Source organism: Euphorbia lathyris, chromosome 6 (genome assembly GCF_963576675.1).
Source record: "Euphorbia lathyris chromosome 6, ddEupLath1.1, whole genome shotgun sequence".
Taxonomy (NCBI): domain Eukaryota; kingdom Viridiplantae; phylum Streptophyta; class Magnoliopsida; order Malpighiales; family Euphorbiaceae; genus Euphorbia; species Euphorbia lathyris.
In genome coordinates this window covers 46877171-46949259 of record NC_088915.1, presented here as the reverse complement: position 1 = coordinate 46949259, position 72089 = coordinate 46877171, and the positions used below count along the sequence as shown (strand labels likewise).

General features: G+C 39.5%; 2 protein-coding genes across 4 annotated transcripts; one reads left to right on the top strand and one right to left on the bottom strand.

Annotated features, from left to right (window-relative positions):
* The first annotated feature begins 46771 nt into the window (after positions 1-46771).
* On the top strand, positions 46772-50677 carry LOC136232833 (probable methyltransferase PMT9). 3 transcript variants are annotated; one of them, XM_066022268.1, is made up of 9 exons: positions 46772-46867; positions 46956-47208; positions 47307-47471; positions 47565-47747; positions 48084-48678; positions 48807-48919; positions 49035-49255; positions 49696-50024; positions 50363-50677. In XM_066022268.1, exons 2-8 carry the CDS (start codon positions 46975-46977, stop codon positions 50009-50011), a joined length of 1827 nt encoding a protein of 608 aa, XP_065878340.1. In that variant the 5' UTR covers positions 46772-46867; positions 46956-46974; the 3' UTR covers positions 50012-50024; positions 50363-50677. The 3 variants fall into 3 exon arrangements, with proteins under 3 accessions (XP_065878340.1, XP_065878341.1, XP_065878339.1); XM_066022269.1 differs by having other exon boundaries at positions 46810-47208; positions 49696-50017; XM_066022267.1 differs by having other exon boundaries at positions 46813-47208.
* Positions 50678-52320: 1643 nt separating this feature from the next.
* LOC136231827 (uncharacterized) lies at positions 52321-54374 on the bottom strand. The gene is made up of 5 exons (XM_066020796.1): positions 53853-54374; positions 53662-53759; positions 53264-53557; positions 52762-52822; positions 52321-52682 (listed from the first exon to the last, which is right to left on the bottom strand). The coding sequence occupies exons 1-5, from the start codon at positions 54077-54079 to the stop codon at positions 52601-52603; spliced, it is 762 nt and encodes a 253-aa protein (XP_065876868.1). The 5' UTR covers positions 54080-54374; the 3' UTR covers positions 52321-52600.
* Between the last annotated feature and the right edge of the window lie 17715 nt (positions 54375-72089).

Genomic DNA, 72089 nt, shown 5'->3' with positions numbered 1-72089 from the left:
CGGACAGCCAGATCAGTGTCATCGGTCCCACAAAAGTCCCTACGACTCAAAAGCCCCGAGGTAGTGATGAATTTTGCCGGGGTGGATTTGACACCCGTGTAAACTCCCAGCCCGATCAAAGCAGCCAACCTAGCACGGTCAACCCATAGACGCATCGTATCAAATGAGAAGGGAACCGGGGTACCACTCCCCTGCAGCCCGGTCAGTAAAGAGAAGTCGCGGGGCGAGATCGTCATCTCCCCGAACGAGAGGTGGAAGGTGTGGGTCGAGTCAACCCATCTCTCGCATAAGGCCCGTAGGCCGAAATGGTCGCACACCCCGTTGGCACGGGGCAGCGCTAAAATAAAGGGCTCAAAGCCCAACTCTCGCACACGGGCTCTCACCGCGGTGCCTAGCATGGAATACCACACATGAATATCTGCCGTAGTCCCAGAAATGTCGATGAACTGGAAAGAACGGAACAGGTAAGTTTAAATGTTGTTCCTAGGCTTGCATCTGATGAAAGCACGTTAATCTAGCTATTCTTTCGGTCAAATCTAACCTAGAGACATCTTGTCAATTTGGACCGTCATTTTGTGAAATCTCTGCCTTAGGGTTGTTTGCATAGGATTTGATTAATTCATTATTCTTTGATCTACTCTCGTCCGCATTGGCAAAGAGAATTATTCAAGTTTTTACTATTCACGTGCATTAGTCAAGTTTTCACTATTCACGTGCATTATTCGAGTTTTTGCTATCCACGTGCATTAGTCAAGTTTTTACTATTCACGTGCATTATTCGAGTTTTTACTATTAACGTGCATTAGTCAAGTTTTCACTATTCACGTGCATTATTCGAGTTTTTACTATTCACGTGCATTAGTCAAGTTTTTACTATTCACGTGCATTAGTCAAGTTTTTACTATTCACGTGCATTAGTCAAGTTTTTACTATTCACGTGCACTATTCATGTTTACTATTCACATGCATTAGTCAAGTTTTTACTATTCACGTGCATTATTCATGTTTTTACTATTCACGTGCACTATTCACATGCACTATTCACGTTAGTACTATTCACGTGCACTATTCACGTTAGTACTATTCACGTGCACTATTCACGTTTTTTTTGTTTACTATCGGCAGGCATTGTTCGTAGTTTTACTATTCACATGCATATAATTCGCATTCTTCCAAAAAGACAAATAAAGTGTTACTTGCAAGCAAAGAAATTCATGTTTTCTAACTAAGGTCTTCTAAGGCAACCTAGGGGTTAGCATGCAAATCAGGTTCAAAGTAGGGATACTAAAGCCTAGAAATTTAGTCAAAAGACGAGGAAGTAAGAAAGTACTTACCTGGTTACAGCGGGTCCGGCTCAGATGAGATGTGGGGTCCTGAAAAGGGTCCACTGTAGTAAGGTTCACGAAACCCTCCTCCATGCCCTTCGTGCCATCATGTTGATCCAAATCCATCCCGAGAATAATCCAAATCAGAAGTTAGAGAGAGAGAGAAGAGAGAGAAGGTGTGGGGTTGAAATGAAACCCCACCATCTTATATAGAAAAGGGGAATGACATTCCCGTAAATATTGAAAAAGGTACGATGTGACATAAATGTAAAAAGTAAATAATTAATTACCAGGTGCACAGACCTCCGATTTGCAGTCCGTTTCAGCCTGCGCTTCTGCCAGACAATGACCAATAATGTCGAGATAGAACTCCAGACGACAGCTAATTTTTACAGAGCAGCGGCACCAGTCAAAATACAGACGACAGTCAACAGAAAAAGACGTTCCTATCGAACCATTCAAACCTCCAAGACACTAGCTCCAGTGAGAAAATACAGACAACGGTGTTTTAAAAGAATTCAAAATTGTTAGAAAGAACCTTTGCTTTTGAGCCGTTTTACCCGCGGTCGTGGACCAGGGTTGCTTCTGAGCCATTTTACCCACAGTCGTAGACTAGGGTCGCTTTTGAGCCATTTTACCCACGGTCGTAGACCGGGGTCGCTTTTAAGCCCTTTTACCCACAGTCGTAGACTAGGGTCGCTTTTGAGCCATTTTACCCACGGTCGTAGACCGGGGTCGCTTTTGAGCCATTTTACCCACAGTCGTAGACTAGGGTCGCTTTTGAGCCATTTTACCCACGGTCGTAGACCGGGGTCGCTTTTGAGCCATTTTACCTACAGTCGTAGACTAGGGTCGCTTTTGAGCCATTTTACCCGCGGTCGTGGACCAGGGTTGCTTTTGAGCCATTTTACCCCCGGTCGTAGACCGGGGTTGCTTTTGAGCCATTTTACCCACGGTCGTAGACCAGGGTTGCTTTTGAGCCATTTCCTCCCCCCGGTCGTAGGCCGGGGTCGCTTTTGAGCCATTTTACTCGCGGTCGTGCACCAAGGTTGCTTTTGAGCCATTTTTACCCGCAGTCAACTTAGGCTAGGGTCCGTAAGAAGAACATCCGCCGGCAGCCGATTCAAAGGTAAGGACGGAAAGAATCGAGAACGACGCCGGAACGCGCAGCGCAAAGGTCAGGTATTCTTCCTCCTACTCTTTACGTGTCTCTTACTTTTATATGTTTTACATTGCATGTGTTGCGTTAGCAAAAAAACGTTTTCAAAACACACACATCACTGTCAAAATAGGAAAGTAGGGGCAACTGTAGACACCGAGTCGGAGGACCTGTGATGAAAACCTATAAACAAGACGGTCGAAGCGGTTGATTCCGGAAGTTTTAAAACAAAAATATATAATAAGAAAAGAAAAGTTAATGTGAGTCGCGGTCGTCAAGTGGACGGCTCGCGAGTGCTCAGCGACGTGGTGCGAGCGCCTAGCGGCAGCCGATGCGTGTCCGACGATAGTTGGACGCATGCTCGGCAACGCGGGGCGCACGCTCGACGTCCGTTGGGCGCGCATGCCCGGCAGCGCGGAGCATGCGCTCGACGACCGTGGGGCGCGCGCGCCCGACAGCGCGAGGCGCACGCCCGATGGCCGTTGGGCGAGACCGCCCGGCAGCCGCTGGGCGAGCGCCCAGCGACATTGGGCGGACGCGCAACTGAAGTTGGGCGTTCGCCCAATATAAGTTGGGCGTTCGCCCAACCGGCTTTGGGCGACGCCCAATTTTATTTGGGCGTCACCCAAAGCTTCCGGGATCCGTTGCCTATTTAAGGCACGGATCCCAATGCATTTGAAGAGGAATTTTTGGATAGCTTCTCTCACTCTAGACATTTTTAGAGAGAGAAAGTGAATTTTTTTGAGAAAAATATTTTTTTTCTCAAAAAGTCCGAATTTCCCAAAAGTTAAAATTTTTACTAAAAAGACGAAAAACACAAAAAAAACCGGAAAATCACAACTCGTGGAACCGACCGACTTCGACTGTCAGATACCGATCTTAAGATATTATCCGAGGACTAGACTCGTTTTATTTTATTTAATTTATTTCCTTTATTTATTTATTTTTATGTTATAATTTTATTTATTTAGTTATTTATTTATTTATCACGTTTTATTTATTTTTTCGCGTTTATTTAATTTTCGTCTCGTATTAGATAAACATTCGGTTTTGTTTTAAAATAAAAAACATCGTTTTAATATCCCAATACGAACCGTGATCCGATTCAAAGGTAGTTCGGGATTAATAAAGACGTTGTAATTATAAGTTTTCAAAATTTTTCTAAATAACGTTTTAAATAAAAAAACATCGTTTAGGAACCTCCGTTATAGACTATGATCCGCTCTCGGTAGTTCGGAGGTCCAAAACGATAGAATAGATCTAATTTAAAGCTTTTGAATAAATCTGGAAACAATTGGAGCAGTTCTGTAATTTTCCGTTTTCTGTCACTAAAGGCTGTTTACCGACGGATTTTCCGTCGGTAAAGCTGCTGAAATGTAAAAAATGCTGTTTTGGTCCCTCTTTCTCAAGTTTTAGACCTTTGGTCCTTTATATATATATGTATATTTATGTAACACCTACTTTTAAGCTATTTTTAAATACTTTGTACATATAGTTATTTAATGTGTTTATATATTATTTTTCATTAATTTGATTTAATAAAAGTATATGTATATATATAGATTTTTCCTTTTTATTCATTTAAACTAGACATATTTGGGCATTTTGGGAGTATTTGGGATTATTTTCTATACATACTTATCATATATCATTTTGGGAGGGATTAAATACTAATTTCTTATTCATAAATCTTATTCATTTTTTGTGCTTTTGATTAGAATAAAAATTCATTATACTTATTAGTATTTTCATCACCATTTTTACTTATTAATGTATATTATTTTCTCTATTGTATTTTAATGGGTATTATTACTTATTTTTGTACACATGTATATCTATATATATTCACTCTATTTTCCTACTTATATGTATATTCTTTCAAATGCATTTGGTTGGGTAAATTTTGGTTTAGTTGGTTTATTGTTGTGATTATGATAATGTTAAAGGTTAATTGAGTGAAAAGGAGAAAGTAAAATCACAAAAAGAGAGTTTAATTTGCTTATTTAAACTTAAAGTTTTCTAGATATTCCTAAAGTGTAAATAACGTTTTCTTGACATTTTCAAACCATTTCTCAAAACATCACGTTTTAAAACCTTAATTCGTTCCAACGACGGATTAAGCGAACCTTGTAATTAAAATTGCTTTTAATTGTAAATAATAGAGCTTTTGAATTGTTTTCATAACTAAATGGTTTCTTTGAACAAAATAAATTGACTTGTATGTTTAATCACGTTTTCTTGTTAAAACTTTTATCTCAACATTTTCGAACGCTCGAGTCGTTCCAACGGCGATTCGAGTGAACGTCATTAAACGGGGTTTTGAAACGTACCTAAATTGTTCCAACGGCGATTAAGGTACGAACCATGTAAATAAACTCATTTTTGGGAAGTGAGTTTAGTTTAGAGTTAGTGTGTAATACGAAGCATAAATCACATTGTAAACAAATCAATTCTTTCTTCTCCCCCCTCTCTCTCCTATGTATTTTGAACTGATGTAAATGGGTGATTCTTTACCAAAATGGCTCTCAATAATATATGCTCAAAACGGTTTTCAAAATGAGAAAGAAAAGGTTTCAAATGAATTTTAAACTTAAAGAAATATGCGATTAGTCCGTTATCGCCTAACACGCTGAGTAGGAGGCCGGTGGTTCATAACCGGGCGATGTCGGGGTGCCTAGTAGCCTTTCTCCGGAAAGGAGCTAGCCTTCTCAGCTCGTACCTAAGTTTCTCGAACCCTCACCGGTCTCCCGTAAGGGATCGGTGTTCATTTTCCCATTCGTGGGTGGCGACTCTTCCATACTCCGAGCTCCGGTCCTGCCGAGCAGCTTGATTCCACGATTGGTTGCTTTCGGCGCCAATCACCACTTACATCGCCATGAGGTGTCCACCCCCCGGTCCGCCCGGGAGATTAGGCCGCGGCACCTCGTCTAACAGTACGGTTCCTCCTCTCGGATACACCATTGTGTTGTGGTGTATAGGGAGGTGTCCATTGTGAGCATATCCCACATTCAGTTAGATAATTCAGAAAATCATCTGAAAGATATTCGCCACCTCGATCGGATCGAAGTATCTTTATTTTCTTTCCTAATTGATTTTCTACTTTATTTTTGAAGCATTTGAATTTCTCAAAAGCTTCGGACTTGTGCTTCATCAAGTAGATATAACCATATCGGGTATGGTCGTCTATGAAGCTTATGAAGTATCTGAATCCTCCTCTTGCTTGGACTGACATAGGACCGCATACATCAGAATGTATTAATCCTAGAGTGTCTGATACACGCTCACCTTTATTGCTAAAGGGTGTCTTTGTCATTTTACCTTTTAAACATGCTTCGCATGTTTCCAATGATTCAGGATCAATTGAATTTATAAGCCCATCTTGATGTAGCTTAAGCATGCGTCTTTTGTTTATATGGCCTAAACGACAATGCCACAAGTAAGTTGAATTATCTAGCTTATGTCTTTTGGTATCAATTGCGAAAACAGAAATTTTGTCATCTAGCACATAAATCCGATTTTGTGATATTCTTGAAAAATAGAAAATCCCATCTCTAAATCGCAATGTTTGTCTTTTATTGAAATATGAAAACCGTCGTCAACAAGACGGCTAATAGAAATAATGTTACGAGACATTTCTGGAACATACAAACAGTTCCCTAATTCTATTACAAGCCTAGAGGGCAAACTCAAAGCATAATCTCCAATGGCGAGGGCGGCAATTCTTGCTCCATTTCCTACTCGCAAGTTTATGCTCCCTTTCTTCAATTCCCTAGTCCGATTTAGTTCCTGCATATTTGTACAAATATGAGATCCACATCCGGTATCAAGTACCCAAGATTCAGACTGTGTAACTGTATTTATTTCAATATAAAACATACCAGATGTTGAAGCACCGCCCTTTCCCTTCTTGAGGGAGGCTAGGTACTCCTTGCAGTTCCTTCTCCGATGCCCGTCTTTACCACAGAAGTGGCACTCTCCTTTGGGCTTCTTCACTTCCTTTCCCTTAGCTCTAGTGGGCATGGCTCCCTTACCTTTCTTGGGATGTTTAGGATTGGGAAAATTCCCCTTCCTCTTCTTTGATCCCTCTATGACAAGAGCCGGTATTGCCTTATCTTTCTTCATATTAGGCTCAACTGACTTGAGCATATTTGCAAGCTCTTCAAGAGAGGTTTGAAAGTCATTCATCTGGTAGTTCATGATGAACTGTGAATAACTATCTGGGAGGGATTAAAGAATTAAGTCTATGCTTAGTTCGTTGTCCATCGCGAATCCAATACTAGAAAGCTTGGTAATATAGCCAATCATCTTGACACAATGTGTCATCACAGATGTGCCCTCTTGCATCCTGCAACGATATATCAACTTGGATATCTCGTAGCGTTCGCACCTAGTCTGTTTCCCAAACAGCTCCTTTAGGTGCATGATGATGGAATAGGCATCCATTTCCTCATGTTGCCTTTGCAATTCCGGTGTCATCGATGCAAGTATGATGCATCTTGCATGATCGTCATCAGCTTTGTGCTTCTAGTAAGCATCAATTTCTTCAATGGGAGCATCATCAGCTGGGATATGGGGTATCGTTGTATCAAGTACATACCATATCTTATCGAACTTCAAAACGATTTTCAGGTTACGAAACCAGTCGGTGAAGTTTGAACCGTTCAACTTGTTATCGGTAAGAATGTTTTGCAGATTGGTTTTAGTCATGATTTTAAGAGTGTTTTAATTTAACCTGAGAGTGAGAAAGAGTAAACGTATGTTATTAATTTGCTTTAAAGTACATTAATCTAAAATTATAGGTCTTTTAATTCATTTTAAATTGCTCCCACTATTTTGCCAAATTAATAGCCCTCCATATTAATTCGAAGAATTTCACAAATCTTTTAGTGAGCTAGGATCCTAACTCCTGAGATTTCGCCTTGAGTTTGCTCAACAAGCTAGTCTCATTTGTTAGGTAGATTCATGTAATCAATCACATATTTAATGTGATTCCTAGGTTATTGGGTTACTAACCACATTAGTAACTAATATGCTATTCATATTAATCCCAACCATATTGCCCATTAGTCTATGATAACATGAGTTTGCTCATCCAATTATCATAATCTAATTTAAGTATTACCCCATATTCATGAAAGAACGATTTTCGATAATTCAGGTGTTACCATAAGACCCCGAGCTTGAGTTTTCTCAACAACCCAAAGGCCCCCAGTACTGCCGGCTGAATTATAATATTAGGGAGGGGCAACCGATTTTAATAACTTGCTTATTTACTTAACTTTTAATTAGTGAGGGATTTTTATTTCAAGTCTCATAATCTAACTTAGTCTTGATTTGCTTTAGCATATATCAGACACATACATTGGTGTTATGGACATATTATCTAAATTATTCCGTCGAGCCAGAGACGGAATAAAAGGCTAAACCTAGGGAAATACTAACTATTACATATTTCTCTTTAGGTCCTCCGTCTTCTCCATGGCGCCTCGAAATTACATATTAATTTCTATACTACTAAAGAAAACTTCAATTAACTTGAAGGGAATTAGATGAGAGGAGAAATTACAATAGATAGTAGAAAGGCAAGACTCGCAGGCCCTATTTCAAAAATACCAATAGACTAAAAGAGGGTCCAAATATGTCCATAACTCCAAACATGCATAGACTCAATTAAATAAATTTAATCGGTTGATTACATAAGTACTTTATGCAATATTTAGGTTAATCACATTAACACATCAAATTAACTTTCATCCAATTTTAATTCTAACAGTTTCGTATCTTCTATATTAACCTTTTAGATTAATACAACTATACAAAACTTTAATTATGCATGTCCCAATTATTTTGATTTCAATTCATTTAATACTTTTGATTTACAAATAGGTAAAACAAACTTTTTAATAAATTTTTCATTCGATAATCAAAACATAAAACTATTAATTTCTGAAACATATATATATGCAAATATATTTAAAACTCAGTTTTATTTAAAACAATTTTAAAAATAAAATAGAGGTCCTCTCGTATCGGGCCCGTAAAAAGGGGCCCGAGACTCACGGCGCCGCCGCCGTTTGGCAGCAGCGCCGCGGCTGGCCGCGGCTGCCTTACGGCAGCGGCGCCCAGCCGCCCACGCTTGCTGCCTCGCGACGCAACCCGGACTGATGTCCGTTTTTTTATATAATTATATATATATATCAGTTCTAAAACGGTTTTAAAACGATTTTTAGAAAATAAGAAAACCTATTATAGATTTTCCGTTTTATCTTTAGAATCAATAAAACTAACTTTTATCAATCTAACTATAAAACTAATAGATTTTGTTATAATGATTATCAATCAAAATTATTAGGAACATATGCATAAACTATTTTAATTAACAATTAATTAAAACTTATTTATCTTTAGAACTAATTAATCAAAACAGTTTTGTTAATTAACCCAACTATAAATATTTATTCAATCTAATTGAAAAACCTTTTAATTTTCATATATGAAATAACGGATTTAACGCAGACTCTGATACCACTGAAGGAATTTAAGGCTAATGTATGGCAGCGGAAATATAAAAATTTTAACCTTTTTCAATTAACCCAAGATCCGTTAATCGTTATTTCATATAAAGAGGGATAGAAGGAAATACCTTTTGATGAACTATCTACCGTTGTGATAACTAGTGGAGAATTTCCGATTGTCTTCCGTCCCTGTGGGGGCGTCGTTGGGTTCGACGGGGGGAAGCTCCGATGCCAAAGTCAGTAAGGAAGAACAAGAGAGCAAACTGAATTGACAAAGGGTAAGTAAAAGTGTACCTTGATAGCCTAGGGATGTAGGCTATATATAGCTAGGAAGTCGTAACCTTCAGCAACTAGAAGATCTCCATTAATGCTCCATTAATGGCGGTTACTGGTTACCTTTAAGCTGGCGGTTACTGGTTACCTTTAACCTGGCGGTTAGCTAATTGATAGCTCATTAATGGTCTTTATGGCCGATCGGCGATTAGCCGTTACTGTGATGAATCAGGTGAAAGAGGAGATTCGCCTCATAGGTTCGCCAGCGGATCTCACTGAGCTGAACCGTGGAGATCCGTCATCCGGTTCTTCTTGCGGCGTTCTCAAGGTGAATATCCCTTTTGGTCCTTGGGATAATATTCTGTCAGTAAGATGAATATCCCTTTTCGTATTCTTTGATCCGTCAAGGCCTATGTACGCTCTCCTTGAGAGCTATGGCGGGTCTCCGCTACTCGCTCTCATCGGGCGTATCTCGTTATGGCGTATCTCGCCATGGTCCACGTGGCGTGGCATAATGCTAGAGACTCCTTCCTTTTCCTCATTATTTGCATATTCTCCCCTGCATTAATTATCATTAATTCCACATTAATCATGTATAAATATCTCTTTTAGAAGGAATAATGGTTTGCCATTATTTCTATTAATTTTCCCTTATTCCTTATTCAAGAATAATTTGGGTTGTTATGAGAAGCCCCCCCTAAAGGTATAAAAAGCTCTTTAGGGTTGTCTAAATGGTGTTTTATTTTTCTTTCTCGGAGGAAAGTGGACTCGCCCTAGATGGGGGATCATATATGGAAATGATGCGCCTTTTGGGGCTTCCTTATGCGGGATCTTATGAACAAGATCCGCCCTATGTGGGATCATATATGGATATGATACGCTTTTAGGGGATTTTTCTTCTTCGTGGATAGGTGGCCAACCGTATCCATTGTTATCCTCTAGGGGCTTCTTGAGAGTTATATTTCCTTTAGAAAGGGAATAACCCGCCCTTTATAGGACCATTTGTTCCTATGACATAGGATTATGATTCGCCTTAGGGACTTCTTTTGTTCAGTTCTGCCATATTGAGGAGAATGACCCGCACTTAGGGATCAGTAAGAATGATCAGCCATTTAGGGACTTTTGTGCATTTTGTGGAGGTGAGACTTTGTTATTTCTATGATGAAGATGAGGATTCATTACTTTGATGAAAACGAGACTTCATTGTTTGGATAAAGACGAGACTTCATTAATTGGATGAAGACGTGGCTTCATTAATTGGATGAAGATGAGGCTTCATGAATTGGATGAAGACGAGGCTTCATGAATTGGATGAAGACGATGCTTCATGAATTTGATGAAGACGAGGCTTCATTGTTTGGAGATGAAGACGAGGCTTCATTGTTTGGAGATGAAGACGAGGCTTCATTGTTTGGAGATGAAGACGAGGCTTCATTACTTGGAGATGAAGACGAGGCTTCATTACTTGGAGATGAAGATGAGGCTTCATTATTTTGATGATGAAGACGAGGCTTCAGTATTTGGAGATGAAGACGAGGCTTCATTGTTTGGAGATGAAGACGAGGCTTCATTACTTGGAGATGAAGACGAGGCTTCATTACTTGGAGATGAAGACGAGGCTTCATTACTTGGAGATGAAGACGAGGCTTCATTATTTGGAGATGAACCCTTTGCTTTCCAGAACTATTTTTACTAATGCATCATATCTTTTAGCAAGTAATTTTCTAGAATCTGGTTTAGGATTTCTCCGATTGTTTAGGGTAGGTGGCCAGCCGTACCCCAATGTGTGAACCTTTGTGAAGGTTTAGAAGCTGTTCTATTCCTTCTAGAGGAAGTAAAGCTGCCTAGGGGATCAACTTGCTACCTATCTTTGAGGTGAAGCGATCCGCCCGTAGGACTTGTGAACCCTTCTTTGGGAAGGGAGTGAGAGAGTGTAAAGTCCTTGCGTCCAAGGAATGTTTTAACTCTTTCTCGAATGGTGATCATCTAAAGATGGATCCGCCCATGAGAATGTTCTCCTATCTTTGAGGAGAAAGTTGAGGGTGTAATGATCTCATGTTTGAGACGATTTTAACCCGCTTTTGATGGTGGTCAATCCTTTTCCTGTCTTTGAGGAGAGAGTTGAGCTCATTTGAAAGCTCCTAAGGGTCTGTGCTTCTTATCTTTGTGGAAAGGGGATCCGCCCGTGATGGGATCAATTGTCCTATCTTTGAGGTAATTGATCCGCCTGTGGAACTTTTCATTCGCCAGCCACTGGGCGTATATCAGCACTAAAAGCTAGGCAAATGAATATAAGAAGCATGGCGAGAAAGAATAAATTATAAAATATAGGATACTATAACAGTTTAATGCACATATAAGAATATGTAAAAATACTGATTTTTAGGCCCATGGTTCTGTCTTTTCGGAGCAACTAGAACCGCATCCTCAATGATGTTTAACTTATGATTAATCACATCTGGGCTTACTCCTGTGGGGATCTCATTCTCCTATGTAAATACGCTTTCAGACTCAATGAGAACTTTTTTAACATCCTCTTTGATCTCAAGTTTTAATCCTTTGGCGATCCGCACCCGCTTTCCATCAGTAATAAGGAGCATTTCTGTGTCGCCCAAAGCTGTAGTGACAAGTTAATATTTCTCACCTTCGTCCTCTTTGGATTGTGGGCGGATTGATAGTGACGCCGAGTATAAGTCTCTTTAGCCACCTTTTGGTTCCCGCTAATCATTGCTCCTCCTTTGCTGGTGGGAATGTACATTGTCAGACGACGGATGGAAATTAGGGCTGCAACCTCTGGCCCTTGGTCTGGATAGTGTGACCCGTCACTCCAATGATGTCAACAATGGTTGTTTCTATTTGGATCGGATCAACCTTTAGTTTGGCGAATGCACCTTTGGTGATGACATTGCGAGAACTGCCCGTGTCTTTACTCGCTTTATTTTATCTCCCATCCTTGAATCTCCATTGTTACTACCAATGCATCTGCATGTGGAGAGATTACTGGACCTGTTTCTGCAAAAGGAGCAATGGAGGGATGTTTTATCCAGAGCGGATATTTTTGCTTTTTCCACGGGTGGCTGATACACTGGTCCATCTGCTATGACATTAATGACACTTTTGAATTTATTTTTGGGATCTGTCTTCTGCTTGTCATCTTGTTATTTGTTATTCTGGACAAAGCTATCTAGTTTGCCAGCTCCCAGCAAGCTTCAGTGTGGTGGCCAACCTGTAGTACGCTTTGGTGTTTCTTCCAACGGTTACATGCTCCCCTCCTTTGGGTTCGGGATATGTAATGTCCCGCTTATATTGATTCTTTTCTTTTATATTGTGGCAAGTTGGAAGCTTTAATCGTTTTTTCCGCCTCGTACCCCATGATCCGCGCTGTGAATGGAGAATTCCTATTAACTGGATGGCATATCTTTCTAAATTATTCTCTTGTCTATCTAGAGCGGCATGTACTCGCCTTTCAATCTCATCATCCATGTGTTCAATGTTGAATCGTGATGGTGAAGCCGGCTCTTGATCTTGATCTTGATCATGTTGAGGTTATGCTTGGAGCTATGGTTTAACGCGGATGGATGTTGTCACAACCATGGGAGCCATTTTATCTAGCTTCGAATATCTTGTCTCCGCATCCTTCAACATTTTGCTAACATAATAGATGGAGAACTGCTGACCTTTTTCTTCTTGAATAACCACGGTGCACATAGCTTTATCCATGACAGATTGATACAAATGCAGGTCTCCCCTTCAGATTGGTCTGCTCATCAAGGGTGGTTCTGCCAGGAATTGTTTTATACCTTGATATGCTTGTTGACAATCTTTCTAGTATGATGATCCGCCTGTTCAACCTCTGGATCTTTCTCACCCATAGTGGGGCTTTCATTTAGGCGCTCTTTTCACCTTTTTCCTCGCATGGCTTTTATTTAGGCGCTCTTTTCACCTTTTTTGCTAATGACATAGTCAAGGAATTTTTCTGAAGTGACTCTGCATATACACTTCTTTGGACTGAGCTTTATTTTTCATATCAGTGTTTGCACTGGTTGTAGTATTAGCAACTCCCTTGTACCTGTGGGTTAGCACTAAAAGAACTCTAGAAGTGGGGCATACTCTGTCCATTATTAAAAGATTGTGGTAAGGCATAAAAGCTATATTCACTTACCTTGGGGATCAATGGCTTGATCCATGGAACATACTTCATAGCAAAAGAATGTTTGCATTGGCCTTGTTGGAAAATATCATGTATGATGCAATTCTCTTTATGGAATTTTTAGTTCATCTTGGAATCAACTTAATAATTCCTTCACGTTGGTCACTGCCTCTAGAATGAACTTAGTCAAAGGATAAAACCGAGTAAATATTATATGTCAAACAAATTCATAATAGAATTTTAATCGTGCTTGTTTTAGTAATAATATCACGTATAACGGTCATAACCATAAAGATTGCTACTGCACATGAATATCATAATGAATTCTTAATAAATAACCATAATGAGAATGGTTTAAGAATAATGTCCTTTTGTATTTCAATGCGCATTAATATCCAAGATAGCATATTTATTTTAAACGTCATAAAAGTTATGACATTCTATATTGGGTAAGATATCTTACATAGTTGCTATTTACTTGCAATTAATATTGTGCATCCATACATTAATGGCATTCAGAGATCATTAAAGCCTCATTTGAATGAGGTGTAATTAAAGAAATGTAAGTGATGATTTAATAATATAGGTATATATAAAATTACTCTTAAATCATTTCATTTGTACGAATAAAATAAAAGAGAAAGGGTAATTTTGGAAGAAAAATACATGTACCCTGATTCTCCTCCAATTTGGAGTGTAAGGAAAATTACTCAAAATCCACTCTCATCTACCTTCACATACAATCCTCCAATCTTTAAGGAATTCTCATGTATATCCTAAGAATTTTGCATAAATTAATGTTCTGTTCCGAAACCGACACTTGCACTATTTTGTAGTTAGCTCAGGACATGAAAGTTTTGTTTATCCAATTTGGTAATTCATCAGCCCATAATGGCCTTAATAGTTAGGGACAATTACAGGATAATTACAAATAGACTCAATATTTTCAAGTCTCTTGTGTTGGTAACAGAAATTCTAACAATGTCAAATAAACAGTTTTTATATGAATAGACACATCCTTGTAAAAAAGGGAATGAAATAACTGTTTGACAAAACAATATTCAAAAATATGAATTTTTGATATTAAAAGTACTATATAGGAGAAAAGCCATATATAGATGGTGACTTGTACAAGGAAAAACCAAATATGATTTTTTTTGTAATTTCTTCTAATAGTTATATGCATGTTCATCCAAAAGACCGACCAGATCTAAATCATTTGTAATTACGTGAGCCCTTTTATGATATTTTAATATCAAATGACAAAATCACATTGAATGGATGAATTTTTTTGTAAATCCCAAGATTACGGGTCTTATACATGCGTTTGTACTAATTCAATGATAATATCATATTACACTTGTCATGCATAAAAATATAAAGGCATAGTAAGCATGCAAGATTTAATGAAAGATTTGTGTCCATGACTTCATCTTTCATAGTTTACTAGATTTATCATAATAACATGTAACGATATTCATAGCACTTGATAAAGGTAAGAAATTTCAATTTTCTTTAATTAAAAATGGAATAAGAAAGGGTAGGAAACTTATCTTATTTATCATAAAACTCCAGATTTAATGTAGAAACTCTTTCCCACCAATCTATAGAGAAGCCTATCTTTGGATAGATTTGATGTATTGATTGAGCCAAAGTTTGAGATTGAGATTTCTATTCCATTGACTTCATTATTTTGTTCTTTGTGAAACTCTATACAATCAAGATTTTGTGATCTTCTGTTTGTTAGAGGTCCACGATCACCGCACCAATTGATAACTAGTGGAGAATTTTCGATTGTCTTCCATCCCTGTGGGGGCGTCGTTGGGTTCGACGGGGGGAAGCTCCGATGCCAAAGTCAGTAAGGAAGAACAAGAGAGCAAACTAAATTGACAAAGGGTAAGTAAAAGTGTACCTTGATAGCCTAGGGATGTAGGCTATATATAGCTAGGAAGTCGTAACCTTCAGCAACTAGAAGGTCTCCATTAATGCTCCATTAATGGCGGTTACTGGTTACCTTTAAGCTGGCGGTTACTGGTTACCTTTAACCTGGCGGTTAGCTAATTGATAGCTCATTAATGGTCTTTATGGCCGAGTCGGCGGTTAGCCGTTACTGTGATGAATCAGGTGAAAGAGGAGATTCGCCTCATAGGTTCGCCAGCGGATCTCACTGAGCTGAACCGTGGAGATCCATCATCCGGTTCTTCTTGCGGCGTTCTCAAGGTGAATATCCCTTTTGGTCCTTGGGTTAATATTCTGTCAGTAAGATGAATATCCCTTTTCGAATTCTTTGATCCGTCAAGGCGTATGTACGCTCTCCTTGAGAGCTATGGCGGGTCTCCGCTACTCGCTCTCATCGGGCGTATCTCGTTATGGCGTATCTCGCCATGGTCTACGTGGCGTGGCATAATGCTAGAGACTCCTTCCTTTTCCTCATTATTTGCATATTCTCCCCTGCATTAATTATCATTAATTCCACATTAATCATGTATAAATATCTCTTTTAGAAGGAATAATGGTTTGCCATTATTTCTATTAATTTTCCCTTATTCCTTATTCAAGAATAATTTGGGTTGTTATCACGTTGCAAGCGAAGTGCCCTCAACTCTTACTCCGAGTTCACGAGCACAAAACAAACACAACCCAAAATCAAATTAGATATCAACCGTATAAAAGCAATCAAGAATAGATTGCCTCTAATCAATCAACACAAGATCAAGGAATAAAAGAAAGAGATGAAAATCAATTGAACGGAAGGAAGCGGTAGACAATCTCGTCCTCAAACTTGTGGGTCGAAATTCTCTCTCTCTCTCTGGCTAGGGTTAACCAAAATTTACATAGGAGGGGGGTATAAATACTCTCTTGTATCTAAACCCTAGTTAGATAGAATTAGGTTACTGAATAAGAATTTAATTCGGAATATAATTCTTATTTATTATCTATTAATATATCTAAATATAAAGATAATACTAATAACCTTATAGGATAATAATAGGAGTAATTTTAATCTCATTAAACCTCCTAACTTATTTATCATTTTATTAATTTAATTCACAATCATAATCTAATTAGACTTATTAAAATCAAATTAAATTATTTATGTATTTTCATACATAAAATCGCCCCCCTCTCTCTACTGGGCCTTAGTGGACTCAGTTGGGCTTCCATCAATTAATTAACATCTGTTTCTCTTTTGGGCTCCAAGTCTTATGTGTGACCCATTAGGTTCTTATTGCTTCTAGCCGTATGCAACTATTAAATTAATTTTCACAGAATTATATTTAATCTTTGCATAACGGAATGAGTACCTGAAATGTGATTAGCAAATCCGAAACATTCCCCCAGAGCTATAAGAAGACAGGTTGATTCTGTCGTTGACCTTTCCGCATTAGTTATAGTATAATTCGATCCTTTATCATCTACATCCTTGAACTGAATCTTATGACTATGGATAATGTCAAGTCACATATAGCGAGACGTTCGTTTTACTTGTACAGACCGAGTCAACTCCAATTAGATAGGTTAAGTGAAATCTGTATTTCAAGTCTTAAGCTATCACCTTGCAAGGATTTAGAGTCGAGTCTTCCACAAGCGATCCTTGGACGTATCTCCCATTTATCGGGAGTGACAAATGCTCAATCCAATGTATAATTATCCTGCAATTACTTCATATGATACCCAACGTCTGCCGTTCACACCCCAGAGTCATCTCTGTTATGGATCGTGTTACAACGGGATCAAAGCATCATATTCCGTAATCCAGAATCACTAATTAACATTCCTTTGAGTCTGAGGATTACTTATACCTATTAATACCAATGAGATGAACAAGTGACAAGGATGAATCTACCCATCCTGTTATCTCAAGTCGGGTCCCCAATCCTAATGAACTCCTTTTCATTGGATCCACGTAACTGTCCAGATATTTGTATATATGAAGCTTGTGAGGTCAGCTTTCTGTCTCGATAGAAGACATTGTTACATGCAAGTCTCAGCAGTGATATGTCAATCCTAAACATATTACTTGACTTGGGGTGGTTTTAAGTTTATTAGTTTATTATAAAGTTTCGTCTCACTTCATGCTTGTATGAACACTTTATAATCACTTTAAACAAACTTATGGATTTCCTTTTATCAGACTTTATTTAGTTCTTAAAAGGGATTGTCTTTATATAGTTATGAAACCATATCTCATTAAAACAAATGATATAAAGAACACTTCATTTACATTAAGTTTGTATCCTAGAACAATTGTCTATAGGACACTAAACCACAACACAGAAGTCCGAGGTTTTCGGTCGCATTACCAACTGGTCGGTTTGACTATCGCAGTTTGATGTACGCTTTGAGGCCCGCACCACGATCAAAGCTCAAGTGCTTTCAAATTTCCTCATCGAGTTCACCGGGTCATCAACCGGTGACCTCTCCCTAGATAAAGCTCATAACAGCGACCAGTGGACTATGAGTGTGGACGGATCTTGTGGCCCGGGATGGGCAGGCGCGGGCATCGCTATTCAGGGACCTAATGACCTCCGCTTGCGATACGCCATCTGACTTGATTTTCCAACCACAAACAACCAAGCAAAATATGAGGCCCTGATCGCGGCCCTCCGGCTAGCCAAGACAATGGTAATAGGGCACCTGACGATGTACTCAGACTCCTAGCTCGTCCTCAGCCACGTCAGTGGTACTTACAAAGCAAAGGACCCAACCATGTGTCAATACTTGGAGCTTGCCAAGTCCCTGCTCGGGGATCTCAAAAGCAAGGGAGTTACATTCACCCTAAAGCTCGTTCCGTAAGAAGAAAACAAAGAGGCAGACGACATCGCCGCCCTCGCAGTGGGAGAACAGTCCAGTGATCCTATACCCTTATAGAAACCGTCGTTGCCCCAGTAGTTAGCACACAATTTTCCTCGCATATCGACACAGCTGACGTAGCAACAAACAGATGGAGGAGTCATATAATCAAATATCTAGAGGATGGAGCCCTGCCGGAAGATAGGACTCAAGCATCCCTCGTGGTTCGGTGATCCTGGCAGTACGCGATGCATGCAGGCATCCTGTATATCCAGCCTTGGTTGCGATGCATATCCGAGGAGGAAGGAGATCACTGTCTAAAAGAAATACACCAGGGAGTCTGCAGCTCGCATCAGGGTGCTCGATCCATTGCGAAAAAGGCCCGGCTTCAAGGACTTTACTGGCAGACCATGGACTCAGACGCGGTACGAATAGTGCGCAAATGCCAAGCATGTCAGATGCACGTGAATACCCATCATGCGCCGGCAGCTCCACTCAAGGGCATCATCACACCCTGGCCTTTTGTCGTATGGGGGGTTGACCTGCTCGGCCCTTTTCTACTAGACTTAGCACAGAAGCGTTTCGTTGTAGTCGCTGTTGACCACTTCACAAAGTGGATTGAGGCAGAAGCCGTCGCAAAGATAACCGCCAACAATGTCATAAGCTTCCTCAAACGAACAATAATATACCGCTTTGGAGTCCCTCATTCTTTCATCACAGATAATAGACGACAGTTTGACTGCGTTCAGTTCCGCGACTTCTGCTCCGAATGGGGCATCAAGGGGCGCTACACATCGGTCGCACACCTTCAGAGTAACGGACTCACTAAAGTCAGCAACCGAACAATTTTGCGAGGAATAAAAGCACGCCTTTTTTACAAAGGGCAAGCATGGTCTGACCATATCCCAGCAGTGTTATGGTAATATCGCACAACCCCGCACTCCGGCACGGGGCGAACTCCTTTTTTCCTAACCTATGGAGCAGAAGCAATGGCACCCTCCGAAGTCATCCTTCGATCTCCTCGCCAAATCACCTACGCGAAGGCTAGTAATGATGAGGAACTTACTGAGGTCGGCGAGCGACTCGAGGAGGAACGCCTTAATGCCCTGCTCCATATCACGGCCTATAAACAAAACTTGGCATGGTATCACAACAAACGGGTGCGACCCCGCACATTCCAAGTAGGGTACCTTGTGCTCCGAGATGCGGCCGCCTCTCAATCCCCGCTCGCCAAAGGAAATCTAGGACAGACGTGGGAAGGACCCTACAAGATTGACACGGTCCTACACAACGGGGCCTACAGAATCGCCTCCTTAGACGGGCTCGTTTTCGATAATAGTTGGAACATCCAGACATTGAAAAAGTATTATCAATAGCTCATGTAACCTATCGATGACTAATCAAATCAAATGCTTATTTAACAACATCAGACGTTATTCAAAGGCTTCTCGAACATCTCGAACGCCTCTTAGCAATCGCTTAAACAAACCCATGTTGTTACCGATTGACCAAAACGCGAGCTACTCGATACGGTCCTCGCTTAAAAACATCAGATGTTATTCAAAGGCTTCTCGAACATCTCGAACGCCTCTTAGCAATCGCTTAAACAACCACATGTTGTTACCGATTGACCAAAACGCGAGCTACCCGATATGGTCCTCGCTTAACAACATCAGATGTTATTCAAAGGCTTCTCGAGCATCTCGAACGCCTCTTAGCAATCGCTTAAACAACCCCATGTTGTTACCGATTGACCAAAACGTGAGTTCTCCGATACGGTCCTCGCTTAACAAAATCAGATGTTATTTAAAGGCTTCTCGAGCATCTCGAACACCTCTTAGCAATCGCCTAAACAACCCCATGTTGTTACCGATTGACCAAAACGCGAGCTACCCGATACGGTCCTCGCTCAATAACACCAGATGTTATTCAAAGGCTTCTCGAGCAGCTCGAACGCCTCAAAAACAACCCGATGTTATAACCCATTAACAAGCATACAAACTATACAAATTTCGAAACTGGGAAAAGCATCACAAAGTTCATCGACAAAAAGTCATACATTGCGCATACATTAAAAGCACATATCCAGTACAAAAATCTAGAAGCATAAATAGAAACCGCTCGCAAACAGGGTACGTCTAAAACAACCAACATCCACTAAGGCAACACGTTGGCACAGTCAGGATTAGGGATAGCCTCATCATCCATCAAATCTTGATGCACTGCTCGCCAATCTGCACATTCATCAGTATTATGCCCATTTTGCCTATAATACAAGCACGCCTTGCCAACATGAGTCATGCGATGATTTGGGTTCGTCGGGACAGCCCGAGATAACCCTGCCTGGCAAACTCAAGTAACACCATGCTACGAGGCTTCAGAGGGTCAACAAACATCGGGCCATACGGGCGAGACGGCGAAGCATGGCGTCCCACGTGTCGGTACTCAAATTCGGGAGGAAGATTTGTCACCCTTTCCAGTTCATCGATAAGAAGCCTCTTAATCCACGAAGGGTGCGGGTTCAACACAGGCGCGACCGTCTCATCAGGGTTGAGAAAGCCAATACCATCTTGCGACCAAATCTTTTTCTCGGTCGTAGAGAACGCACTAACCGACACTTCGCAGGAATCCGTCACCGATCCAGTATACGGAGTAGAACTCTCACTCTCCATATTTCTTTTTTGCGAGTTAGCACCTCGTTTCATCCACATCAGGGAGGCATACCGGGCTTTTTGCTCCCCGTCATGATCCACTGTCGGCGGATAGTACACATAGGGATGTGACATCGCTGATATCGCCTTTTGCATCTCAAGCACTCGGGCAGGATCGATAATATCCCGAAGAGACATTACAAAAGAAGAACAGGTCAAAGAGCGACCAAGAAAAAATCCTAGCAAACAAAGCAACCCAAAATAAACACAAAATCGGCTCCTATTTATAGCCCAGAAAGACAGGACGTGAAAGACAGTTCAGTAAAAGTAAACATCAGATCAATTGCATAAGTATAATGATAGAATTCAAAGAACCCATCCAAAAGATCTTCCAAAATCCGAAAAGTACGAATACATCATTACAGAAGAAAACAAAATTCGACAGCTTTCGCCTGGGCCTCTTTGTCGAAAACATCCGGAGAAAATACAACCTCTGGAGGGACAGCATATCCGGCAGTATGAGCAGCAGCGATCAGCATCATTTGGTCCATCTTAACAAGTTTTTCTTCGCGCTGCCTCGCGAAAACATGAAGGTCAGCAGCCTCTTTTCGAGCTACCTCGAGGTCTCGACAAAGTCTCTCGTTCTCCGTCTGCACGCTCATCTTCTCCTCAGCCAGCGCGACAATCTGACAGGTCTTGTCTAGTAAATTCTTTTTGACGCGGTGAGTCTAGAGCATTGCCGCCCTCAATAGCAACTTATGACAACGCAGCTCTTCGGCATCGCGCGCCAACGCATGGAGCAGCTCGGAATTTTTCTTCTTTTCCTTCGTCAGCTGATCAGACAAACTGGCAATCTTAGCTTCATGACGCTCCAGCAACTCACCAGCACTAGCCAAATTCACATTCGCCGCCTCTAGCTCAGCCACAGCACCTCGCAGACCCTGCTCCATCTCCTGGAACACTTTCTCATCATTAACGCACATGTCGAACACCATATTAGCATTCGCGGTGGCCTGCGGACAAAACAACACAATGGGACTCTGATCTTTAAATAAATCACAACATATTAAGGAAGACTTACCACACCAAGCGCCGACAAAGTCTCTATCCCCAGATTAATCTTCGATACACCATCCATCCGAAATGACTCTCTAGGGACCGTGGCAACCCGAGCCATCGCCCGCGGTAAGTCCGATGACATCATTTCCACATGCACTGATAACCCTATGACGAACTCGCGAAACTTTGCCAGTTTCACGTCCATCCTCTTCACCATCTCTGGATGATCACCCACCCTATAGACCAGGTCATCGCATGCCAACTAGGCCTCCCCATCGGCACGTGTTCGCTTCGAACCCTCGCTAGCACCACCAACAACGTCTTCCGCGACCAACCCTTCCTTCTCGCTCCCAATCACTTCTTTCCCCTTGCTCATTTTTTGCTTTCGGGACGACACAGCCTCAATCTGACCCTCACCAACCGTACTATCTTCGAGCATAACCTCTGGTTCTTCCTCGGCCTTGACCGACTCGTTTTATTTCACAGAAAGCCCCTCGGGGACCTCTGCTGCCATATCACCATCATCAGCCGCGGAAAGCACCCCGCCCATACTCTGAATCACTTGATTCGCATCTTCGAGGGACGAGAATGAGGCCAGAGAAGCCGAAGCACCCGCAAAACCTTCCTCAGTATTCTCGATACCGACACCAAACTCATCCGGATCAAAGTCCATGCTCACCCGAGGATTCCCAACACCTGCAAAACAACAAAGGAGTCAAATACTTAGCACATTTCCAAACGAAAGCAAAATCACTATCACATCTAAGCCACCTACACGCCTCACCTATAACGGCAACGTTTACGGTTATCGACTCCAATTCGGCAAGCTCACCTGCTGAGAAATTATACCCTCTCTTCCACTTCTCGAAATCCGACGCCACCCATCCCCGCAGCTGAGCCATCCACCACTGATTCCAGATATAATAACCTGAGGCAAGGAAGTGACCAACAAGTTCGTCCACATCCTGTTTCTGATCCTTTCCTGCAAGCAAGTCCTTCAGGTACTTCACCAACTGAATCTTCGATTCCAGCATCTCCCGAGGCCTCAGCCACCGACCAGAGTCCATGGGATCCTCATTCCAAACCACTCGGAATGGAAAGTCCCCGTCCAGCTTCCGGACAAGCAGGAAGTGATGCCTACATTCATTCACTTTATCTTTCAGACCCCCTATTACTTTGAATTTTTTGTGGGAAAAGGTAACATGCTGTGATCGCGGGCCTTTGTTCGGCCGAAAGAACTAACGAAATACAAGACCAGTTGCTCGAAATCCCGCTAACCGGCACAGGGAGTAAAACGCGACCATCATCCTCCATCCGTTCGGGTGAATTTGGCCAGGACAAAGGTCGTATTCCTTCAGGACCTCCACGAAGAAAGGAAGAAGGGGGAGCCGCATCCCCAATTCAAGTTGCTCCTCATAAACCATCAGCTCATTGGCCCCACCCGCATAATGAGCACGATCCTCCTCGTCCAGTGCAGCCAATTCGTACGGTTGGCCTATTCGATAAACTGCGGAGATAGAGGCTAGATCTGCGGACACAATAATACTGTGGACGTCCTCTACAACGAAAGACTCTGGCCTCTTCGGACGCTCCACCTGCTCAAAGCGCCTACCATCGGTACCCGATGCACCCGGATGCCTCGTCCACAACTTGGCCCTAATCTCTGTTGGGGTTTTAGTGTCCTATAGACAATTGTTCTAGGATACAAACTTAATGTAAATGAAGTGTTCTTTATATCATTTGTTTTAATGAGATATGATTTCATAACTATATAGAGGCAATCCCTTTTAAGAACTAAATAAAGTCTAATAAAAGGAAATCCATAAGTTTGTTTAAAGTGATTATAAAGTGTTCATACAAGCATGAAGTGAGACGAAACTTTATAATAAACTAATAAACTTAAAACCACCCCAAGTCAAGTAATATGTTTAGGATTGACATATCACTGCTGAGACTTGCATGTAACAATGTCTTCTGTCGCGACAGAAAGCTGATCTCACAAGCTTCATATATACAGATATCTGGATAGTTACGTGGATCCAATGAAAAGGAATTCATTAGGATTGGGGACCCGACTTGAGATAACAGGATGGGTAGATTCATCCTTGTCACCTATTTATCTCATTGGTATTAATAGGTATAAGTAATCCTCAGACTCAAATGAATGTTAATTAGTAATTCTAGATTACGGAATGTGACGCTTTGATCATGTTGTAACACGATCCTTAACAGAGATGGCTCTGGGGTGTGAACGGCAGACGTTGGGTATCATAGGAAGTAATTGCAGGATAGTTATACATTAGATTGAGTATTTATCACTCCCGATAAATGGGAGATATGTCCATGGATCGCTTGTGGAAGACCTTACTCTAAATCCTTGCAAGGTGATAGCTTAAGATTGAAATACAGATTTCTCTTAACCTATCTAATTGGAGTTAACTCGGCCTATACAAGTAAAACGAACGTCTCGCTATATTTGACTTGACATTATCCATAGTCATAAGATTCAGTTCAAGGATCTAGTTGATAAAGGATCGAATTATACTGTAACTAATACGGAAAGGTCAACGATAGAATCAACCTGTCTTCTTATAGCTCTGGGGGAATGTTTCGGATTTGCCAATCACATTTTGTGTACTCATTCCGTTATGCAAAGATTAAATATAATTCTGTGAAAATTAATTTAATAGTTGCATACGGCTAGAAGCAATAAGAACCTAATGGGTCACACATAAGACTTGGAACCCAAAAGAGAAACAGATGTTAATTAATTGATGGAAGCCCAACTGAGCCCAATAAGGCCCAGTTAATGAGGGGGCGATTTTATGTATATAAAATACATAAATAATTAATTTGATTTTATCAATTCTAATTAAATTAGGATTATGAATTAAATTAATTAAAGGATAAATAAGTTAGGAGTTTTAATTAGATTATATTACTCCTATTATTATTCTATAAGGTTACTAATATTATCTTTATATTTAAGATATAATTATAGATAATAAATAAGAATTATATTCCGAATTAAATTCTTATTCAGTAACCTAATTCTATCTAACTAGGGTTTAGATACAAGAGGATATAAATACCCCCTTATATGCAATTTTCGAAACACACTAAGCAAGCTGGGAGAGAGAATTTCGACCCGCACCATAAGGACAAGATTATCTACCGCTTCCTTCCGTTCAATTGATTTTCATCTCTTTCTCTTTATCTTTAATCTTGTGTTGATTAATTAGAGACAATCTATTTTGGTTGTTATAAACGGTTGAATTCTAACTTGATCTTCGATTGTTTTGTTTTGTGCTTGGGAACTCGAAGTAAGAGTTGTGGGCACTTCGTTTGCAACGATAGATAGAACTTCTAAAAGGTATTTCTTTCTATCCCTCTTTATATGAAATAACGATTAACGGATCTTAGGTTTATGGAAATAGGTTAAAATTTTTATATTTCCGCTGCCATACGTTAGCCTATTTTCCTTCAATCTCTTCGTATATCATGCCCAAATAACGAGCCGGTGTTATTAAACCGTCTGGAACAACCACCACAACCTCAAGAACCCCGGCAACAACACCACCAATAGGTCGTTCCTTACTCGGTATAGCTCGTGGCACGATCGACCTTTTTTTCTTCGCCTTTAGAACCAGGGAACTACTTTCCCCTTCCGATTCTATCCACCTTTTCCGCTTCGAGGAGCGGGTCCTGGATTCATCACGAAGCGTGAAATCACCCGGAGTAACAGACGGCAATCGTCTGAAGGCTCCCCGGGAAGAACCTTCTGACATACTCCCTCTCTCCCAAAGAAAATATTAAAACAAAAGCAAAAAGAGGAAGGTATGACTGACCTTCGAAAAAAGCAAGAGGAGAAATGACCGGAAAGAGCTTTCCCCAGAGACACGAGAAGCACTAAAATCCCGGACACTCCAACCTAAAGACGGTCGAACTCCACAGAGCGGCAACCAACTTTTGCAAATTTGGGATCCAATTGGAAGAGATGAGTCACGCAAGACAAATAGGAAACAGGAAATGAGAAGAAATCATTCTTAAAGTATTTATACTAAAGCCAAAAGTAAAAGTGCCGGCAAAGCACTCCATCCAAGTATCTGTCGGCGTGTGCAAACAGAAAATAAATGTCACATTTAATGCTACAACGGTAGCCCTAAAAGCACAGGCGTGGAAATTGAGGAATCTCTTCAGTAAAAATCGGACTGCTTCTGCTACCTCCGTTTCACTACTCGACCACGTCGTTTTATGATACTCACTCCACCGCTCGCATGCAATGCTAGCCATGCCTGTTCGCGGGGTGGGGGGACTACTTGATTCAGAATATCACAAAGGCCCAACAGGGCCCAAAAGCCTAAAGAGCAAGGCCCACTAAGCCATCTCAGCTCATGATAAATACCCCCCAACATTGGAAGGAGAAGGGGACAGAAAAACTAGCTAACGACAATCGGGTAACCTCTTCAAAGCTATTCGATTATTTCCTTTCCTTTAGAATCTCGAACATTTAACTGTCTTGATCGTCGGAGTGTTTACAGGGACCGCTCCTCGCGTAGAGACGATCCCCGAAGAACGACCAAGATCCCCGACGAGCCGCTCGAATCCCTATAGTTCGTTCCCTAATTACAATATAATTACAATCTATGTTGAAATAGAAGCAACACCAATTTATTATGCTATAAACTATCATAATCAATACTTTTCTAATGTTGCACATGAAAAGACGTTATCAATTCAATATGTTACATATATACATTTAATATTTACATTAAAAAACTTCAATTACATACAATTTTTTTTATAAGAAGTACACACAAATTTGTCTTGATTATAGTCATTTTTTTTATGGAATTTCATGATCACAAAATTATTCGAATTCAATTATTCATTAGGTTATAATAATTCAATATATCCATTGATTATAACAAGTTGCCAATTTCTGCAAAGAACGGCATCCTCAATCATGTGACTTAATCTTTCAAGGCAAAGTACGAAGAGGTAAGGAGAGAGCGGATCCCCTTGCCTAAGACCTCTTAATGGAGTGAATTTCTCTAGTTTTTCTCCATTCCAAAGCACTTGCATTGAGGTAGCCGCCACACACTTCATAATCAAATCAATCCAGCTCTATTCTAAGCCAACCATGTTGAGCGTATCCCTTAAAAATTGCCACCTGATCCTGTCATAGGCCTTTTCTAAGTCTAATTTCAAAATCATACCACCTTTTTTGCCCTTCTTTCTTCTAAAAGAATGAATGGCTTCTTGGACCAAGATAATGTTCTCAGAAATGCTCCGGCCAGGAATGAAGCTACTTTGTAGAGGGCCCACAATACAAGTGAGAATTGGTTTCAGCCGCTTTACAATGCACTTACTGATAACTTTATAAAGGACGTTACAAAGGCTAATGGGGCGAAACTGGGAAGCAGACTCCGGATGAGGAACTTTTGGAATGATGGTGATAAGAGTTTCATTAATGCTTGGCTCGAGATTCCCCGAATTCAGCGCCTCAAGCACAAAGGAGATTACCTGCTCACCAAGCTTGTACCATAACTGTTGATAGAATCTAGCGTTGAATCCATCAGGGCCAGGCGCTTTGAAGGGGGCCATATCAAATAGTGCGGTCTGAACTTCTTCCCGACCAAAAGCATTGGTTAACCGTCGTTGATAACGAGTTGGAATAGAGGGAAAGCTCGCCAATGTATGTAAGCTGCTCCTCAATGATATTTCCTCTGTATAAACTTCACGGAAGTGGTCAGTGATGATTCGCTGAACAGCAATAGGATTCCAATTCCAAACACCATTAATATCACGAATGCCTTCAATTTTATTCCGTCTACGACGTACAAGGGTGGAAAGGTGAAAAAAATTTGTATTACGATCCCCAAAACAAAGCTAACTAACTCTTGATTTCTAAACCAGTACAGTTTCTCTTAGTGAAGTAGCTCATCCAGATCGTGTTGCAGCCGTTCCTCCAATTTTAGAAGCCCATGCGTTATACGCTGATCCAGTGAACGCTGAACACCCTCTAACCTTCTATAGAGTCGAGCTTTCCGATAACCGATATGACCAAACACAGTCGAATCCCAATCTTGGATTTTTACAGTAAAGTATGTTAGCGCACTCTGGATGTTCCTTTGATTTCCCCAAGTCGATTCAAAAAACTCCTTGAAATTACTGTGACAAAGCCACGACGCTTGAAAACGGAACGACTTGGTGAAATTAGTGTTCACTGGAATTGCAGATTCCAACATTATAGGGCAGTGGTCCGATCTGTGGTGGGGGAGATGGTGAATGACTGCTTTTGGAAAGAGAATTCTCCAGTCCGTCGAGCAAAGGCCTCTGTCAAGCCTGCAGGCTACACGAGTTCTCGGAGAGGACCCTAGGAACCAAGTAAAACGGGGCCTTTGAAAGTTCAAGTCAACCAAACCCATTCTATTAATCCACTCTGCAAAAGCATTACATCTGTTTAGGATTCTATGAGAGCCTCCTTGCTTCTCATCAGACGCCTTGATGCTATTGAAATCACAAAGAACAACCCACGAGAGCGAAACAGTATCCTTCATGTTGATCAATTCCTCCATGAAGATTCTTTTGTAAGCCATTTGTGGTCTGACATAGGAGAAGGTGACAGTGAAAGAGATACCAGCAAGCTTTGTTGGGGTTTAGTGTCCTATAAGACAATTGTTCTAGGATACAAACTTAATGTAAATGAAGTGTTCTTTATATCATTTGTTTTAATGAGATATATGTTTTATAACTATATAAAGGCAATCCTTTTTAAGAACTAAATAAAGTCTAATAAAAGGAAATCTGTAAGTTTGTTTAAAGTGATTATAAAGCGTTCATACAATCATGAAGTGAGACGAAAATTTATAATAAACTAATAAACTTAAAACCACCCCAAGTCAAGTAATATGTTTAGGATTGACATATCACTATTGAGACTTGCATGTAACAATGTCTTCTGTCCGACAGAAAGCTGATCTCACAAGCTTCATATATATAGATATCTGGACAGTTACATTGATCCGATGAAAAGCAGTTCATTAGGATTGGGGACCCAACTTGAGATAACAGGATGGGTAGATTCATCCTTGTCACATGTTCATCTCATTGGTATTAATAGGTATAAATAATCCTCAGACTCAAAGGAATGTTAATTGGTCATTCTGGATTACTGAATGTGACGCTTTGACCCTGTTGTAACACGATCCTTAACAGAGATGACTCTGGGGTGTGAACAGCAGAGGTTGGGTATCAAAGGAAGTGATTGCGGGATCGTTATACATTGGATTGAACATTTATCACTCCCGATAAATGGGAGATATGTGTTGGTCCCTAGTAATTAGTGCCAAGAGGGGGGGGTTAGGAACTAATGTAACTTTTTCGCTTTTAATTATGCTGACTTAATGTTGTTTTAAGATTTTGATAACTCAGCGTGTTGGTCAGCACGGGCGTTTGATTAGTCAGACAGTTTTAGTTCTATGCTGACTAAGACTGCTTGACTTGAGAGTTGGGAATTGACACTTGAAAGGTTAGCTTCCAACTTAGCACTCAGATTTACTCAGTTTCAGTTTTAACAATTTATAAGCTTGAGTAAATACAACAAGCAACACATGCATATATATATATATATATATTGAGAGAGAGAGAGTTTAGAAGTTACTCAGCACGACTTATCCTGGTTCGGCCTCTCTGCCTACGTCCAGTCCCCAGTTCCTCCTGGGATTTTCAATCAAATACTGATCTCTTTCAAGGTAGAGCACAAACCCTTTACAAGGCAGTGAGTATGCAAGAGTACGTCCTCTATTCGTCTACTCAGCTCCTACTAAGTACTACAACCCAACACTTAGATTTTTCTACCACTGAATACTTACAACTAAGTACTCAGCTCAACACTCTCAATATTCCTATTGATCACACACTTGTTCTTTTTCAACTAAAGAACACTTTAGATGATTACAAAACAATCAATCTAGCATTTACACAGAGAATAGAAAAGTTGGTGTAAGATCTTTTTGTATTTGAGTGCTTTCAGAATTTTCTCTCTTGTATTTTTCTTTTGATGCTTGAGCAAATGATCCAAGAACTACCATTGTCCTTTTATAGATGAAAATCTGAAGATTGGATCATTTGAGTTTATTTAGCCGTTAAGTCCAAAACGGCTCTTTTAGCAGACAGCTTCTGGTCAGCTTCAGTCTGTTCCGCCATTCCCTTCCTCTGTTTTCTTCAGGCGTCAGGTTTTGTCTTTTTGCATCAGACTTGTCTTTTTGTGCCAGTTGTCTTTTACCAATAATCCATTGACCCATGATTCTTGGAATTAGTCTTCTTTGTATTTTCGAGGCTTCAATTATTGGTGCAGAAGATTGCAGACTTTGTCCTTTAGTGAACGGATCTTTCATGCTATCACTCAGCTTCATTCGTTATCTTCGAATGTTCAACTTCCATGCTGAGTTCCTTCTTAGTCAGCTCCGTTCTGTTTATACAATTCTAAAGGAGTCTTCTAATTTAGTCAGCTTCGTTCTGGCAACTTTGAAGGAAACTTCTGAGACTGAGTTCCACTCCACTCAGCTTCCATTCTTTCATGCTGAGTTCCCGTTCCACTCAGTTTTTGGCTTGTGCTGACTTTTGACCTGTCTAACTTTATATATATATTTTTGCACTCAATATTGAACAAACATATTAGTACAATTAAATCAAAGCATTTAAATTTAATTGCCTCTTAATCATGGATGATTTTGTCAAATCAAAATCTTGTGGAAAGGTGTTTCAACAAACTCCCCCATTTTGATGTTGGCAAAATACATAATTATGGAACTCAGTTATAAGTTACCCCATGATTGATATATTTTTGAAATGACTCTCCCGTAAGGGTTGCACATATTGTCTTAACTTAATTCTAATCCTTCCAAGATTTAATTGAATTATCCTTAAGACACTTGTGTATACTGACTTAGTTTAATGTGGATTTTTCAAGATCTGAACTTTTTGAATTTTAAGTCAGCTTTCAAAAATATTAGAAGTATGTTGTTACTCAGTTTATTACCTAAGTGTTTTAGTGTTAATGTATACTGAGTATGTTTTACTTCTTAATTTGTTTGTTCAATTTTATCGACTATATTGAGAAAATAGTACTTGGCATAGATTGAACAAGAAAATAAAGCAAACACATATATGAAGATTTCTATGCTAAGTTTTAAACATTTACTAGACTATATCTAGTTCTTCTTCTTCTGAGCTTGGTGGTCAGCTTTAGCTATTCCTTTGCCTTTGTCTTTGCTTCCTGAGGCATTACCTGCAAGCTGAGTTCCTCCTTGACTTATCTCCCCCGTTTTGCCATCATCGGGTTTATAAATGAATGTGTCAGTGCGAGCATGAGCGGAGAGGTGAGTTGAGTAACGTTGGAGCCTCTTAGTACTTTCTCGCAAGCCATCAATTATAGGAACACTGTCATCTTGGACATGGCGAGGAACCCGAAGAGAACTGCTAATCATGCTGCGCAGGCATTCATGAGATTTGCTAAGCCAGGTGAGTGAGCTGGTGAGCTGACCAAAAGATTGGTGGTACATCTTGAGCAAGGAAGAGTCCTAAAATATGCGCTGGGCATTGTTGATTCTCATTGCCTTCATAATCGCCTGGGAAAAGCTCAAGAGTTCACTGTTGGAGACTGGATCAACATCCATCTGTGCTTTGTTGAGGTTGAGTAGGCTGACTGCTTCACTCAGTTGGTCAATTGTACACTGAGAGGAGGAAGATATTAAGTCACGCGTACTGGTCAGCTCAGCATTAAGCTTGGTAAAGCATTCTTGAAGTTCAGCAGAGGTGGCAAACTCAACATTGCCAGGTGCGCTTGATTTGGTCAGGTCTGCAGTTAACTTAGCAAAATATCCTTGAAGGTCAGCAGAAGTGGCATACCCTGGATTGACTTCTGATGGTTGTTGAATTTTACCTTCAAGCGAATTCAGAGGGTTCACCATTGTGAGAACCAATTCAGTCAGCTTTGTGATTTGGTCTTGTCGCGGTTGCTGAGTTTGAATGGTGGTCATAACACTTACTAGATCCTTGAGTCCTTTTATTTCATTGAGAAGCTGAGTGATTCCGGGCAGTTGAGAGGACTCAGTATCAGAAGATCTAGCAGCATCAGCTTGAGGAGGGTTCAATTCTTGAAGCAAGGACTGAGCAGAGGCAATGATGCGTCGGCCTGACTCAGTGGCATTCAAGTCGGTAAATTGAGCCGCATTAGTCTCAGAGGCTGGAATTGAGCTTGATGGTGGAGGAGTTTGCTCTTTGCCAGAATGATCACCTTGATTGATGACTGGACTTTGGTGCAGATTACCTTCAGGAACTGAGTTGTCAACATGCTGAGTTGGAGGTGGAGTTTGGTTAGTCATGTTGACCTGCTCATCATGAGTGGGTGAAGTTGAGGCAGTATTTGTTCCTTCTTGAACAGTTGGATTTGGATCTTCAAGGGTTTTGGCTTGTTCCTCATCCTGAGTAACAGAGGCTTGTTTTTCCTTTGAGGGAGACTCAGGGTCGTTTGCAAAGTATGCGAACTATAGCTCAGACATGCCAGTGAATTGTTTTGGAAGAGGAGAATCTGCAAAAAGATCAATGACTTGAGTTTTATGGGCTTTCTTCTTAAGCCGCTTGAACTTTTATTCCTTAGGAGGAGAAGGGTCAGCATCAATGTTTTCCTCATCAGTATCAACTGTCTCCTCTACCATGGTTGGATGCTCATGCTGCTCAGCATGATCCTCAACAGCAACGTTTTCTTCTTCCTCAGCTCTTTGCTCTATATCACCCTGAGGTTGCTCAATATCAGCATGTTCTTCATGCTCAGTATGGACATTTTCCTCAATATGAGTTTCTTTCTCAGCTTCCCTTTCTACTTCAACATTTGTTTTCTCAGCTTGTTGCTCAGTTTCTTTCTCAGCTTCCTTTTCTAGGTCAGTTCCATGACCTTTAGACGATACAACCCAATCTAGGGGATCAGCTTCAACTGTTTTTAAGGAATTAACCTTCTTCCTTTTCATCAAGGGGGATTCTAGAGTACCCACTTCTTTATCCTCAGGCTCTTCTAGCCTTTTTCTCTTCTCTGCCGACTCAGCTTTTTCCTTAGATTTGTCAGCTTTAACCTTTTCTTGAGACACTAGTCTCACTTTCTTTGGGACAGCATGGATGTCTTTGGAGCATGTTTCAATGGCCTTTCTCTTCTTCATCTTCTTTTCCTTAGGTGACTCAGCAGGAACCTCCACTTCTTTCTCAGGCTCATTTTCAGGCTCAATGTCTAGCTCAGCTTCATCATCAACAACTTCTTCATATCCCTTCAACGGTTGATTGTACAACAGTCCAACCAGCAGAGCTGCTGTGATCTCATTTCCCAAAGTGTCAGTTTCATTGATTGTCTCAATCTGTGTGTCCTTAATGATCTTAGTGATCAAAGAACCCAGCCTGAGCTTCTTTCCACTGTGTTGAAGAGCCCCAACCAGAAAGACGGGCATGTTGAGTGGAGTGTAGGTCAACATGTGCCATATGAAGCACTGTTCAAAATTGGAGGCAGATGAGGCTGAGTTGAGTTTGGGGAAGATGAAGTTGGTCAGCATGTAGTGAGCCATCTTCTGGTCTTGCCCCATACACATGCTGGGTATGTCCCCTTTATGATCTTTGGGTTTGCAGAACCCCTTGATCTTGTCAAGTTTTTCCTTTGGTACTTTCTCTTTTGTTGTCCTAAATTCTATTCCTTCGTCTGGTAAATCAAGCAAAGTAGCTAGATAGGCAGGGGTTATGGTGATTTTCTGACCTTTAACTGTAGTCTCCAAGTAGTCAGCATCATCCTCATCAACAAGCATGTTAGAGTAAAATTCTCTGACCAGTTTGGGGTACGTTTTTCCGACGAGTGAGAAGAGACCGATCCATTTGTTCTTCTTGATCCAGTCGCAGAACGGTTTCTCTGAAGTGACGAAACCTGGAGAGAACCATCTACATTTCAATACTTCCAAGTTATTGACCTTTTTATGGACCTTGATCATATTCCTTTCGATTTGCCTCGAAGAAGCAGCGGGGTCAGCTTGAGTGGGTTTGCCAAAGGTTTGGCCAGGCTGAGTGGTGAGGTTAGGGATTTCGTTCTTGTCGGAAGCCATTGTTACCGAGGAAGGTTTTTAAGATTTAGGGAGAGAGGAGAATTCGATTTCAGAAGATCATAAGCGTAAAGAGTAATGAGTGGGGATCCTTCCACTACTTATAGAGTTTTGAGTCATTAATGAACTAGCCGTTTTCATCTTGGGACTTTAATCGACAAAGATTCTGCCATTTATGACAGGTTCGGCGCATAGGTATTAATCATTACTTGCATTTTCCTAGGTATGATTTGTTACATGTGTCATTGTTTATCGGTGCAAGTGGGCATTTACTCAGTTTTCCAGAATGTGAATCGTTTATGATACTGAGTATTTAATTCTACGTAGATGGATTTCCTATCTCTTAGTAACTTAACATACGTTCATCACACAACATGTACATTCACTCAGCATAAGGTGATTACTCAATATGTTTATCTACTCAGCACAAAATATTTACGCAACATTTGTATCTACTCAGCATAGACTATTAAGCTCAATGTGCAGTAGTTACTAGATTGATATCAGTCAGCATGGCAATCACTCAACATTTATTCAAATACTTAGAATTATTGAAGAGGATTAGACATAACGATAGCTTCCCTTAGTATGTTAAATTATTCACGAGCCAAAGGCTTGGTGAAGATATCTGCAAGCTGTTCATTTGTTGGTACATAAGTCAGCTTGATCTCACCCTTTAGTACGTGATCCCTGATGAAGTGATGCCTTATGCTGACATGCTTCATCCTGCTGTGTTGAATAGGATTCTTGGATAGATCAATGGCACTTTTGTTGTCATATTTGATCTCTATTGTCTCAGTTCTTACTCCATAATCCTCAAGTTGTTGCTTTATCCAAAGGACTTGAGCTATACAGCTTCCAGCAGCAACGTACTCAGCTTCAGTTGTAGACAGAGCAACTGATGACTGTTTCTTACTGAACCAAGATACTAGACAGCTTCCAAGGAAATGGCATCCTCCTGAAGTACTCTTACTTTCTAGCTTATCCCGTCCATAGTCAGCATCAATGTATCCTATGAGTGTGAAGTCATTTGAAGCTGGATACCATAAACCTGCATCAACTGAGCTCTACAAATATCTAAAAATTCTTTTTACAGCAATTAAGTGAGATTCCCTTGGGTCAGCTTGATATCTTGCACAATAACATATTTTCTCATCTTTGCATAGGACAATATCAGTACCCATAGGGGTTGATATGGGCTTACAGTCTTCCATATCAAATTTCTTTAACATCTCATTGGTGTACTTGGACTGACTAATGAAGATGCCGTTCTCACCTTGCTTGATCTGAAGTCCAAGGAAGAAGCTGAGTTCTCCCATCATAGACATTTCGAACTCAGTCTGCATCTGTTTGCTAAACTCTTGACACAAAGATTCGTCAGTAGCACCAAATATTATGTCATCTACATATATTTGTGCAAGTAGGGTATGTTTACCCTTTTTCTTAATGAACAAGGTTGTGTCAGCTTTTCCTCTGACATAATTCCTGGTCAGCAGGAAGTTGGTCAACCTTTCATACCAAGCTCTTGGAGCTTGCTTCAGGCCATATAAGGCCTTCTTGAGTTTATAAACGTGGTTTGGAAATTTTGGATCTTCAAAACCGGGAGGTTGATTAACATATACCGCTTCGTTTATAAAACCATTAAGAAATGCACTTTTAACATCCATTTGATACAATTTAAAGTTCATGAAACTAGCATATGCACATAATATACGTATAGCTTCTAACCTAGTAACTGGTGCAAAGGTTTCACCATAATCAATGCCCTCTTGCTGACTATAGCCTTGGGCTACAAGTCGAGCTTTGTTCCTAATCACATTTCCATGTTCATCTAGTTTGTTTCTAAAAACCCACTTAGTTCCTATGGATTTTTTATTCCTAGGTTTAGGTACTAAATCCCATACCTCATTTCTCGTGAATTGGTCAAGCTCCTCTTGCATGGCATTGATCCAATATTCATCATGCTCAGCATCAGCAAAGTTATTTGGTTCATGAACTGATACGAAAGCAACATTGCTAAGGAACTTCCTAAGCTGATCTCTAGTCATTACTTTGTTGTTTGCATCATCAAGGATGGACTTTTCTGAATGTCCTCTTGGAATTTTTATCTCCTTGGGTAATGTTGAGTTGTTTGGAACAGGTGTTTCTACAATCTCTTCAGGGACAGATTGGTCAGCAAAGGTAATTTCAGTTTCGATTTTACCTTTGGTCAGTTCTTGTACTGATGACTTATCATGTCCATTCTGGTCAGTAGGAGCTGAGTTGGGTTCTTCCTCTGTGTGTTGAGTTGTTCTTCCTGCAGTGTCAGTTTCATCGAAATCTACATGGACTGACTCTTCTACTACCTGGGTCCTTTTATTATAAATTCTATATGCTTTACTGTTTGTTGAGTATCCCAAAAAGATCGCTTCGTCAGCTTTGGCATCAAACTTTGCCAGATTATCCTTAGTGTTGAGTATAAAACATTTACACCCAACGAAAGTATCCAATATTGGGCTTTCGTCATTTCCAAAGTTCATAAAGGGTTTTCTTTAATATAGGTCTTACCAATGCCCTATTCAATATATAACATGTTGTATTGACAGCTTCTCCCCAAAAATACTTTGGAAGCCTATTTTCACTCAGCATTGTCCTAGCAATTTCTACTATTGTCCTATTCTTCCTTTCAACAACTCCATTCTGTTGAGGAGTTCTAAGGGCAGAGAAATTGTGGTCAATACCATTATTTTCACAAAATTCATTAAACAATTGGTTTTTGAATTCTCCACCATTATCACTTCTAATGTGAGCTACTCTTAGGTCTTTGTCATTTTCAAGCCTTTTGATTAATGTGGTAAACATCTCAAATGTCTCATCCTTGCTACTCAGCAAGATGACCCAAGTATACCTAGAGAAATCATCTACAATAACTAAGGAAAATTTCTTACCTCCCATGCTGAGTGGCTGGATAGGTCCAAAAAGATCCAAATGTAGTAATTCCAATGGTCTTTTGGTTGAGACAACCTTTTTGCTATGAAATGACTTGTTGATTTGTTTACCTTGCTGACAAGCATTACAAAGTTGATCTTTTTCATACTTTAATTTGGGTAATCCCTCAACTAATTGCTTTCTAGCTAGTTTGGCAAGGAGGTCCATGCTGACATGCCCAAGTCTCCTATGCCATAGCCAGGAGTTGTCCTCTTTTGACACCAAGCATATACTTTTTGAAAATTCCTTTTCCAAACTCAACATGTAAACATTCTCTACACGAGGGGCTGTTAAAATCAAATCATTTGTTTTTCCCTCGAGTATTTGACACTTAGTATCATCAAATATAACCTTCATTCCACTCTTGCAAAGCTGAGCTACGCTTAGAAGATTATACTTGAGACCTTTAACTAAGGAGACTGACTCAATTTTAGGGTTACCTCCGATAGTTCCTGAGCCGACTATCTTGCCCTTCTTGTTGTCTCCAAAGCTTACACTACCTCCTCGTTTAAGCTCTAATGTGATGAACTGAGTTTCATTACCTGTCATGTGTCTTGAGCATGCGCTATCTATATACCAGAGTTTTGATTTCTCCACGCATGTCAAGCTGACCTGCATTTTAAACTATTCGTTTTTAGGTACCCAATTCTTTTTGGGTCCTTTCTTGTTAGTGTAAACAGGTGCAAAGTCATATTTTAACTTGTGATGACATACATTTGTAGTATGGCCACTTTTACCACAAAAGCCACACACAGTTACTCTTTGAGGGCGATGTTGAGTGTGGTCAGCATTGTTGTGCTGAGCATGCCAGCATACTTTGGTAGTATGACCTTTCTTACCACAGAAGTCACATTGGATAGTCTGTTTGTTATGCCAGCACACAGCTTTTGTGTGTCCTTTCTTCCCACAACAGCTACATTGAGTAAACTGTTTATGCTGACCAGTACCTGAGTACTCAGCATGGGGTTTATTCTTAGTTGAACCTTTTATTTGATTCTGTAAGGTTGTGACATCCTTTCTAAGTTTCTTTGACTCAGTTTGAACCTCGGTGACAAACTTATGTAAGATTTGCATATTCGTATGTAAATCTGAGTTGTCCTGGAGGAGATATCGGAGGTCACTCAGCTTGACCTCCTCAATCTCGTCACATCACCTGCTGAGTGCCTTAATCCTTTTGTTACACTTCTTAGTTAGTGTATATAAGTCACTCAAGGCATTTACCATTTCGTTTCTAAGCAAAAGTAAGGATGTTACCTCATTGTTGTTTTCCTCCTGCTCAGAATCTCAGAGAGATCGGCTTGCTCAGATTGAGATTGGTCAGCTCCATCATCTGCCATGAAACATATGTTGGCTGTTTCATTTTGCTCAGCTTCAGATGATGTTGACTCATCACTGTCACTCCACGTGGCCACCATTGCCTTTTTGCTTCCATTCTTATCTTTCTTCAGACTAGGACAGCTTGACTTAATATGCCCAGTTTGATGGCATTCATAACATGTGACAGGCTTGGAGCTGTCCTTTTTGTATCTGGTGTCACTGGACTCAGCTTTATATCTGTCTCCTCTCTTATATGGCCGCTTACTATTTCTTTCATTTCTTCTGAACAACTTTTTCATTTTTCTAATAAACATGGCCATTTCCTCATCATCAGTTGACTCACCTTCTGTGGAGTCAGCTTTCATCACTAGTGATTTCTGTTTCTTATCCTCAGATTTTTCTTTAGCTTCAAAGTTTTTCATGGAAATTTCATGAGTCAGCAAGGAACCGATCAGCTCATCATATTTGTATGTGGTCAGGTCCTGAGCTTCCTCTACAGCTGTCTTTTTGGCTTGCCAGCTTTTGGGAAGACTTCGTAAGATCTTCTTCACTTGTTCTTCTTCAGTGAAATTCTTACCGAGTCTTTTAAGCTCATTTATTATGTTGGTGAACCTGGCATTCATTGCTGAGATGTCCTCATTGTCAGTCATCTCGAACAGCTCATACAATCGCATGTGTTGGTTCACTTTGGATTCCTTGACCTTGCTGGTGCCTTCATAAGTTACTTCCAGCTTTTTCCAGATCTCCTGTGCTGACTCACAACCTGAAATCTTATTGTATTCTGCAGCATCTAGAGCACAGTGAAGCATATTGATAGCCGAAAGCATTATTTTGTAATTTCTGAGGTCATCCTCTGTCCACTCAGTTTCACTCTTGATAACTTTCTCATTATCAACAGTTTTATAAGGTATATGTGGACCTTGAACTATTGCAAGCCATGCACTCATATTTGTGGCTTGAATAAAGTTCTTCATCCTATTCTTCCAGAATGTATAATTAGACCCAAAGAATAGGGGAGGTCTAGTGATTGATAATCCCTCAGGGAGTATCTGTGTTGTTTGGTTTCCTGGGAGGAAACGAGTGCTATTCTCACCCATTTTTCGGGATCAGCTCAAGATTGTTAGATCTTTGAGTAGTGAGCTTAGGCTCTGATACCACTTGTTGGTCCCTAGTAAATAGTTCCAAGGGGGGGGGGGGTTAGGAACTAATGTAACTTTTTCGCTTTTAATTATGCTGACTTAATGTTGTTTTAAGAGTTTGATAACTCAGCGTGTTGGTCAGCACGGGCGTTTGATTAGTCAGACAGTTTTAGTTCTATGCTGACTAAGACTGCTTGACTTGAGAGTTGGGAATTGACACTTGAAAGGTCAGCTTCCAACTTAGCACTCAGATTTACTCAGTTTCAGTTTTAACAATTTATAAGCTGAGTAAATACAACAAGCAACACATGCACATATATATATATATATTGAGAGAGAGAGTTTAGAAGTTACTCAGCACGACTTATCCTGGTTCGGCCTCTCTGCCTACGTCTAGTCCCCAGTTCCTCCTGGGATTTTCAATCCAATACCGAGCTCTTTCAAGGTAGAGCACAAACCCTTTACAAGGCAGTGAGTATTCAAGAGTACGTCCTCTATTCGTCTACTCAGCTCCTACTAAGTACTACAACCCAACACTTAGATTTTTCTACCACTAAATACTTACAACCAAGTACTCAGCTCAACACTCTCAATATTCCTATTGATCACACACTTGTTCTTTTTCAACTAAAGAACACTTTAGATGATTACAAAACAATCAATCTAGCATTTACACAGAAAATAGAAAAGTTGGTGTAAGATCTTTTTGTATTTGAGTGCTTTTAGAATTTTCTCTCTTGTATTTTTCTTTTGATGCTTGAGCAAATGATCCAAGAACTACCATTGTCCTTTTATAGATGAAATCTGAAGATTGGATCATTTGAGATGATTTAGCCGTTAAATCCAAAACGGCTCTTTTAGCAGACAACTTCTGGTCAGCTTCAGTCTGTTCCGTCATTCCCTTCCTCTGTTTTCTTCAGGCGTCAGGTTTTGTCTTTTTGCATCAGACTTGTCTTTTTGTGCCAGTTGTCTTTTACCAATAATCCATTGACCCATGATTCTTGGAATTAGTCTTCTTTGTATTTTCGAGGCTTCAATTATTGGTGCAGAAGATTGCAGACTTTGTCCTTTAGTGAACGGATCTTTCATGCTGTCACTCAGCTTCATTCGTTATCTTTGAATGTTCAACTTCCATGCTGAGTTCCTTCTTAGTCAGCTCCGTTCTGTTTATACAATTCTAAAGGAGTCTTCTAATTTAGTCAGCTTCGTTTTGGCAACTTTGAAGGAAACTTCTGAGACTGAGTTCCACTCCACTCAGCTTCCATTCTTTCATGCTGAGTTCTCGTTCCACTCAGTTTTTGGCTTGTGCTGACTTTTGACCTGTCTAACTTTATATATATATTTGCACTCAATATTGAACAAACATATTAGTACAATTAAATCAAAGCATTTAAATTTAATTGCCTCTTAATCATGGATGATTTTGTCAAATCAAAATCTTGTGGAAAGGTGTTTCAACAATATGTCCATGGATCGCTTGTGGAAGTCTTGACTCTAAATCCTTGCAAGGTGATAGCTTAAGATTGAAATGAGATTTCTCTTAACCTATCTAATTGGAGTTGACTCGGCCAGAACAAGTAAAATGAACGTCTCGCTATATGTGACTTGCCATTACCCATAGTCATAAGATTCAGTTCAAGGACGTAGTTGATAAAGGATCGAATTATACCGTAACTAATACGGAAAGGTCAACGATAGAATCAACCTGTCTTCTTATATCTCTACGGGAATGATTAGGGACTTGCTAATCACATACTTTGTACATCATTCCGTTATGCAAAGATTAAATATAATTCTTTGAAAATTAATTTAATAAGTTGCATACGACTAGTAGCAATAAGAACCTAATGGGTCACACATAAGACATGGAACCCAAAAGAGAGACAGATGCTAATTAATTGACGGAAGCCCAATTGAGCCCAATAAGGCCCAATTACTCAAGAGGGGGCGATTTATGTATGTAGATACATAAATAATTAGTTTGATTTTATTAATCCTAATTAGATTAGGATTATGAATTAAATTAATTAAAGGATAAATAAGTTATGAGTTTTAATTAGATTATATTACTCCTATTATTATCCAATAAGGTTATTGTTATTATCTTTTATATTTAGATATATTAATAGATAATATTTAAGAATTCTATTCCGAATTGAATTCTTATTCAATAAACCTAATTCTATCTAACTAAGGATTAGATACAAGAAAGATTATAAATACCCCCCTATGTAGATTTTCGAAATCTAGCCCTAGTATTCAAGAGAGAGAATTTCGAATTCCAACCCTTAGAAGAAGAGAGAGAATTTCGACCCCTAGCTCGAGGATGAGATTTTCCACCGCTTCCTTCCGTTCAATTGATTTTCATCTCTTTCTCTTTATCCTTGATCTTGTGTTGATTAATTAGAGACAATCTACTTTGGTTGTTAATAAACAGTTGATTCTAACTTGATCTTCTGTTGTTTTGTTTTGTGCTCGAGAACTCGAAGCAAGAGTTGTGGGCACTTCGTTTGCAACGGTAGACAGAACATCTAAAAGGTATTTCTTCTTATCCCTCTTTGTATGAAATAACGGTTAACGGATCTTGGGGTTAATGGAAATAGGTTAAAAATTTTATATTTTCGCTATACGTTAGCCTATTTTCCTTCGAGCTTGCCATCCTTCATTGTCACACCCCCATGCAGGAATTGGGGATCTTTTTTAGTAACTGAGAAATTGAGTCTTTCCTTATGCCAGAAGACCCAAATGCCGCCACTGAAGCCTTCAGTTTCCACCACATCAGCATCTGTAAAATTAAGTTTCTTGCATAAATCTACAGCTCGAGTCCCTAGCAGTCTAGTCTCCAAAAGAACCAATATATCTGGATCCTTTTTCAAAACCAAATGACGACATGCTCTAATAAACTCAGTGCCACCGGCACCAAAACAGTTCCAGGATATGATCCGCATAGAAAGAAAGGTAAGACCAAACCAGGTACCTCTATTGGAACGTTGGAGCTCCACCAAACCCAGGGGGATTCCCCTCATTCATATTCTGATCCGTTAACACAAATGTACTATTCTTTCCTGCTGCTGGTCCACTAGAGCTTGCCTCAGTATCTGCTATCCCTGATATCTGCTTCCAAGGTGCCCCAAATATTAAAGTCTTCCCCATAGAGCCTGATAGATGTTCATTATTTTCCTTAGACAAAGGCTCTGCTCTACTGCGTTTTGGACGGTTTACAATGTCCACGCTGCAAACAGTTTCTTCATTTAGGAATGAGCTAGTGGTGCTAAGGGCGCTGAACGGGTTCTGCAGTTGAGTTGGATTACCTCTGCTGATACGGTTACTTTTTGACTCATTTTTTCCAGCTGAATTAATTTGAATCTTTGGGTTTCCCATAGTAGCCATATTCTGCACTTCCTTCCATTCGTCGGTTGTCCGGTATTTCTTTTCTTTTGCTCGATTTGTCCGCCATTCCCGTCGTTCAGCCCATTAGTCACGTCATTCAACACCACTATGTCGGCTTTAGGCGTGTACTTTCTTCGTGGCACCATCATCCAAGGTTCGTATTCGTTCTCCTTGTCATCTTTGTTTGTTTCTAGGGTAGCCTCTTTATCAGTATCCTCTTTCTTCTTATTTAACGAGTTATCCGCTCCCAACTGCATATCCCTCTCTTGGTTGATTTTCGACATGACACAAGCAGTTTTTGTGTGACCATGGCGTCCACAGTTAGTACACGCCACATGGAGCCCCTCATACTCAATCCGATATGTGATGTTATTTACCTCAAACTCTGCGATTAAGGGCTTTTGTAGGTCAATTTCTACACAGACCCTTGCAAACCTTCCTCTTGAGGCCTTTAGAGTATTTTTATCCACCTTAATGGCCTTGCCAAACGAATTTGCAAGTGCTGATAGAAAATCAGCATCATACATTTGGACAGGTAGGTCCGAAAATCTTACCCAAACCATGGTTGAAGCAATGGTGGCAGTAGCAGCATGAAACTCAGGCGACCACGTACGAACCAATAGGTAGTGTCCCTGGATAATCCATGGACCTTAACGGATAACCTTCTCTCTGTCTTGTAGGTCTTTGAATTGCACAATATGGAAGCCATACCCAACGTCCATGATTTCAACATCTCCCTTTGGTTTCCATAGCTCCATTGTTCTTCTCTGAAGTGCAATGTATCCAACATTACGGCCAAGAACCTTGATTACTAGAGTAGTGCTCCACGGAATTGCCCAGGCGTCAAGGAGTTGAGGGGCTACCACAAAACTGGGTTTCAAGGGATTATTTATCAATACTTTTAGCAGACCTTCCGCCATGAGATCCTTCGGAACGCGGCTTTTTATCAACGATAGTCTTACCAACAAGAGAATCTCTATACAAAGGGATTTCGCCAGTATCCATGGAGATAGGATCCTCCCCGCCGGCGGCCTCCGGCGGTTTAGGACGAGCCGTGCTCATCAAGAAATCAAAAAACTATGGTTTGGTGGCTAGGGTTCTTTTTGAGAGGAAACGACTTTCAAAACAATGTGATTAGATTCATAGTTTATTGTTTATCAAATTTCCAGTTAGTCACCTAGTAAAAAACAACATTAAAAAAACAGATATGACATTACCATAAATTTATTTCTAAATATGGAACATTTGTGAATAATTCACCAATCATGATTGTTTTGTAAGTTACCATTTTTTAAGTGAGAACCCCTTAAATCCGTTCCAGATCCTACCATTAACGTATCTACTTTTTTTTTCCTTTTAGTGAAACCATAAATAGTTGGGAAAATTACACATAAATTCATATTTTAAAAACTATTTACAACTATGTCAAGCCATAATTTTAGATTATGTCAAACTAATAAAATCATTACTTTTAATATATTTTAAAGATAAAAATTTATAAATTAGAAGTCTATAATATATTTTCTAGGATTTATGATTTATGAATTTGAATCTAGATTTTTTAAATTATGGTATAAAATCATAATATATAGAGAATAATGACATATTAAGAATTAAGTTTGGTGATATGACTTAGTTGTAATTTTTTACTTAATTATGATATTCATGTATTTAACCCTAAATAGTTTCTTAAATGGGTCTTATATCACAGAAGCCACTCCAAGCCCATGAAAATAAGGCAACCACTTCAATGTTGGGTAAATTTCATCAATGGTGTACAACCTTTACCCTATTTCACACTTTGGTGTACAACCTTCATTTTGTCTCACTAATATGTACGAACTTATATGTGACCTCCCAACATAATGTACAGTAGGTAAAAATGACCGGTCAAACCTGCCATTTCACCATTATACCCCATCCCCTTCCTTGGAACCCTCTCTCTCTGTCTTTTCCTTTCTCTCTCTAATCCCTCCATCTCTTTATCTTCTTCCATTTTTCAAATTTAATTCTTTCTCTCTCCAACCTCTCTCTCTCTCTTCAAATTTCTTTCTCTCTCTAAATAGCTTAGGATCAAAACTTACTCCATACAAAATCAATACTTCAATTCACCGCAAATGACCTCCCTTATTTCCTTCTTTCGCTAATTCGATATTAATCAATTTATTGTTGATAAAGGTATGAATCTAGGTAGTTATATCCAGTTCTCTAGCCACACACACAGAAACAATGCGAACCAATGAAACCTTATCAGGTTTAATACCATCCTCTTGGATTTCCGTAAACATACTCAAAGCCTCATTCACCATTCCCACCTCCAATAACCACTTATCATTGCACTCCAGCATGCCAAATTCCTCTAAGTAATTTCATCAAACACCTTATTAGCAAGCCTAATTTCCTCACATTTTGAGTAAAAGTTCAATAACAAAGACTGAACATAAGGGCAAAAGCCAAAACCAGATCATAAAATTTGTGTATGAATCTGCCAACCATCTTCTTCCCTCAATTCCTTTCTCCCTCTTCAAATTTCTTTATTTTTCTAATTCCTCTCTCTCTAAACTCTCCCTTTTCAAATTTCAGTAAATTTGATTTAGAATCCTTTGAAAAGAAATGGTCATTCAACTTTTTCAAGTTCAAAAAAACGACCACGAATCCACCAAGTCAGTTCGTGAAGATGGAAGAACATAATTTCTTTAGCAGTGAAGAGGCCTGCAATTTCTTCTCAGACGAGCAACCTCCTCCTAGTCTTCAGTGGTACTGTATCGATTAATGGAATTAGGAAAAGAAAAACGTAATAATAATAATAAAGGAAGTAAATATAGCGTGGAAGCTTTGAAGTATAAAAAAGAGAGGTAGCTGCTGGAGTTGACCATGTTTTGAGAAGAAATGTTTTGAGAAGAAAAGTCAGGGTATGTGTTTGGATTGGGGTCCTCCATTTTTATCTGAATTGAGAGAGAGAGAAAGAGAGAAATGTTTAGAAAGAAAACCCAAATAAGGGTATATTAGTAATTAGATATATGGTGGTGGATCAATTTTTTACTTTTTGACTGGTCAATTGTTGAGGTGGCGCGTTGACTAGGCGTTGACCGGTCATTTTTATCTGCTGTATACCATAGTGGGAGGTCACCTATAAGGTCGTACATATTAGTGAGACAAAATGAAGGTTGTACACCAAAATGTGAAATGAGTAAAATGTTGTACACCATTGATGAAATTTACCACTTCAATGTCTATAAAAAAGGGTAAAATCATATTTAATTATAAAATTATAATTAAATTATATTTTAAAATTTAATTTTTAATATATTTAATTTCTGATTTTTTCTAAAATAAAAAATAAAATATGTTTTTACACTTTAATTTATAAATTTTAGATCCAAATTCATAAATTTTAAATCCTAAAACATATATATATATATTTTATAAATTTTAATCCTAAAACACATATATTTTTTTATAAATTTTTCGATTACTCGATTCGAAACTCGTCATACACTTTTAGATAAATTCTCTCCCAATTAAAGTTTTTTTTATACACTAAAACTCGAACCCAAACCCACTAGTTTAAACGATTAGAAACCCTTACCACTTAAACCAACATTAATTCGTCTAAAAAAATATCTTTAAGACCCATAATTTATAAAATACATAAAAAATAATTATTTGATGAGTTGCACATTATTTAATTTTTTTTTATTAACACATTATTTAAATTAGTATTACTTAATAATTTTCTATGTAAATTTTCCAAACAGAAAAAGGTAGCCCAGAAGTCAAAACCAGCTGGTTTCCAATAACGGTATTTTGACTTGGACACGCGTCATTGTTTAAATCAATCCGCAACCAATCGTTCTTTATATTCCACATGTTACCATGTGGTTCAGCACACTGGATAAAGAAAAAAATCAGTTGTGGCTTTAGTACACAGTCTATGTCTGTAATCTATCTTGGTTGAGTCACGCGAAAATCCTATCAGTCAGCTAAATCTGTAATTTTTCCATGCTCGCTCTTCCCTTCTGCTAGGTTTTCTACTATTTTAAGCCATTTTTGTTTGCTGATTTTGGCTTTGTATATAGATCCGAATCCGATCGGGGAATGAAGCAAAAGAGCGAGCGCATTTCCACTTCTAAGCTAATTACCTACGCTCTGTTCGGGCTCATATCGCTTCTCGGTTTGGTTTGCTTTTACTATGGCTCCATCGTTGCTCCGGCACTCTCCAGATCTGAACGTTACTTTGATGGCGTCGACCCCATTCATTCGGGGTTTTCCCGGACCTCCACCCCTGATCTTGATGATTTGGTTGATGAGAATGTCCCGCAAAGCTTTCCTGTACGTTATCATTATTATTATTATTAACATTTTATGCGAATTCTTCCATTTCAATTTTTTTTTTTTGTTGATTTTTAGTGTAATAATGGCTCTTACAGATCTGTGATATGAAACACTCGGAGCTGATTCCTTGTTTGGATAGAAATCTTATTTATCAATTGAAACTGAAACCCAATTTAACTCTGATGGAGCATTATGAGCGGCATTGCCCTCCTCCCGAGCGTCGTTTTAATTGTCTTATTCCTCCCCCAAATGGCTACAAGGTTAGTGTATGCGTGTTTTCGGGATGTGACTGTTTATTTTAGTTTGGTTTCAGTTAGTTTTGATTCCGACAATATCTTTTTTTAGAATTCCAGATTCCTATAAGATGGCCTGAAAGTAGAGATGAAGTTTGGAAGGCAAATATACCTCATACTCACCTTGCCAAGGAGAAGTCTGATCAGAACTGGATGGTGGTGCATGGGGATAAGATCAACTTTCCTGGTGGTGGAACCCATTTTCACTATGGGGCTGATAAGTACATTGCTTCTCTTGCTAGGGTAATTTGCAAATCATATGTTCTTATATCTCTTTCTTATTTATGTATTTAATTTTTTTTTGGTGAACTTCACTTCCTTTCTGTTGGTTTATTACAAAGAACATGGAATTTGTTCGAATACAGTAAAGAGAAATAGGAATTGTACCTTGACCAAGCCAATGAGTCAGGTCATAGAATCCATGCATTCTCTCATCAATTGGAGCATATCTACACGCTGAAAATCCTATTCATATTCGATTTACTTTTGTTGCAGATAGCTAATCATCAGATCTTGTATTATAATTTGTTTTGGGTGTTGTTTCCTTAATACCAAGCTTTTTGGTATAATTTTGTATAGATGCTGAAATTCCCAAATGATAAGCTTCACAACGGTGGACATATCCGGAATGTTCTCGATGTTGGTTGTGGAGTTGCAAGTTTCGGAGCCTATCTTCTTGCTCATGACATAGTAGCTATGTCCGTTGCGCCAAATGATGTACATGAGAATCAAATACAATTTGCATTGGAGAGAGGGATTCCATCAACTCTTGGTGTATTGGGAACAAAAAGACTTCCTTTTCCTAGCAGATCATTTGAACTGGCTCATTGTTCAAGATGTAGGATTGATTGGCTCCAGAGAGATGGAATTCTCTTACTAGAACTTGACAGATTACTAAGACCAGGTGGATATTTTGCATACTCCTCTCCTGAAGCCTATGCACATGATCCAGAAAACAGAAAGATATGGGCTGCTATGAATGAACTTCTGAAAAGAATGTGTTGGAGAGTTGTTGTAAAGAAAGACCAGACTGTTATATGGGCAAAGCCCTTGACTAATGGCTGTTTTTTGAAAAGAGATCCTGGGACTCAACCTCCTTTGTGCAGTTCTGATGATGATCCTGATGCAACTTGGAACGTGCACATGAAGGCGTGCATCTCTCCATACACTACAAGTAAGCTTCACTGGTGTAGGCATCTGTGCAGAATAAAAGTTACTGGTCGATTCTTCCTTCAATTTTGGTGATCGTGTTCTTTACTTTTTCCTAACTGTCATTTTCTTAATCTTAACTCTTAATTACAGAGATGCACAAGGAAAAAGGGAGCGGATTAGTCTTTTGGCCACGGCGACTTATTGCAGCACCTCCTCGCTTGGAAGAGATTGGCGTCAGTCCTGAAGAGTTCCAAGAAGACACTGTATGTTTGTACCCTTGGGAAATTAATTCCATACCCGGTTCTAAATTTCTCCCAGTCTTTTAGCAGTTTTCTTTTGTTTGTTGATTAAGCCACTAAAAAGAATCATGTGGTGCAGAAAATATGGCAATCTAGGGTAAGCGAGTATTGGAAGCAGATGAAATCTGTTGTAAGGAGGAGTTACTTCCGAAATGTCATGGATATGAACTCCAACCTTGGGGGTTTTGCAGCTGCTCTTAGAGATATTGATGTTTGGGTGATGAATGTTGCTCCTGCGAACCAATCTGCCAGATTGAAGATCATTTATGATCGTGGCTTAATTGGAACAGTTCATGACTGGTATGCTTGTACTAGTACACCCTTCAACTTTGATGCACTTCCCCTATTGATTAAGACTTGTTTACCATTAATATTGGGATCTTACTATCTTGTTTAGCTTAAATCTACAATGAGAGCATATTTTTTAGTTCCTAGTTCGTACACTAAATTCTTTTTTCTTTTTTGGTCATAGTATTAATTTGCATCGTAGATTATAACAATAGAATGGACTCTTAATTCACTAACCAGTGATCTGTTAACTAAGATGAGTGTCTACTTTTATCTCAGTGCTCTGAGTGTGCAAAAATGTTTATCCTGATAGATGTAGAATACGAGATGATTATTTGCTTACAACTCCTTCAATCAACAAGTATCATATATGTAGATGTTTGCGTTTGTGCATTTTTTTCACTGTTTCATATATATTTTATAATATTAGGGTCATCTGATACTTTTAATAGGTGTGAAGCATTCTCTACATACCCACGTACCTACGATCTACTTCATGCCTGGGAAGTATTCTCTGAAATAGAGGAGCGTGGTTGTAGTATGGAGGATCTTCTAATTGAAATGGATCGTATACTAAGACCACAGGGATTTGTCATCATAAGAGAAAAATCCTCAATTATAAACTATATCCGCAAACTTGCACCTGCATTGAAGTGGGATCAATGGTTGATAGAAGTTGAACCAAGTAATGATGTTCTCTCTTCAACTGAAGAGCGAGTTTTGATCATGAGAAAAAAGTTGTGGAGTGGACGTGCTTCTAGACTGTGAATATAGGTACAAGGTATATATTCATTTACCTTATTTTATTTTATTTTTCCTAAAGTCCACATGTTTTAACACTTAACTTATTTAAATTACTTGCATTTTGCACTGTTTATATTGTGAAAACTGAAGTGAATAGAGTAGCATTATCGGATTAATAATCTTGAGTAGCAGATGTTTGAATTGAAAGGTCTGTTTTACACACAGCAAAGTGGTATGTAATCACGAAGAGTTGAATACTGCAATGGTGATATAAAAGATGTTATTAATGAAGAGTTACGTATAGGGACCTATTTTATTTATACATGTTGGGACAAACTGATGTAATACATATATTTATTACTTTGACTTATGAAGCTGGATGCCACCCTCACCTCAATGTATGTGGAGGCCGTGACTTGTATCCTCTCTCAGTGAAGATGTGAGTGCAGTGCAGCGTAAATGATCATCAAAATTCCAAGCTACAGAATATAGAGTTTAGAAGACAAAGAAGTATAGATTGAGGTTCAAGTATGATTTTCTAATTTTGAGATAGTTTGGTTGAGTGATTTTAGATTATAGTCAAGTGTTAGAAGGCTGATATTGAGAAAGATACAATTTTGTTGATGATTCTTTATGTAGGATAGAGAAAGTAACATTATGACCACGATATATGGAATGGATATTGTACAAGATCCTGATCCATCCTTGCTTTCATTGTTCACTATTCTTTTATGTGGTTATTTGTGCTTAGCATGCCAAAACTAACATTAATATTTAATACTTTCTCAATGGAATTACTATCATTGGTTTGACATCTCTTAATTTTATTGGCCCTGTTTGAGAATTAGCGGCAGGAAAAGAGGGAGTCTATCTATTAGGGTTAAAGAAGTCCATTAATTTTAATATTCCAAAACACTAATTGAACAAGCTCATTTTAAGAGTTTTTTCTAAATTAGCGTTTTCATCTCAAAACTCTCTCTCAAACTTCTCTTCACCAAACATTCCAATCAGCGGTTTCAGTGGTCAAACCTCTAAAGTTGGTCAAAACCGCTCTTTTTATCCCAAAACGCTCTTTACCAAACATGGCCATTGTAATGGAATATTCATTACTGGTTCTTTTCCTTTTTCAATAAAATTTGTAATCAAAATTACCCTATTTGTTCAGTCACTGTTAGACCTGTTCATGGGCTGGGCCGGGCCTAACCGGGCTTTACATATAATTATCTTGTCCAAGCCCAACCTAGCCCACCTATATTTGTATCGGGCTCGGGCCGGGTTGGGCTTGACTATAAAAAGTAATTCCCAAGCTCGGCCCAACCCGCCCATCTAATATGTTAATATTAAAAAAAAAAAATTCTAATGTAATTATTTTAGGACTTTAGAGTAATTTAATTTTAGATTCAACTACCAAATTTAGTAACAGGAGTAAATTTTTTTTTTTAAATACACCACATATATATATATATATATATACAATTAAAAATATTACTACATAATATAAAATCGGGCCGGGCCGGGCTCACTTGGGATTTTGAGAGCAATCCCAAGCCCAACCTATTTTATATACGGGCTTGGACCGGGCCGGGCCAAAGATCAAATATCAATGTCCAAGCCCAACCCATGAAGTGCGGGCCTGGGCGGGTTGGGCGGGCCAACGGGCTCATGAACAGGTCTAGTCACTGTTACCTGAGCTTCAGATTTGTATGTTTAAGATATTATACATGCTACTTTTTACTTCTAACAATTTAGTTACTTCAATTTCAAAATTATGCTTCAATCCTCTTTTTATGTTTTTTCCTTAAGTTTGTCAATAATTATTTTGAGGAAATCAATTTCAATATTGTGGTTATTAAAAACCTATTTGAATGGGTTTTCTCATCTCCTTGTGTCCTATTTGAATGGGTTTCTTCAATAATGGAGAGAAAATAGAAATTAAAAAACTCTTGAAGTTGAATTTTCAAATTATTCAAAATTTAACTATCCCCTAACAAAGGGATCTCTTAAGAAGACAGACTTCTTATTCTTCCTGGTAAATCATGTATCAATTAGATAGTACATTGGAAAATGTCAAGAAAAGAAGTAGAACGTGTATCCATGCCATCTGGCAAAGTAAAAAATCAAGAAAAAAAAAAAAAAAACAAAAAGATCACCTTCACTCTGCAATTGCATCTCACATCTCAAATTAGGAGAACTACTATAATAAATCCCGCTAATCAAAAGAGAAGGAAAAATGCATACCATTTGATGAGTTATGTCTGAGAGTATTTTAGAATTTCTCCTCAAATCAAACACATAACAAATAATCTACTTGAGGAAATAATTAACATAAGATGAAATTCAAAAAATTAAAATGCTTTGCCACTCTGGATAAAGAAATTCTACATGCTATGCTATAAAGACATGCACATAAAAAAAAAAAAAGGGCGGCCCGGTCGCACTACGCGTCCCCGCTGAGCGAGGGTCCGGGGAGGGGTCCCACCACAAGAGTGTACTGGGAGCAAGCCTTCCTAATTACAAAAATTCAATAGAAAACAAAGATGGATACTAATAAGTGAACATCAAATTTTAATGTAAGATGTAACATTCCTTTGGAAATGATGCATGTGAGCAAATTCAAGATGTAGGATTCTTCTTGCTCTTCTTCTTCCTAGAGGCAAAACTGCTAGGTCCTATTTCAATTGACATTCTTTTTGTCCTGTGAAAGAGTAATGTTTTTTTTCAATATTCTAATAAATTCCATAAAACAAACAAAGGAACACAACAAAGCGATATACCGCTTCAAGAGCTCTTCTGATTCCCCATTTTCTTCTTCAGCAGCAGCAGCAGCAGCAGCCTCTGACAAGAACAAACATATTTTCCAATTCTATATCACAAAGCATACTATACCAATTATTGTACAAAAGGAAAATAGGCAAATAATCAACTTAACCACCGCAATCAACTTATTATAATATAAATTCAGCATTACTCATCCTGTAGAATAAGAATTCCGCATTCATCTTTATTTTTATGAGAGAAAGATGAGAATGTACAACACTATGAACAAGTCATCATCAAACCAGGATGAGCAGCACTACCAATTGGGGGTCCAGTTCCAGTTCCTGTTCAATCAAATATAACTAATACTTTCTATTGCCTTGATAAAGATTGCTTTGCAGGAAATCAAAGTTCATGTTTGCAACTTGTGCATTTATATCCTCAGAATAATTTGAGATTTTTCAGGAAAAACAGGCAATTTCTCATTCACAGTAAAGAGAAAGTAGAAAAGTAGCAAACCTGCTCCATTTTCTTCCTCCACTGATTCTTCATCAGAACCCCATCGATCTCCTCCATCATCAAAGTCCCAACGTTCTCCAACAGGTGGCATCCAGAACTCATCCTCTTCAGAATCACTCTCCTTATCAGAACAATTCCTTACTTCAGAAATTATTTCCTCCACTGCCTTTTCATCCTTCTGCTTCTTTTTCTTCTTTTTCTTCTTCTCCTTCTCCTTCTTCTTCTCTTGATGATTCACACTCAACTTTGCTTCCTTCTGTACTTTTTCATCAAATTTTTCCATTTCTTTTTGTTCTACATACAACAATGTTAATATCAATTTCAAATATTCTGGCAACTTACAAAGATACAATCCCAAAAGCAATCGCCAATAACAATGAAAAATTAAAAAGAGAAACCTAATTTATTGAGGAAGCGTTTTCCGTTGATGTGCTTCCATATGTGTTCCTCAGATTTATTGACAGTATCCCCTGTTAGCTTACATATCAATTTCGAACTGAAGCAAGAATCAAATTCAATATCATACCAAATTAAAACATCAAAATTCAATCAATTAAAAAGAAAACAAATTAAATATAAGAAAAGTTACCGGGAGGAAGGGTCTTGCTTGAACATGTTGAGAGGCGGCTTATTATTAGATAAAGCGAAGTCGATGAGACCCAAACGACAACGTTTGCTCAGAGAGTAGGATTCTTTGTCCTTGGATAGCATTTCATGTCCAGTTTCAACGCACTTGAATCTGCCATTTTGGAGCAGTGTAAAGCTCGGGGATCCCAGCAAGTTGTTGCCTTCCTTCTCCTGGTTTTCTTCCGCCATCGCCACTGTTAATCTGCAATTGCTACAATGGGAGCTGTTTTTCTTGATTATCAAACACTTAAAACGACGTAGTTTTCCAGTTTAGGGTTTCTTTATTTATTTTGTTTTTAAATATGAAACCGAGTTTTGAGGGTCCAGTTTTAGCCAACAATTGAAACAAGAAAATTCAAATTTAGGAAAAGTGGGTTCTCTCTGAAATCTGAGAAATGAGTCCCTTTCTCAGAAATTGTTGCTGCACTCATCAAAGAAGCAGTAACATCCCATGAATGAGAATAATATGTTCTATTTTATTATTTCAATTTGTCTACCCCCTCCCTCGTTTCTCCTTTCATTTCTTCTCAACTTAAACAAATAACAACTCATTCATACTTTTGTCAACCGCTAAATACTGCAACCAAATTCCTTATCTTCGTCTCTTTCGGACTTTTTTGCCCTTCTCATAATTTTGATCAAAAACTAAAAATTCTCTCTCCAAAATTATAAACCCGAACAACAATAATTGAAATTATGAAAATAATTGATGTGTGACAATCCGAACCCCGAAAATGGATGATTACGAGTCGGAAACATTAAGATTTACATCTTTTTATCAAAGAACTCACGAAAATAATACATATTTTTTATAACGATTTTACATTTTTCATCACAAAAAATAGAAGAATTTTTCATTTTTCGTCATAAAAAATTGAATGATTTAGTATTTTTCGTCACTAAATTTTTTACGATTTTGCATATTTCAAAATTTGGCCCAAACGGATGCGGCATACCGTTCGACCCATGGTGGAAACGGATGCGGTATACCGTTCGACCTATGGCGGGAACGGATGAGGCATACCGCTCGACCCATGGTGGGAACGGATGCGGGGTACCGTTCGACCCATGACGGGAACGGATGCGGCATACCGCTCGACCCATGGTGGGAACGGATGCGGCATCCGTTCCCGCCATGGGTCGAACGGTATGCCACATCCGTTTAGGCTAAATTTTGAATTTTCTTTCAATTTTTTTTTCCAATTTCGATTTTTTTTTATGTCAAGGGCAAAATTGTCTAATGAGTGCGGTGATAAGGAATTTGGTTGCGGTATTTAACAATACCCCTTTCTTTTTTTCATTTAAAAACTTCACAATTCACAGTTCTTAATTTATTCACTTAAAGACTTATCATTTTTCAATTTTTCATTCTCTCAATACATTTGATGAGTTAGATAAAAAAAAAAGTATGCTAATTTTTTACAAGATTGAGATTGTATTTCTGATTTAGCAAATATTTCATGTATAGAAAATTAAAAATTATATGTGTATATTTATTATTTTTTTTTGGTAGGCATAAAGTTTAGGTAAGAGTAGGTCTACCCACTCCCAAGGTCAGGGCAAACCACAGACCTCGATGAGGGTTTACAGTGAAATTTACAGATCACCTACCAATAAGGATTAACGGAGTGGGGAATTTAGATTATATTTTATTAGAAATATCTGTTAACAAAGAATGTATTTATTTAATTTTTGTGTATATGTAAATAATTTTTGTGTATTTTGTTGGAATATGTGTTAGAAATTGATGAAGCATCTAGGCTTAAAGCCCAACCACGACCCGTTGGAAAGAGCAAGCCTCACAAACCCAAAGGGCCCAAAGCACAAAAAGGGAACTTCTGCAGTCGCCTTGGAAACCATCCGGGCGACTGCTTAAGCTGATACAAGCCTAAGGTAAAAAGGTTGCATAGACGGGAACCAATGTTTATAAATATGAGTAACCAACCACTAAGTAAAGAATTTTCTCTCTCTTTATCTCCATATTATGGGCATTCTCTCTCTGTCTCCTGTTTACTAACTTGATCATTGGAGCGTATTCTAAAGACCGTTCCCAGCTAGAGGGATTACATTGTTTGGATCTAAACACTCATCATTTGGTGTGGTGAGTATGAATCACTAACATAAAAATTCCTCTAATTCATCTAAAGCAATCTCGAAAGGATGGTAGAAACCCCTCTACCAGCAGGCCTTACACCCCCCCCCCCCCCACCGCCACAAGGGAGGTCATCGAAACCAGCCATCAAGCCAAGTAAAAAGAGACTAAGACGACATCTGGCAACATCAACTTTAAAGACAAGGTAACTGTAGAAACGGGCTCTGAGGAAGAGTCTCGAAACCCTACACGAAGACTAATGAAAACCCTATAAGGCTTTCAAACATGGAAAGCATAATCATAACGACAAACAATGCAACTAAAAAAGCCATGCAAGAGGACAACAACATGATATCACAGACATTCCTTGAATGTCTAAGCTAACAAAAAAAGCCCTAGCCAAATAGGGAGAAGATTTGGAGGCCAAGTTCTAAAGATCCTTTGATATGAAGGCATTGGGCAGAGCCATTAGAAGAAAGGTCACATCTAGCAAGACTCCACTAGTCTAACTCAACATTAAGGCAACCTTCCCAAAAAAACAAGAAAACCCCATTACTACCCACTTATACAGGCACCAAAAATCCAAATGAGCATTGCGCTACCTTCATGAGTATGATCAACCTCTACTCTAAGGAAGATCATGTAATGTGCAAGGTATTCCCCACGACCCTTTGGATGTAGCATAGGAATGGTATAAAGGATTGGAGCTCGAATCCGTGGATTCGTTTGACTTATTAAAGGATCTTCTCGTTGATCGGTTCATTGGGGTAATGAAGGCCAATAGGATATAAGTTTGGATCTAAATGGTGTAAAATGACGGACTGAGCCCATATGGGGGTATCTAGCCCGATTTCATCATATATCATCCTAAGTGAAATTGATGAGCTTAAAAATGGTTATTAATGTCATCGCTATGGGAACTACTTGTCAACCCCTCGAACAAAAATGCTATACAAACCCTCCCCAATCATTCCAACTAGTGGGGTCGTATTGGGAAGTAGTTTGTCTTGGCAGATGGGAAGACTTTTGAATAATTTCCTTATGATGATGTTGACCGAGCTTCCAGTGTCCACAAAATTGATAGCTCCATATTTTATAGAGTTTTTAGGATTGTTTTAGATTGTTTTCACTTCGCTTTTACTCAATTCTAGTATCATTTTATTACTTTTTAGTTAAATTCAGTATTTTCCTTTATTTATAAAATTTTCGGTGTTTTTAGGGATTGCCAAGGACTATTCGAGCATTTCCGAACCAGACCCAAGCCTATTAGAGCATTTCTGGGTTATTTAGGGACCGTCGGAGCACTTTTGGGATTCGTCAGGGACCATTAGAGCATATTTCGGAAGCCCAAGGACCTAAACAGACAAAATCCGGAGTTTTGCCCCAATTGGGACTGTCTCGTCGAGACACTCCCTGTCTCGATGAGACGAGGCGGGGAAAGGCGCACCAGCGCCTTCCCTTTGTTGAAATCCGCAAATTTTAGCTCTGGAAGCATCCTTTGAATGTACAAAATGCCGATTTTACCCCCGGGGGCACTAGGGTTTCTCCCAATCTCTATAAATAGGGAGCTACTCTCAGTTTTTCGGGACGATCTATTTATTAGCTATTCCAGTACATTATTTTTGAATTTTACATTTTATTCAGTCGTAGCTTAGTTTTATTCTGTTGAAGAACAAGCTCAACGGGTGGAGGATCTACCTTGTTTCATTGTAATTAATCAGACAAACCGGTTTTAGAATTCTTTTCTCTTTCCCTTTTATCTATATTTTACTTTTAATCAAGAATGTCTTCCATTGTTCATGTTTACATCTCTGTTATGATTAGTTTGTCTATGAGCTAATCCCCATCCAATCTAGGATGGGGATGAAATTGGTTATATGAATATGTATGATTAGGACCTAGGGTTTATGTAATTACTCTTGATTGATCAGATTATACATGCTTAATGCCTAGATATTGCCAGGAATAGGATTATTGCTAGAATGAGACTCGATGACGATCAATTAGCCTGTTTTGTATATATGTTTGCGCCTAATGCCTATAAACCTGACATAGATAGGATTATAGATAGATAAGAACTTGACCATGGAATTATCTATGCTGAACCTGTGTAAATCTGGCCTCGCTAGAGACCAATAGGAGTAGACCCTGCAAAGCGACACACGACCCGATGACACGACACGAACATGCCATGTTTTTTTAGTGTTAGTGTTTAGGGTTTTATGACACGACACGAAATGACATGTTAATTTTCGTGTCGTGTTCGTGTCAATCCGAAAACACGAAACTGAATCGAAATTTAATTACAAATATACCTTTATGACACGAATTCAAAAACTGACACGACATGAACACGAAAATTGCTAGGTCTAGTCGTGTTAGACAGGTCGTGTTGAGCATGTTAGGTCGTGTTAGGATGTCATGTCGTGTCAATTTAATTGGTTGTGTAAAAAAATCGTATCGTCTCGTGTTTACCGTGTCAAGAGCAGGTCGTGTTTGTGTTTTGATTTTGTGACACGAAAAGTTTTCGTGTCGTGTTCGTGTTTCAGGTGTTGACACGAACTTGAAACCTGACACGACACGAACATGAAAATTGACATGTCTAACTAGGAGTGTGGCTTCGTGACTGGGCCACGACTTTAGTCTTAATTGTCAAGAAACCTACTGCTTTGCATGCCCTAAGTTATATGCCTAATCAAGCCATTAGCCGAATGCATGTGAATAGGTTAGATGAATCTTGATCACATTTGTCTTTCTTGTTAGGACAATTACCATCAATCACTAGTAGAATATAAACCTGAAGTCCTTAAACCCATACTTAGGAGTTAATCAATGAATTCCATATCCTAGGTTGTAACCTACGTTGAATCACAATCCACCCTACGACTTGTTCTGTTTATTGCTTTAAGTAGTTGGTTGTTTATTTAATTTATTTCACAAACCATTTTATCATCAACTCCGCTAAATAGATAGATTTACCTGTCGAATTTACTAATTAGGATAATAGTCCTTGTGGTTCGATCTCGTGCTTAGCACAATATTACTTGTTGCGATAGGATACACTTGTCCTATTAACTGCTATATATTTTATGAGCATAAAAAACCCTGAGAACCTTGAAGTCCACAACTATCATCTTAATAACCAATGCATCACCATGCCATTGGCCCAACTTGTTTTTAAGATTTCCAAAGTAAAAGTCAGAACGAGTTTCACGTACCTTCTCTAGACTGGAAATCTCCCTTTTCCTCTTAGGGCTTGATCCTCCTGCTATCACGTTGATGACGCCCTTCAACATTCTCTCATCTGCTTTATTCTCCCTCCGAGAGAAGTCTCCATAATTTTTGAGGAAGTGCTCCAACTTGCCACTTTTGGCCATCTTTTCAAGCTCTGTGATCAGCTGCCCTATATTTCTCCGTATCGTGGCCCTCACTCTTGTGGAAATCGCAGTAAGCCCCATTTCTTCGCCCTGATGTTTCTTCATCTTGCAAGGTATTAGGTACGCATCTTATTATTTTCTACCAAATATAAAACCTGGTTTTTGGGATCGTTAAAAAGGATAGAGGCTTGCCTATTCGCTCCCGATGCTTTTGTTGGTCCATGTCCTTATTATCTCCATCCTTTTATCACTTGGAGGTTTTTTTCATTGTTTGGACCGAGATGATCCTTCAGTAGAGGGTTCGTCTTATGCTCATCCTAACAAGTGCAACTTCTTGCCATCTTCATCAGATCTTGGAAGTCTCCAGGTCTGGACGTGACGGCACTTTGCTGTAAGGCTCGGCTTCAACAGTTTCCTACTATGGATTCTATTGTATCTCCAACATTAAACTCCTTGATCCGAATGGACAAAGCCTAAAAATGCTTGATAAATTAAGCTAGAGTTTCCCCCTCGGTTTGGACAACCCTATTTAGCTCCTTTACCATATTCTCTTCAAGGATGGATGTTATGAAGTGTTCAGCAAAGGACAGAGCCGTCTGGTTCAAATTTTGAGTGGAAGCAGCCTGCTCATATAATTAGGCTGCTGAATTTTTCATGGTTGTTGGGAAAAGATGATAGAGAACAATGTTAGTTACCATTGTTGCTTTCATTGTTCTTCGAAAGTTTTTAACACGGGTTGTTGGATCTCCAACACCTCCATATTCCTTGAAGGGGGATAGGAAACCCCTTGGGCATGGACTGATGCCTGATTTCAGCCGATAGTAGAGTGCATGTATCAATTATCTCTAGAGGTCCTGTTTGAACTCCAGTCTCATCCATGACATCCTACAATTCCTTTTAGATGATCCCATACATTTCCCACTTATTGATGGGCTTATCATCCTCCTCCTCTATTAGCCTCTGCCTTTCTCCCAACCTGTCTCGCACTGCACGGTGCTTTTATGGCTCACTTCCTTCCTTATTATCTCCATCTCTATAGTGAGGTCTAAGGTCCTCAACTCATCATCGTTCTGACTCTTCTCTCCTTTTGGGGATTTTTGGTGTCAAATCTCTGCAGTGGTCGCTTTGGAGCTTAGTAGTAGCCCATTGCGTACGCTAGTATCTGGCCACCTGATGGATGGACTACGAGCCATAGAATGTGGCTTTGGAGGTGATGAGCTCCTTATATAATGACCAACATTGCGAAGGGAATGTTGCATTGTGGCACATGTATTTTCTCAGTTTGCACGACGTATGGCCTATTTTGCCACTCGTAGCTTTTCGTTTATCTTGGTCATTTCTGTTGGTCCCATGTAATTAGTTCCAAGGGGGGGTTAGGAACTAATGTAACTTTTTCATTTTAATTATGCTAACTTAATATAATTCTTTGAGTTTCACAACTCAGTTTTGGTCAGCACGGCCGAGTGAGGCGTAAGACGGCTTTAGTCAGATACTGACTAGAACTGTTTTACTTGCGAGTTGGGAAATGACACTTTTGTGGTCAGCTTCCAACTCAGCACTCTGATTTACTCAGCGTCAGCTTAAACAATTTATATACTGAGTAAATATAACAAGCAACACATACAGATATATATTAAGAGAGAGTTAGAAATTACTCAGCACGACTTATCCTGGTTCGGCCTCTCCCCCTACGTCCAGTCCCCAGAATCCCTCCGGGCTTTTTCAATCCAATACTGAGCTCTTTAAAGGTAGAGCGCAAACCGTTTACAAGGCAGTTGAATATGCAAGAGTACCTTCCTCTATTCGTCTACTCAACTCTTACTAAGTGCTATAGCCGAACACCTAGATTTCTCTACCGCTGAGTACTTAAAACCGAGTACTCAGCACAACTCTCTCAATTTTACAATTGATACAAATTTGTTCTTTTTCAGACAAAGAACACTTTAGATGATTACAAAATCAAACTAGCTTTTACACAGAGATAGAAATTTGGTGTAAGATCTTTTTCTTGTTTTGATGTGCTTTGTATGTATGCTCTTTTTCTCTTGTGTTTCGGCAAAGGATCCAAGAAGAGTACTTGTCCTTTTATAATTGAAATCTGAAGATACAATGATTTGAATCCGGACTTTTCCATTGGATTCAAACGGATTTCTCTTGCGACATGTTCTGGTCAGCTTCAGATTTGCAGGCCAATCTTGTCGTCTGAATTCTGCAGTCGTCAAGATTGTCCTCTTTCCGCAGGTGTGTCTTCTAGTGCCAGTTCGTCTTTTAGCTAACGGATAGTTGACCCATGCATCTCAAAATTGACTCTTTGCGTAATTCCAAGGTTTCTATTATTGGTGCAGACAGTTGTCGGATCTTGTCTTTTAGCAAACGGATCATTGGTGCTATCCTTAAAATCATTCAGCATGACTTTGATAATCGTTGTCTTTGATTGTTGCCAATTTCGATACTGAGTTGCCTTTTACTCAGCTTCCACGGTCAGCTTCGTTCTGTGAGATATAGTTCCGAAGAAGACTTTTCTTCTTTTATGCTGAGTTGCTTTTCACTCAGCTTCTACGGTCAGCTTCATTCTGTGAACTTCGGTCCTGAAGAAGACCTTCCTTCTTTCGTACTGAGTCATTCTTTACTCAGCCTGTGCTATGTTATCATGCTGACTACGTTCTGTCTTAATTTGATTCATGTTCTTAAATATTCTTATACTCAACATTGAACAAACGTATTAGTACAATTAAATCAAAGCACTTAAATTTAATTGTCTTAATCATGGATTAACTTAAATAATTTTGTCAAATCAAAATCATGTTGGAAAGGTGTTTCAACAAACTCCCCCATTTTTATGTTGGCAAAATATTTAGTTTATGGAACTCAGTTTTGAAATTCCCCATAATTGAATTGCCTTACATTCTTCTGAAATTACTCCCCCGTAAGGGTTGCATCTATTTGATTCAATTTAACTCTAAATCTTCCAAGATTTAATTGAGAAAAATCAAAACATGCTTGTACTGACTAAGTTCAGTTCTAGACTTTCTAAAATCTAATTCAGATGAGCCTAGGTCAGCTTTCAGAAGAGGTCAATATGTTGGAACATGTGTTTACTTAGTTTGATACACGGTCAATTTTAGGTATCAGAGAGATTATATCGCAAAATGTATTCATGTATCAGAGTAAATGTATGTTGAGCATTCTTCTCAGCATGTTCCCTTTTAATTTTAGTGTGTTTGTTCTTTTAAGATAGTTCAGCATATATCACAACAATTAAGCATCACAAATAGATAAGTCAGTTGGAAATAAAAGATGCTTTAAAATAGATAGTTTGGTCAGTAAACAAACAGATAAACAAACGCCAGACAAGTGCTACAAGTCAAATTCTAAGATTAACTAATCTATTTCTTCCTGTTGACTTGGGCTTGGTGGGCAGGATTAACTTTTCCTTTTCCCTTGGCGTTTCTTTGTTGCTGACTACCAGATGCTTTTCCTGCTTCCCCTGATGTGTGATGAGTTCCATCAGCTTGTTCTTTCTCCCTCGTTTTGCCAGCATCGGGCGGAGGAGGAATGAAGGTGTCGTTGAGAGCAGCACAAGTTAATCTTACTGAGTATGCCTTAAGCTGTTTCGTGCTTTACCTGAGACCATCGAAAACAGGAACGCCATCGTCTATAATGGATCTGAGGACTCGAATAGATGCACTAAGCATACTGAGAATATATTCCTGTGATTTCCCAATCCAGGTCAGCGTGTCAGTCAGCCTAGCATAAGCTTGATGATACATTTTGAGCAAGGCCGAATCGTAGAACTGACGTTGAGCATTTGTATGGCGCACATGTTTGAAGGTGGCTTAGGAGTATTGCAGGATTTCATTTGTTTTCACCAAGTCAGTGTCCATTTCTTCCTTACTCAAGTTGAGTAGACGGACAGCTTCGCTAATTTGCTCGATCGAACACTAGGAAGAGGAGGAAATTAGCGCACGAGTATCGGTCAGCTCAAATTGTAGCTTGGTGAAGTGGTGGTCAACCTCAGCAGAAGTAGCATATCCCGAGTTTACTGCAGACAGAGCATTTATTTGGCATTGGAGGGAATCCATGTGATTCACCATCATTAACTGCAGTTCAGCCAGCTTCACTATGGAGTCTTGCTTGGGTTGTTGAGTTTGAACAGTTGTCATGACACTCACAAGATCTTTGAGACCCTTGATCTCATTCAGGAGCTGAGTGACAGAAGAAAGTTGTGTTGACTCATTATTAACGAACCCAGCAGCATCGGCATGAGAGGGAGTCAAATCCTAGAGAATGGATTGAGATGAGTTAATGATGCGACGCCCAGACTCAGTAGCATTTAGGTAGGCATAAGTTGCCTCAGGAGTACGCTCAGCGGTCGGTATTTAAGTAGGTTGCTTTCCAGTACCAGATGGGCCAGCATGATCAACAGCTGGACTTTTGTTCAAGTCAGCACCAGGAACTGACTGTTCAACATTCTACGATGCTGGGTTAGGAAGAGGTGGATCGGCAGAGATGTTGACCTGCTCAACATTGGTTTGAAATTGAGTTGGTGCAGGAGGAGGTACTTCAGAACTTACAGAATTTTCCTTTTCTCGCTCACCTTCTTGAGCAGCTTGAACTTCGAGCTCTTACTCGACAGAGATTGGATCTTTAGGAGTCTTGGCTTGTTCCTCAGTATGAGTAACAGAGGCTTGTTTTTGCTGAAACTGGTCAGGAGTTGGCTCGATGATGGATGAGAAGAATTCATACTGAAGTCCAGTCAGGTCAGTAATTGGTTCTCTATGTGGAGAATCAGCCAAAAGGTCTAGGGAGTTGGACTTGTAAGCTTTGCGTTTGAAACGCTTTTCAGAACTGACCTTGTTGGTTGGAGGTGAAGGGTCAGCAGCAATTGAGTCAAGAGACTCAGATGAATAATTGAGCCCTAGGACATCATTAAAGTTCCTCACAGCATGAACACTTACAGTTGGGTCAGCTTGTGGTTCAATTGGCTCAGCATCAACTGACTTAGTTTGCTCAGCAGCATCCTCATCTTGCTCATCATCAACATTAGCTGTTCGCCCAGCTTTAAACTGGCCTCCAAAATCTCCCAAATCATCTTCCTGTTCAGAGGGTGTTTTCTCAAGATCAATCTTTTGACTTCTCATGAAGTGGGAATCGTCGGAGACGACAAAGTCAAGAGGGGCAGCATTAATGGGACTCAGATCAGATGTTCTTCTCTTCTTCCTTAGAGGTGTCTCTGGAGTTTCCTCTTTCTCTTCTTCCTCAGGCTCAGTGAGCCTTTTTCCTGCTGACTTAGCTTGCTCAGCAGCAGCTTTCTGCATGCTAGAGACAATCCGAAGTTTCTTTGGGACAATATTGATGTCTTTAGCGGCTTGGTCAGCTTTCCGCTTTTTATCTTGCCGAGTTCGGTCAGTATGGGGTTTCACCACCGCTTTCTTTCCCTTCTTGGTCGGCATAGCTTGTGCTTCTTCAACCGCCGCTCCTTTTCCTTTCTTTGATACAATTGGTTGATCATAAGCCAAGCCGAATAGAATACCTGCAGAAATCTCCGTACCCCAAACTTGAATTTCTTCTGCTAAGCTCACTTGGTGATCTTGAAGGATCTTTGTAATAATGGACCCTAACCTGAGTGTCCCTGTGCTCCGCTGAAATCCGCCGATAAGGAATACATGTATGTTGAGTGGCTGATAGGTCAGCATGTGCCATATGAAGCACTGCTCGAAGTTAGATGCAAAGGATTGGGCATTGATTTTGGGATAGATGAAGTTGGTCAGTATGTAGTGAGCCATCTTTTGATTTTGACCCATACACGTACTGGCTATTTCTCCCTTATGATCTTTCGGTTTACAGAACTCCACGGGATAGTCAATTTTGGTGGAATCGTTTGTGGTTCTGAGTTCGGCTCCTTCGTTCTTTAGGTTTAGTAGTGTAGCGAGATAAGGAGGGTTAACAAAGATCCTCTTCCCCTTGACCTTAGTGATCATGTAGTCACTATCATTGTCAGCAGCTCGCAAGTTGGCATAGAATTCCCTTACTAACTCAGGATAGGTGGCTTCCCGGACAGAGAACAACCCAGTCCAGCCATTCTTGGAGATCCATTCTCAGAAAGGCTTTTCAGCTTCGACAAACCCTTTAGAGAACCAGCGGGAGCGATCAATTTTCCATCCCCTAACGCTGCCAAAAACTGGAGAATAGGTTCTTTCTGGTTCTTTCTTTTCCTTCTTCTTCCTTTTCAAAGAGGTTGCAAGGTCAGCTTGGGGGCTCTTGCTCGGAGTTTGGTCATGCTGACCTTATCCTTGAGACTTGGTGGGAGTCTCGACGTATTCCTGCTGAGCAGGAGATGGAGGGGTTTCATCAGAGTGATTGCCGTCATAACCAGCTCTGGAGATGTTTTGGGAATCCGACATGATTTTTAGGGATTCTTTGAGAGTATTTGAAGATTGGGGATTTAGATAGAAATCAATTTGCCAAAGATTTCAAAGTGTAAAGAGATGTGAGTGGGAATTCGTCCACTATTTATAGAGGGTCGAGTTGATCTGGAACGTTGGAGTAGCCGTTTTACCTCGAGATGATCAAACAACAATAATCTGGCATTTATGACACATTCGGCGTAGTTGTTTTCTAATTATTGTGCTTACGTCATCCTAGGTGGCTATTTAATGCGTGCGTGCTATTTGATGTCCAAGTGAATGTTACTCGGCATTTAGAATTCCAAACTTTTGAGATACTAAGTGCTCAGTTTTACGTAGAAGAAATTTTCATACAAAAGTAACTCAGCCTGTAGTAATCACTCGGCATGTATATCTAGTCAACATAGGGTGATTCTATGTTATTCAGTTTAGCTCAATTTGAGTAAGTTACTTAGCATGCAGTAACTACTCGGCATATAGTATAATCACTCAATATTGATCAAGAATTTATTAAACAGGATTACACATACCGATAGCTTCCCTTAATATGCTGAATTGCTCACGAGCCAAAGGCTTAGTGAAGATATCCGCAAGCTGTTCATCTGTTGGTACGTAGGTCAGCTTGATCTCACCTTTGAGTACATGATCTCTGATGAAGTGATGCCTTATGCTGACATGCTTCATCCTGCTGTGTTGGATTGGATTCTTAGATAGGTCAATAGCGCTCTTGTTATCGCATTTGACTTCAATTGTTTCTGTTTTAACTCCGTAATCCTCAAGCTGTTGCTTAATCTATAGGACTTGGGTGACACAGCTTCCAGCAACAATGTACTCAGCTTCAATTGTAGACAGGGCAACTGATGACTGCTTCTTGCTGAACCAAGACACTAGGCAACTTCCAAGGAAATGACATCCTCCAGAAGTACTCTTACGCTCTAGCTTGTCCCGTCCATAGTCAGCATCCGTGTATCCAATGAGTGTGAAGTCATTTGAGTTTGGATACCACAAACCTGCATTAACTGAGCTCTGCAAATATCTAAAAATTCTTTTCACAGCTATAAGGTGTGATTCTCTGGGGTCAGCTTGATATCTAGCGCAATAGCATACCGAGTAATGAATATCAGGTCTACTAGCGGTAAGATAGAGTAGAGAGCCAATCATACCTCGATATAACCTACTGTCTACTGACTTACCTTTCTCATCCGTGCATAGGACAGTGTCAGTACCCATTGGGGTTGATATGGGTTTACAATCCTCCATATAGAATTTCTTTAACATTTCCTTGGCGTACTTAGACTGACTAATGAAGATGCCATTCTTCCCTTGCTTGATTTGAAGTCCAAGGAAGAAGTTGAGTTCGCCCATCATAGACATTTCGAACTCAGTTTGCATCTGTTTACTAAATTCTTTGCACATAGATTCGTCAGTAGCACCAAATATTATATCATCTACGTAAATTTTTGCCAGCAGGGTATTTTTACCCTTCTTCTTAATGAATAAGGTTGTGTCAGCTTTGCCTCTGACATAGTTCCTGGTCAACAGGAAATTGGTCAACCTCTCATACCAAGCACGAGGTGCTTGTTTCAGGCCGTACAAGGCCTTCTTGAGTTTATAAACATGGTTTGGGAATTTTGGATCCTCAAACCCAGGAGGCTGACTAACATATACCTCTTCATTTATAAATCCATTAAGAAAGGCACTTTTAACATCCATTTGATATAGTTTGAAGTTCATGAAACTAGCATATACACACAATATACGTATAGCCTCTAACCTAGCAACGGGAGCAAAGGTCTCACCATAGTCAATGCCCTCTTGCGGACTATAGCCTTGGGCTACAAGTCGGGCTTTATTTCTAACTACATTGCCTTGCTCATCTAGCTTATTTATAAAGACCCACTTAGTTCTTATGGTCTTTTGATTTCTAGGTTTTGGTACTAAATCCCATACCTCATTTCTTTTGAACTGATCAAGCTCCTCTTGCATAACATTGATCCAATGTTCGTCGTGCTTAGCATCAGCGAAACTCTTTGGCTCATGTACTGAGACGAATGCAACATTGTTGAGATACTTTCTAAGCTGATCTCTCGTCATCAGCTTGTTGTCAGCAGCATCAAGAATGAACTTCTCCGAATGTCCTCTTGGAATTTTTATTTCTTTGGGTAATGTTGAGTTGTCTGGAATAGGTGTTTCTACAATATCTGCAGGAGTAGATTGGTCAGCAAAGGTAATTTCGGTTTCGTGTTTACCTTTGGTCAGCCCTTGTACTGATGACTCAGCGGCTCCAATTTGGTCAGCGGAAGCTGAGCTTGGGTCATCTTCGACGGATTGAGTTGTCTTTCCTGCAGGGTCAGTTTCATCGAACTCGATATGGACAGATTCTTCTACACCTTGAGTTCGTTTATTATACACCCTATATGCTTTACTGTTAGTTGAGTACCCTAAAAAGATCGATTCGTCAGCTTTAGCATCAAATTTGGCAAGGTTATCTTTTGTGTTGAGTATAAAACATTTACACCCAAATGCACGAAAGTAGCCAATGTTGGGCTTTCATCCTTTCCAAAGTTCATATGGGGTTTTCTTAAGAATAGGTCTAACTAAAGCCCTATTGAGTATATAGCATGATGTGTGGACAACTTCACCCCAGAAGTACTTTGGAAGCCTATTTTTGCTCAGCATTGTCCTAGCAATTTCAACTATTGTTCTATTCTTCCTTTCAACAACCCCATTTTGTTGATGCGTCCTAGGAGCAGAAAAGTTATGGTCAATGCCACTGACTTCACAGCATTCATCAAACTGTTGGTTTTTGAATTCTCCGCCATTGTCACTTCTAATATGAGCTACTCTTAGGTCTTTGTCATTTTGAAGCTTTTTAATCAATGTTGTGAACATCTCAAATGTTTCATCCTTGCTACTCAACAAGATGATCCAAGTGTACCGTGAGAAATCGTCTACAATGACTAAGGAAAATTTCTTACCGCCCAAGCTGAGTGGCTGGATAGGTCCGAAAAGATCCAAGTGTAGTAATTCCAACGGTCTCTTGGTTGAGACAATATTTTTACTTTGAAAAGACTTTTTCGTTTGTTTACCTTGCTGACAAGCATTACATAATTGATCTTTTTCAAATTTCAATTTGGGCAATCCCTCAACTAATTGCTTTCTATCTAATTTGGCAAGGAGGTCCATGCTTACATGACCAAGTCTCCTATGCCATAGCCAGGAGTTATCCTCTTTAGATACTAAGCATATATTTTTTGAAAACTGTTTTTCTAAACTCAACATATATACGTTGTCAACACGAGGGGCAGTTAAAATCAAAGCATTTGTTTTTCCCTCGAGTATCTGACACTGAGTAGCATCAAATACAACCTGTCTGCCGCTGTCACACAGCTGAGCTACGCTCGATAGATTGTATTTGAGACCTTTAACTAAGGAGACTGACTCAATAGTGGGATTACCTCTGATAGTACCTGAACCTACTATCTTCCCCTTTTTATTGTCTCCAAAGCTTACGTTTCCACCTTGTTTAAGCTCAAGTGTGATGAACTGAGTTTCATCACCAGTCATGTGCCTCGAGCATGCGCTGTCAATATACCACAGTTTTGATTTCTCCACGCATCTCAGGCTCACCTGCATTTTAAACTATTCATCTTTAGGTACCCAATTCTTTTTGGGTCCTCGTTGGTTAGCATAAACAGGTGCTATATCATGTTTTAGTTTGTGACGACATATATTTATTGTGTGGCCAGCTTTACCACAGAAGTCATAAAATGTTGCCCTTTTAGGATGACTTTGTCTTTGGTCAGCACCATTATACTGAGCATGCCAACATACCTTAGTGGCATGGCCTTTCTTTCCGCAGAGGTCACATTGGACAATCCTCTTATTATACCAACACACGTCTATTGTGTGTCCTATTTCCCCACAACAGTCACACTGAGTGAACTGTCTACGCTGACCAGTACCTGAGTACTCAGCATGAGATTTATTTTCAGTTGAACCTTTTATTTGGTTCTGTAGGGTTGTGACATCCTTTCTCAGTTTCTTTGAATCTGATTGGACTTCCGAGACAAACTTGTGCATGATTTCCATGTTGTCATGCAAAGTTGAGTTGTCTTGGAGAAGATATCGGAGGTCACTCAGTTTGACCTCTTCAATCTCGTCACATCGCCTGCTGAGTGCTTTTATTTTCTTGTTACACTTTTTAGTTAGTGTATATAAATCACTCAGGGCGTTGACCATTTCATTTCTAAGCAAGAGTAAAGATGTTACCTCATTGGAGTATTCGTCTTGGTCATAACCGTCGGAGGGATCAGCTTGCTCAGATTGACTTTGGTCAATAGCATCATCGGCCATGAAGCATATGTTTGCTGATTCGGTGGCATCAGCTTCAGATGATGTTGACTCATCGTTGTCACTCCATGTGGCCACCGTTGCCTTTTTGCTTCCCTTCTTTTCTTTCTTCAGATTAGGGCAGCTTGACTTAATGTGCCCATTTTGATGGCACTCAAAGCACGTGACAAGTTTGGAGCTGTCCTTTTTGTATTTGTCACTAGACTCAGCTTTGTACCTATCGCTTCTTTTGTATGACCTCTTGCTGTTCCTTTCATTTTTTTCTGAACAGCTTCTTCATCTTCCTTATGAACATGGCCATTTCCTCATCGTCTGACGAGTCAGCTTTGGTTGAGTCAGCTTTCATGACAAGTGATTTTTGTTTCTTGTCTTCTGACTTCTCTTTTGCTTCGAAGTTTTTCATAGAGATCTCATTAGTCAGCAGAGATCCGATCAGCTCGTCATACTTATACGTGGTCAAGTCTTGGGCTTCCTCCACAACCGTTTTCTTAGCTTGCCAGCTCTTGGGTAGACTTCTCAAGATTTTCTTTACATGTTCCTCTTCGGTGAAATTCTTCCCGAGCCTCTTGAGCTCATTTATGATATTTGTGAATCTTGAGTTCATCTCCGAGATGTCTTCGTTTTCATTCATCTCAAATAGCTCGTAGAGTCTCATGTGCTGGTTTACCTTAGATTCCTTGACTTTGCTCGTGCCTTCATAGGTCACCTCCAGCTTCTTCCATATCTCCTGTGCTGACTCGCAACCTGAAATCTTATTGTACTCTGCAGCATCTAGAGCACAGTGAAGCATATTGATAGCCGAAGCGTTATTTTGTAATTTCTTAAGGTCATCTTCTGACCACTCAGTTTCACTCTTAACAACTTTCTCGTTGTTAACATTTTTATAAGGCACATATGGCCCTTGAACTATTGCAAGCCATGCACTCATATTTGTGGCTTGAATAAAGTTCTTCATCCTATTCTTCCAGAATGTATAATTAGATCCAAAGAATAGGGGAGGCCGACTAGTTGATAATCCTTCAGGGAGTATCTGTGTTGTTTGGTTCCCTGGAAGGAAACGAGTGCTGTTCTCAGCCATTTATCGGGATCAGCTCAAGATAGTTATATCTTTGAGTAGTGAGCTATTAGGCTCTGATACCACTTGTTGGTCCCGTGTAATTAGTTCCAAGGGGGGCCTAGGAACTAATGTAACTTTTTCGTTTTAATTATGCTGACTTAATATAATTCTTTGAGTTTCACAACTCAGTTTTGGTCAGCACGGCCGAGTGAGGCGTAAGACAGCTTTAGTCAGATACTGACTAGAACTGTTTTACTTGCGAGTTGGGAAATGACACTTTTGTGGTCAGCTTCCAACTTAGCACTTTGATTTACTCAGCGTCAGCTTAAACAATTTATATACTGAGTAAATATAACAAGCAACACATACAGATATATATTGAGAGAGAGTTAGAAATTACTCAGCACGACTTATCCTGGTTCGGCCTCTTTGCCTACGTCCAGTCCCCAGAATCCCTCCGGGCTTTTTCAGTCCAATACTGAGCTCTTTAAAGGTAGAGCACAAACCGTTTACAAGGCAGTTGAATATGCAAGAGTACCTTTCTCTATTCGTCTACTCAACTCCTACTAAGTGCTATAACCGAACACCTAGATTTCTCTACCGCTGAGTACTTAAAACCGAGTACTCAGCACAACTCTCTCAATTTTATAATTGATACAAACTTGTTCTTTTTCAGACAAAGAAAATTTTAGATGATTACAAAATCAAACTAGCTTTTACACAGAGATAGAAATTTGGTGTAAGATCTTTTTCTTGTTTTGATGTGCTTTGTATGTATGCTCTTTTTCTCTTGTGTTTCGGCAAAGGATCCAAGAAGAGTGCTTGTCCTTTTATAGTTGAAATCTGAAGATACAATGATTTGAATCCGGACTTTTCCGTTGGATTCAAACGGCTTTCTCTTGCGACATGTTCT

Coding starts and splice junctions, on each gene's coding strand:
- LOC136232833 (XM_066022268.1), top strand. CDS start 46,975: ATGAAGCAAAAGAGCGAGCGCATTTCCACTTCTAAGCTAATTACCTAC. Junction 47,209..47,306: donor ATGTCCCGCAAAGCTTTCCT/GTACGTTATCAT, acceptor TGGCTCTTACAG/ATCTGTGATATGAAACACTC. Junction 48,679..48,806: donor CATCTCTCCATACACTACAA/GTAAGCTTCACT, acceptor TCTTAATTACAG/AGATGCACAAGGAAAAAGGG.
- LOC136231827 (XM_066020796.1), bottom strand. CDS start 54,079: ATGGCGGAAGAAAACCAGGAGAAGGAAGGCAACAACTTGCTGGGATCC. Junction 53,760..53,852: donor AAGCAAGACCCTTCCTCCCG/GTAACTTTTCTT, acceptor TTCTTGCTTCAG/TTCGAAATTGATATGTAAGC. Junction 53,558..53,661: donor ACGCTTCCTCAATAAATTAG/GTTTCTCTTTTT, acceptor TGTTGTATGTAG/AACAAAAAGAAATGGAAAAA.